General features: G+C 33.1%; 1 protein-coding gene across 1 annotated transcript; it reads left to right on the forward strand.

The window, feature by feature from the left end:
• The first annotated feature begins 2,455 nt into the window (after positions 1–2,455).
• On the forward strand, positions 2,456–58,308 carry LOC114325855 (uncharacterized). The gene is made up of 11 exons (XM_050647697.1): positions 2,456–2,598; positions 7,414–7,598; positions 13,373–13,691; positions 15,960–16,136; positions 25,571–25,730; positions 40,925–41,025; positions 41,605–41,798; positions 45,854–46,169; positions 54,018–54,206; positions 55,471–55,624; positions 57,063–58,308. The coding sequence occupies exons 1-11, from the start codon at positions 2,544–2,546 to the stop codon at positions 57,118–57,120; spliced, it is 1,908 nt and encodes a 635-aa protein (XP_050503654.1). The 5' UTR covers positions 2,456–2,543; the 3' UTR covers positions 57,121–58,308.
• The last annotated feature ends 9,839 nt before the right edge of the window (positions 58,309–68,147 follow it).

Raw genomic sequence — 68,147 nt, forward strand, 5'->3', positions numbered from 1 at the left:
TTGACTACCTGTCTTGTCATGTCACTTACATGTCATCTCCTATATTCTTGTTGGTCTGTGTCCATCTAACTGGCAAGTACCACACGTTACCATCGAGCAGTGAATCATGTTGCCCTTTGAGCACTCCTAAAATTTTATCGCTTAACATCGACTTAATCGCCACTAACATCATCTTTTAAAAATGTAAATCATATTTCTCGATGTCACCTATTCTACAAGGTTGCTAGTTTTATGTACTAAGCAAAACGTAAGTATATTCCACATTTTTTCTTTAACTAGTCATAATTTTAACCTTTTATATTCATTCTAACGTGGAAATACTTCGTTCTAGGCACTGAAGATGATCTGATCTAGATTGAAAACGTTTTGCGAATCCTTTTGGATGACTTTTTAATAGTTTTTCAATAAACTTTTTATACCATTATACAAACGAAGTTTTTACTTGTTCTATATGGTATTTTTTATTCTTCAATATGAAGCTGAGCTTACCAAACGAGGCCCACGCTAACTTCGTTCGTCTCTTTATTTCTGCTGTTTGGTTGTCTCTATTCAATTTTATTATTTGTCTCAAGTAAATGTATTCATTCAATTCCTCTATTTGGTTTTGTTTAACTACGATTCTTAACTCATCCTCTTGATTTGTTTTCACTTTTGTTTTGCTGTAATTCATATTTAATCCAACTTTACTGGCTTCGTGGTCTAGTTGTTGTATCATTATTTGTAGTTGTTCCTTGTCTGTAGCGATAATGACGATATCGTCAGCGTATCTTAGGTGATTTAAGTACTGGCCGTTAATGATGATTCCATATTCTCCCCATTGAAATCTCTTGAAAATGTCTTCTAGAGCTTGGTTGAAGAGCTTCTGCGAAATCGTATCTCCCTGTCTAACGCCCCTTTTAATAGGTGTGGGGTGTGTATTCTGTTTAAGTTGGATCGTAGTTGTGGCCTTACTGTATATATTAGAGATTAGTTCTGTATACCTATAATCTACTCTGCTATTGTGTAGTGATTGTTTCACTGCCCAGTGTTCTATGGAGTCGAATGCCTTTTCAAAATCTGTAAATGCCATATATATGGGTATTTGGTATTCATTTATTTTCTCAATAAGTAACTTCATTGTCAGTAGGTGATCACATGTACTGTAGGCTTTTCTGAGTCCTGCCTGTTCTTTGGTCTGATAATTGTCGAATTTAGGAGTTAGTCTGTTGGTTAATATTTTAGTTAACAATTTATACATAACATTAAGCAAGGTAATCGGTCTATAGTTTTTCAGATCTTTTTTGTCTTCTTTTTTAAACAATAATAGGGTGATTGCTTCATTCCAATTACTAGGTATATTTCGTGTACTTGGTATTTTGTTCAATAATATATATAAGACTTCCGTTGTAATTTTTCCGCCATTTTTAATCATCTCCACTGTATTGTCGTCTCTTCCTGGTGATTTATTACTTTTCATTTCTCTCAGGGCTTTCTTTATTTCTGATTTGCTAATCTCTGGTTGTAGGTCAGAGTTAGCATTTTTTATTTTAGTTTTCAATTTTTGAAGAGTTTCTTGTGTGGTGGTTGCTTGACTTGATGTAAGTCTAAGTAATACTGTTGTGTTATTGCTAATATTTCATGTATATCGTTGATCTCTAATCCGTATAATAACAGAAAATTCATAGCATCTGATGATAGATATTTTTGAACCAAGTGGTAAATCGTGAATTTTGAAAAGAGATTTCATCTTTAAGAACGCTGATTATGCTTTTACTATCGTTGCTTCGTTATTTCGGTGGAGTAGTCGTATTGGATGTTTATGTTAGTACCAAGGAGTGCAGCTGTGTACCTTCTCTTGATTTTGGGTTAAGTAAAAGCCGAATGTTTAGTATTTCGTGCTTACTGACTACCGTGTTCTCTAGTTACATCTGATTTGAGTCATTATTTTTTTTTCCAAACCATCTAAGCTATCTGCAAAAACTACTTCGTTGTCGGCATATTATCTAATGTGGTTTAGACGCATAGTTTAGACCGTAGTGTAGAGCTCAGAATCCGAATGATTATCTGTCACGTTCTCTCTGCCTTACTGTACAACTGTGTACAACAGTATCACAAATCAAAAGAAGTACTAACAAAGCAGTAGCAAAACGTCATAGCTCGTGGTTGAATCATCTGAGAAGATGGTTTGATCACTCATCCGTAGAACTAGTTCGCGCAACAGTTTCTAAAGCTATAATTGTCTTTTGAATTGAGAAAACAGAAATCAGAAATAAGACGAAGAGGAAAGACCTTTAAGACTAATAAAGCACAAAATTAAAATTGCATTCGCCTAAATGCAATAAAGATAATATACCGTTAATACTCTGTGAGGTTAGTACTTTTTTATTGTAGAATAGTTGTTAATGTCCATTAAAATTCGGTTTAATATATTTACTTCTGCACGTTTTTAACATTTTCTTTTATTTGTTCGTCATGCAAAATTTTATCTATTGACTTGATGTCGATTCTATAGTATATAAACCATTTTCAAAGGATTGAGACCATTATTAAAGTTAGTATTCAGTATGAAAGCTTTGATACTTCAAGTGGTGCTCTATGCTATTGCAATAAATAGCACACGTAAGTCATTATATTCTAGTAGTTTGTTCCATTGCTCGTTTCTGATTTTCACAGAAACCATTTTGTATATTGACTTAACTAATTCTCTGACAAATAACATTTTTGATACATAACGAGGTCAAATTATTTTTGACTTATTTTCAATTCAAGCTTCACTATTCTACTACACATGATAGATAAAAGTGTTAGTAGGAGTGGGTAGAATTCGATCTTACTCTTCAAAAGATATGTGACGTACTTCAGCGCCACCTAGTTAATTGGAAGGGTACCATAATATAGCCTCCACGCTAGGTACATAGCCTCCATACGGTACTTCCAATATAATTTAATATTTTATTCAAGTGGACAATAAAGGTAAAACACAAACAACTTTTCTTTCTTAATTATTTTTTTGTATAATGTGACATTTTGCATAGAAATATCTGTATTTAAGTTGGATTAAATATATGTTCACTTGTTGAACTTTTCCACCGTCTGCAAACAACAGCGGATCGGAGCAATTTAACCTAATAACTAAAGTCCGGATTATAAGCATTTTGCTTTTTTTTTGCTTTTTTTGCTTATAATAAAGATTTTTAGAAAAAAAATGCTTATTTTAAAAGCATTTTGCTTTTTTTTTGCTTATTTTGCTTATAATAAAGATTTTTAGAAAAAAAATGCTTATTTAATTTTGTTTATTTTACTTCTCATGATAAACTATAGTGAAATTCATGTTACTTCCTGTCTTAAGCAACATTCTATGAAATATAACGAGCTATAAAACTCTAATAATTCAATAAACCATAAGAATTTTAATCCCTTAGTCTTAGGAGATAAACGGGAAAACCCATCGTTATACCTGTCATGTAATAAACTAATATTTGTCTGAAGACAGACCAAATTTATTATATTGGTGTAAAATAGTACCGGTACATTTGTCTAAATTTAAATACGCACTAATCACATCTGCAGACGTTAAAGGAACTTTTTCTACGTATAAATATATGTATACAGATAGAAGACATAGCTTTTTACAAGAAAATTTTAAAAAACATATTATTGTTAATTGTGGTTATACTAATGGCCATGAATAAAATATATATTAATACGTTAATTAGTTTTCGATTTTTTTTATTATATTATAGCTTAACATTTTGGTAACTTTTTATTTATTGTTAATAATACGATAATTAAAAATAAATGTAATTTAATGTTAATATCCTTTATTAATATTTATATCATTTTATCCATGTCTACTTATACGTTTTCTTTTTCTTGAACCTTGCTTATTTATAAGAACTTTGCTTATTTTTGCGATATTTTTTGCTTATATAAGTGCTTATTTTAACCTTTCTGTCATTCTTATAATCCGGACTTTACTAATAACAAAAAGCTGTATAAAATGTGTATTTTAAACCCGTTGGATAAATTATACTCTACGGTCCTATCAGAAAAACTTACTTTTACATTAAAAAGGTACTCGATTACAAAATAACAAAAATATCAAAAAACACGACTGAATAATAGGTTTGTTCTAGCATCAGTTTCAAACGGTTTGAAACCATCAGCGAATAGTCGACCAGCGCAAGTAGAGGGGATAGCACTGGTGACTGTATTATGTTCTCTCACTGAACAACTATTTGCTGGCGGTGTCTGACTAGTTTGACTGTTTGCTAGAACAAACCTAATATTATTCTTTGACACAAACAAACACAAGATAAAACCATAATGACTGAACACAGACAGCGCAGGATTTTCAAAAGTCATGTTCCACGTCCACGATGCTACGATGCACGAAAGTAGCGCTTCGCACGTAAATTCGGTCTGGAAGTAAACTAAAAATGCGATTACATTTTTTTTTGCCAGAGTGTGCGGGGTAGGATTCAAATTAAACTATGTTTATCTATAACATTGTTATACAATCGAACCCGTTTATTAGAATAGCGGTTACAGGAATATCCCGGTTTAAAGTATAGAAATTTGAGGTACCGAAACATTTCTACTAGCTACCAATAATCGATTATTAGAATCTCCCGGTTGTAGGAATGTTTACTTTAATCAGTTAAAGGGGTGAAAAAGGGGAAAATTTAGTGTGATTTTGGATTTCAAATATCTTAGTCAAAAGAAATCTTTGTTTATTTAAGGGATTCTCAGCCTCGGTAATTATGTAATATTTTATTACGCAATAAATTTTTCAAAAACATTTATTAGTTTTCTCAGGATTCGAAAAAAAATGAATACATTTAACAGCATTGGCGCGAAATTTTGCGCCAACGCTCTTAAGGCAATATAATTAAAAGTTCTTATTCTATTTTTCATATCATTGGGCGTTGTTGGAGACTTTCACAAGGTTTTTATATAGCCCTCACATGAAAAATTAAATTTTTGACCATTCTGGTGGTATTGCCAAAAAGTTGGTCCTCCTCTACCCATCAACCTCATACGAAAGTTATTATTTAGACTGTTTTATTGAAGAGAAATCTTGTAACCTGTCAAAGCAATGTGAATATAGCTCAGTGGTAGAGCGTGTGACCGGAGATCGAGAGGTCCCCGGTTCGAATCCCCATGTGTTTTCTGTTTTGTTTTTATTTTTGGTATTGTTTTAATAAAAATTTTTGGAAAGTAGTAAGTAAAAATTAGTTTAATCTTTAAATAAAATACAATGAACCTGTTGAAAGTATATTTATTTCGTTGAAATCATATAATAGACGTATAACTTCTTACGTGCGTACAAAGTACACACACATTTTTTTATATTGTGACATATGTGTTTTTTTCTGTGTAAAAATTGCCAATCGACATAACTATCTCTGTATGACTTACGATATTTCAATTTAAAAAAAAAACAATGATTTGATTATTCAAATGTTGATATTTATAATTACTGATTGTGACTGTGATGCGCGAGTTTTAGATTTTACCGTCTGAAAGAGATAAAAATAACAATGATTAGTTAACGTCAATATTTCGTTATCAATGATACACAAATATCATATTTTATTAAGTGGTTTTAGAAAAAAAAAGAATGTGTGTATTTTGTACGCCCGTAAGAAGTTATACTTTTATAATATGATTCCAACGAAATTAATATATATGTACTTTAAACAGTTTATTTATATTTTATTTAAATATTAAACTAATTTTAATACTTACTACTTTCCAAACATTTTTAATAAAACAATACCAAAAATTGAAAAAATAAAAGAATAAAACACACACAAACACATTTAAAAATGCACCAAAGAAATTATTTCTGAACAATAATTGTTGGCAAAATTTTTAACTAAATACGCATTTTCTGAAAAAAATTATACAACAAATATATTCACAATCATAAAATGAATAAATAAATAAAAAAATAAAAACATGCATTGGGATTCGAACCCGCGTCCTTAGATTTGAAATCCACTTACACACACCCATCACCCGACTTGACCACTTACACGTACTTGTCATGTGGGAAGGTAGGCTAACTGAACGTTTTACTGTTTGACAGTTCTAAATTTAATCAAATTAGTTTGATTTGTGTGTGTGTGTGTGTGTGTGTGTGTGTGTGTGTGTGTGTGTGTGTGTGTGTGTGTGTGTGTGTGTGTGTGTGTGTGTGTGTCCACAAAGGGAAATAAAATATTAAAATACAACAAAACAAAGAGTAAGAAAACAATAGGTATATTACTTGAAGAGTGGTAGAAATTTTGTTGGTAATTAAATTATGTAAATCAAAGCATTACCTACTAATTAGACAGGCACATACATTTTCCAAATAGATAAGTACCTATGTAATTTTTTATTACAATACTGAAACATTTACAATTAAGTACGTACCTGTTGCTTTTAAAACTATTTAAAAAGTTAATACAATTATAAACTTGCTTTTGTCTGTGTCCTTACAACAAAGAAAAATAATATACAATATTTGTTCATCCATAACCTCCATATTGAACAATTATTGTCATGTCATTTAAACACCCAATCAGAGCAAAGGTATAATGCGTCTGCGCCGGGGAACAAGGTTTTTGATAAATTGGCGCATATTAAATTTCACTCCCATCGCGTCTAAAGAAGTATAACTTCGAAAATATACAGGGGGTCCAGACACTCTCCTGACAAATGAACACCGGAGATTCCTCAGTTAATTTCAAGATAATTTAACACAATTCACCTAGTCCGAAAATGCTTCGTAATGGAACCTGAGCTCTTTGATGATGGCATCTTGTAAATAGTTTTTTTTTATACTTCCAGAACGCTTCTATTTGGAAAATCGAATACTGGTAGGCCTATTTATCTTTCAGAGAAAAATATATTCCATCAATTGTGAATTTCGAGTAACGGTTATACGGGTCAGATTAGGGTAGGACAATGGATATTTTATCGCATAACTTTTTGTCGTTAAAATTTAAACATTTTTGACACTGGATTATTAAATTCAGTCAGGTATTCTCGTACTAAAAGTAGGTACTCTTGCTTTAAATCGGTATAGTACACTGTTTTCTAGAATAATCGATTTGAAAATTTTTTGTTTTTTGAATTTGAAAAAAAAAATTAAAAAAATCTATCAAGAAAAAATAAAAACCATTATTATATTAATATTAATATTATAGTACTAACAGTTAATCCTCGTTTAAGTCGATAAAATACACCTTTTTATTTTAAACATTTTTGAATTTTTTTTTAAATTCAAAACACCATGTTCAAGGAGCTCTAGCTTCCTTAGCTTAGGAAGCATTTTTGAACAAGATGAATTGGGTTAACTTATCTTCAATTTATCTGAGAACTCTCCGGTCTTCGTTTGTCATGAGGGTTTCTAGACACCCTGTATATACTTAACTAATATTTTAGAGCTAGATAAGGAGACCCCTCTTGATTCTCAATATGTTGATATTACTCAAACCTTAAGAGTGTTACGTATCACTGACGAAGACGTAAAAATATACTTTAGGAATAAACAATTTCCCGATAATGACATTCCATTAAGTCCATATAATTATGAAAAATTAGAGAATGATGGTTTTTCTGCAGAAAAGGTAAGTACATACAGTTGAGTCCGCGAGTCTTTACCCGTGCGTCATTAATACCTGGCGAGATAAAACACATACTTTTTATCTAGCATCATTCTCTTCCACGCATGAAACTCATGACAAACCAGCTGCCGCTTGTTATTAAGTAAAAACACATGTTATTTTTATGAACCATCTAGACTCAGTGCATTGAAAAGAGATAGGTACAAAAAAGACGATTCGGTATGTTTTCATATTTTAAGCACAATTTGTTTGGCGTTTCTGCTTTGTTTACTTTTGTGGCTGTCAGTCAGTTGAATTTTTTGCGGTTTTTGTCGAATTTTTGCGTTTTGAAGTTTCTTTATTACACAAACAGTTGTTTTCACAACTAATTTTATATTGCGCTTTGAAATTTTAAGGAAAATAATTATATTTTGGCAATTAATATTTAAAACATACAAAGCTAACGTCATTCACACTGTAAAGAAATGATTGTGTTTAGATTTCCGTTAAAGTGAATAAAATAACAAAAATAAAATTTGTTATTGAATTTTTTTATAAATTGTTTATTTATTTATTAATCAATAATAATAAAAGAATTTATTAAGCTAGTTCAAATGTAGCTGTAATTCTGCACAAAATTTTGAAGCAAAACTTACATTTGACATTCTATATATTTGATAACGTCAAATTTTATAATAAAACCCGTAATCGGAACAGTAGCCACTTTCTGTCAGTTGTTGTTGCGTGAAATAGATTTCCGACTTATTTCGTATGCTTTAAATGATGACGCACGGGTAAAGACTCGCGGACTCAACTGTATACTGTATAGAAGGTCAATATCGCTACCTTGAACAATTATCTTCTTTCTTAATTCTTCTATATAGTAAAATATCTGTTCGATCGAGAAAATACCAGGTAAAATTGGATAAAAATTTCTGAAGGTAGAAAGGAATGAAGGAAGGAAGAGGAGGCGTATATCCAAGGAAGGATGTTTAGGGCTGATTGGATAGAAAGATAGATCTGTTTGCTCTTCAGTATTCGTGACTGAACTTTATGAAAAAGTTGCGGATTTTGATGTTATTATATAAACTATCCACCTAGGGACCCGTTCCTTTTGTTTTAGAAATTTCCATGATTGGTAAGGTGTTGTCCATAAAACACCACGTCGGCCAGACTTGTTGGTGACTTGTTTTTCAGCCGGTCACTCTGGATCAGACTCTAATTATAGCCACAAACTTTGGCTGAGACGCTGCTTTGATCTTATAAATTCCTTAAATCGATAAAGTTCCCCTTCTTCTTGTGTTGTCGTAAAATAGTCAAAAAAGGCATCTTACCTTATAATGAGCTTTAATTTTACTAATGTTTTAAAGTTTGTTATTAGACGAGGCAACGAAGCATTAAACCTAAGAACTTTGTGCAGTAAGATAAATCGCCATGCAGCTTTTAGCATCTTATTCGGGAGAGTGTACGAAGATTCTGTGAATTAAATTATTGATCTCAGGGAAAAGACAATTGCATTTTGGGATCAATTTTTATACTCCTGGCTTTTAGGGGTCACTGAACACGAATTTAATGTCGACGATGGTATCCAAGAAACGCGTCGTCTGAAGTTTTATATTATAATCATTCAAAATCAGTCAATAACCATTATTCGGCGGTTTTGGGAGTCGCTAAGACAGAATTTCATGGCAGAAATAGTCTCCGAGGTACCTGGTGCCCAGGGTGGAACTCGTCTCCTAGAATTTTATGTTATAATCATTTAAAATCAGTCAAAAGCCATTCCCCGGGGATTTGGGGGTGGCTTAGCACAAATTTCATGACAGCAATGATGCGAGGGTCTCCGAGGTACCTGGTGCCCAGTGTGGAACTCGTTTCTTACAGTATTATGTTATAGTCATTCAAAATCAGTCAAAGCTATTCCCCGGGGATTTGGGGGTAGCTAAGCACAAATTTCATGACAGTTTTTAGTTTTCAATTTTGTTGGAAAATACTGTTGGATAACTGACTCTATAAAAGAGAAGGAAATAACTCTTAGACAAGCCGCAGCGGAAAATAGCATTTTAGGTAGTCAAGGTTACAAACAAGTATATTCAAATGGGAAATAAGCCACAATTTTACCTAAAAATGATTTTATTAACGTTTCGACGCCCAAGTCGGGTTATTTCCCATTTGAATATACTTGATTATAAAAATGCCACAAGAAAATAGCTTCAGAACAACATTAAGGTTACAAACGTTGTCAATGCAAGGGTGGTTGTAAAAATAATAAGTGTGCATGTCGTGCAAACAATAAAATTTGAAATTCTGAAATGTGTTTAGTGCAACAGATTTTCATTAGGGAGTTAAGAATCATCTGGTAGCTGAGATCTCTACAGATTTTTAATAATGATAATTCTTGAAAAAGCGGCTTCGCATATATAAGTTGAGTCAAACATAGTACACAATTTCATGGCCAAACATATTCAAAATTTTAAAACACTATATTCTGAATTTAATCGCGGTCCGCACAAAACTAGCCTACGGTCCGGATGCGGACCGCGGTCCCCTAATTGGTGATCCCTGCTCTAGGACGTTATTTTTCAAAATAAAGCCCTAGGGAAATTTATCATACTTAATTGACTTCCAAATCATGTCATTATTTGTCAAATAATATACCAGTCGGACATTAAAGATAATAACGCTTTCGGTCAACGTATATCCCTCGGGCGAAAGGCCCTCGGTATATACACCATATACCTCGTTAACACACCATTGAAAACGTTATTATCCTTATAATACCCTTGGTACCTTAATATCTATATCAACATTGGTTATTTGCTTCTGGGCGCTGTCTTTATTGACAGATTTTATTGACAAAAACTCTAAAAAAACTTATTTTAATCCTTAAGTACTAACATCTTAAATCAATGGCGTAAACACTAACTAACCGCCTGAGAGACGGGTTTAATATTTTACTGGTTATTTTTTTTTTGTTAAATATTTTAATGCAGAAAAATATTTCGATGACTTACTAAGAGTATTCGTTATCTAAAAACAAAAGTTTTTCTGCATTTATTAAAATAAAAAACATTATAACAAAAATGGAAGGATTGTTTGTGTGACTTTTTATTCCTGAAAAAAGTGTGATAAAAATGAAACAAATTAAAATTAAAGAATCTTGATAAAAAATTATAATCGAGTTAAACAAAGAGTAAAAAACATGAAAATAGAATAGTTTTTAAAAAATGTTGAAACAAAAAAAAACTGACAGGCACTAAAATTTTTACAGTGTAGCAATGGTAGTCAGTGGCAACATTTTCACCACAAATTGATTCCACTTCGCTTATGTCGTCTTTTACCTCATCAAGTCATTTCAAAAAGTTTCCTCATAGTCTGTATCCCCTTATTTAAACTTTTTGACGAATTGGGGCACATTATGTTTAATGACTAACTGGGCACAAACACTAACACCCCGTCTATTAGATGGAAATCACAATTTAAGTCTAAATATCTTTCGAATAACAACCTGCCGCAAATTGCCGAATTCAATACTACTAAATAGCCACCCAACTTGAAAAGTCATAAACGGGTGACCTTCAAAATTTTCTAGGAAGGGAAATATCCCACTTTCAACAAGCGATGCCGCCTGATAGACGGTGTGTTAGTACTTAAGAGTTAAATTATTTTTTACAGCATTGGCCAATATTTAATATTATTGTCGTTAAACGCCGGGCACTGTCGTTAATAACCAGGCAAAATGGATTTCACGACAATGCCAGGTCTTTAACGTCAATGTCCAATTTACATTATTATCCATAATATATACAGGGTGTAACATAAATGCAGGTCATAAATTAAACCACATATTCTGGGACCAAAAATAAATCGATGAAACCTAACTTACCTTAGTAAAAGTATGCACATAAAAAAAGTTATAGCCGTTTGAGTAAGAAAATGAAAATCGATTTTTTTCCATAAATCGAAAACTATTGGAGATTTTTTGTTGAAAATGGACACGGGGTGTAGTTATGACAGAAACATATTAAAAAAATAACAGTGAAATTTGTACACCCCATAAAAATTTTATGGGGTTTTATGTTTTAATCCCCGCATAACTTTTGTGTACGTTTCAATTTAATTATTATTGTGGTACCATTAGTTAAACACAGTGTTTTTAAAACTTTTTTGCCTCTAATTATTTTTTCGATAAGCCAGTTTTTATAGAGATGCGGCCTCTTTTTTAATATGTTTATATTAATTATGGGGGTTTTGCTCCTTTAAACCAACCCAAATGTTTGTGTAAGTTCTAATTAAACTTCTATTAAGGTACCATTAGTCAAACACAATGTTTTTAAAACTTTTTTGCTTCCTAGTGTTTTTTCGATAAGGCCCTTTTATCGAGACGGGGCTTTTTTTGATATTGTTCAAAATATAACTAAAAAGTAAATTAGAAATAAATTGTAATATTTATTATTACCAGGTCTCTATATCCGTACTTATGTACTATATAATATTTATAACCGTACTATTATACAAAATATGTGGTGGATTTGACAAATATTCAAAATATCTCGATAAAAATGAGGCAAAAAAGTTTTAAAAAATTTTTGTTGAACTAACAGAACTACAACAATGGTTTAATCGGAGCGTACACAACAGTTTGTGGGGGTTGAAGGTAACAAAACCCCCATAAATTTTGTATAGTGTGCACAAATTTCACTATAATTTTTATTAAAATGTTCCTGCTATAAGAATGTCACATGTCGATTTTCAATAAAAAATTTCTAATAGTTTTCAATATATTGAAAAAAATCGATTTTTATTTTGTAAGTTGAAAGGAATGTAACTTTTTTAATGCGCACATTTGTACTAAGGTAAGTTAGGATCAATCGAACTATTTTTGGTTCCAAAATATGTGATTCAATTAATGACCCGTATTTTTGTTACACCCTGTATATCACTTGGCATATAATCCATGCTACGAACTGCTTAAGCGCCAAAATTTAAAAATATGTGTTGGACAATTTTTTTTTAAATACAATAAAAGTATTTTGAGCATGTTTACTAATAAAAAATTCATATTTAGCCACCCCCAAAACCCCCGGTAATGGTTATTCACTGATTTAGAATGATTATAACATAAAACTCCAGGCGACGAGTTCCACCCTGGGCACCAGGTACCTCGAAGACCACTGCCGTCATGAAATTCGTGCTAAGCGATCCGCAAAACCCCTCGAATAATGGTTATAGGCTGATTTTGAATAATTGTAACACAAACCTCCAGGCGACGAGTTCCACTCTGGGCATCAAGTACCACGGAGACTATCGCTGTTATAAAATTCGTGTTCAGCGACAGCGACCCCAAAACCCAAGAGTGTAAAAATTGAACTTATTTCCGTCCATATTTCCCGAGTTCTATATTTTTCAATCTTCATCTCTTCGAGATGTAGCTTGAAAATACATTTTTCCTATGCACAAACTGCAATTTTTATTGCAGAAGAACAGTGCCTACGTTCCTTCTGATGAAGCTCCAATAAGAGCAGAAAATCGCGGTTAAAGGAACTGGACTGCACTCCGTATTCTAATTAAAAAGTAAGATTGATTTGCCTTCGCATTGCAACCGAATTAAAAATGGTACACATTTTTATTTTATTTTGCAATTTTTATCTTCAGGAGATCAATTTAGTTCACAAAATTTCCTAACACTTTCGAATCTAATGCAAAAAGTTGCATGACAATTCAGCTTACTGCACAAAATTCCTATGTTTTGGGCTTTTTGGTGCTTCGTTGATTCGCCTATATTATTTTTTTTTTTCTAGGACACAGTATTGTTAATTCACGGTTGGAAAAATAGTTACAAATCCACATTTAACAAGTTACTTTCAGAAGCTTACCTAAGCAAACATGATATTAACATCTTAGTTATTGATTGGAGCTCTGTAGCGGATACTTGGTACTATCCATCAGCTGTTGGAGAAGTCGAAAGTGTTGGAGAGGTTGTTGGCAACTTTATCAAAAGGCTCCAGACACGTTTACAATTAAATTTAGATAAAACCTCTATCGTTGGACATTCTTTGGGAGCTCACGTTGCAGGAGTTGCAGGACGTACTGTTGGAGGAAAAATTAATTATATCGTAGGTAAGTAAAAAGTAACAAAAATAATCATTTTCTTTGCCTTATCCCTAGGAGGGGTCGGCTTCCTTAATTGCATTTCTCTACACAATTCTATCTTGGATCATATTAATATTAATCTCCTTTACCAACATGTCCTACCTAATTGTCTTCTCCAGGTCTTCTTTGGTCTTTCTCTCCTACTCCTTCCAGGAATCTGCACTTCAGCAATTCTTCGTATTGGGTGATTAACGTCTCGACTTTGAGCATGACCAAACCATCTCAACCTATACTCTCTCATTTTGGCATCAATTGGTGCCACACATTTTTAGCTTTATCCTTTTTATCACTTCACTCATCCATCTAAGCATTCTCATTTCCGCCACATGCATTCATTGTTCCTCTTTCTTTTTCACTGCTCAACATTCAATGCCGTACTTCATAGCTGGTCTTATAGATGTTTTATAGAATTTTGCCTTCAGCTTCATTAGAATTTTTCTGTCATACAACATACTACTCGCTTCCTTCCACTTCATCCACCCAGCCCTAATTATACTGCATTCATCTTGATCTATTTCTTCATTACTCTGTAATAGCAATGCTAGGTACATAAAACTATTGCTTTTCACAGTCATTTCCCCATGCAAAGTTACCATTTTATTTGTAGTAATTCCATCTTTAAATGAACATTCCAAATACTTTGTTTTTGTCCTACTAAGTTTTAAACCTTTTTCCTCCAGAGCTTGTCTCCACTGTTCCAGATTTTGTTCGAAGTCTCTTTCATTATTTCCTACTAACACGACATCATCAGCCTACATTCAGCACCAGGGAATATAACCCTGTAGTTTCGCTGTTAACTGTTCCAAAACTAATGAGAATAAGCTTCTCCATTCATCTGGCATTTGTCGAACTTCCATAATTCTATCAAATAAACCTACTAGCCAACTTGTTCCTGTCTCTCCCAATGCTCTCCATGCTTCCCGAGGAATATCATTTGATCCGACTGCTTTTCCTTTTTTTATTTTTTGAAGCGCTTGAGTCACTTTCTTGTTTATTATTTTAATGACCATTGCTGTTACTGTCTCCGTTAACTCCACAGGCTGTCTGTCAAATGTTTCATTTAATAAACTGTCAAAGTACTTTCTTCATCTCTTTTTGACATTCGTTTAGTGAATTAATATTTTATTATTTTAATCTAGGATTCATCTTTTCTGATTAAAGAAATTAACTTTGCGGCTACGCCGTTAAGCTGCGTCTTCTACAATTTTGTGGTGTTTTATTTGTTTGTTTAGTTTTGCAATCCGTTAACTTCTATGTGAGGTTGACTGTAAAGCTTTCTGTAGAGTTGTTTACTTCTCTCCGTTTTTCTACTTGCTCCATCGTTTCTTCTGTCATCCATTTGTAATTTTTTCTTTGGGATTCACCGAATCTAACGCGTTGAAAATCCATTGTTTTGTGTCGTTCCAAAGGTACTTTGGTAAATTAAGTTGTTTTTTGTCATACTGTAAAACTTTATTTTGCATTCCGCTTTTAGTAATTTGTTATCTAACCCATTTTCAACACTAGGCTTGGTTTCTATACCCCATTCCACGAATATACGACCCTCTTGGATGATCGCGACAACGAATATTTTACTGTGCAAAATATGAAGAACGAAAGTAAATTTCAAATTATATTGTTGTTTATTGGAGTAATTATTAGAGCAAAATAGGTACTTTCGTACTTATTATGTTGCACACTAAAATATTCGTTGTCGCGGTAATCCAAAACAGTCGAATATTCGTGGAATAATACGCCATAACACCATACATCATTTTTGAAGTTTTCCATCTCCTATTTACCAGAGTTAATCAATTTTATTTTTTTGCCTTCCAGTGGGTGTTGTTCACGTAGATAATCTTCTAGACTGTTTTGTAGAATTGGAGCTTGTAATTAAAAAACCATGTTCCAATGCAATTGGATCAAACATGCTCCTGGAGCCTATATTTAGCTATAAGTTTCCTTTATCATGGTTATCTGTCTTCCCGACCTTTGCATTTCAGTCACCCATAAGCGTGATAATAATAATAATCTAATTCTTTGAAATCTTCGAGATAATATATTCTAGTATTTTATAATATATTTCCTCTACTTCTTGTCATCTATATCATCTATGCTCTGGAACTGTTTGAATTACCTTGATATCTGGTTATTTTTATCATTTGGAAAAGTTCATCATTCTGTTTTTTTTTTTGTTCTTGATTGCAATAATCTATGCACAAGTTCAAAAGCTTATCTTAAGTGTTTATTTTTAAGGTTTGGACCCTGCGTCTTTGGGGTTTAATTTTTTCAAACGAAACAGTAAGTTACGGCCCACCGATGCCAAATTTGTTCAAATTCTTCACACAAGCCTTTACGGAATAGCTGAAAATATGGGGCATGCAGATTACTATGCAAATGGATTCGTTGGTCAGCCAGGATGTTCGTGGTGGGGTAAGTGTATTATTTAGAAAAATTACCTACTTCAAAATTAATTTTTTTTTATTAAAAATAAAAATCTCTAACAGCAAAATATGACGAAAAGTCAATATTAAACAGCTAATACCTATAGGCATTAAGGAAGCAAGAGGAAAGAATTAAAAAAAGAATGGATAATCGAAAAAAATGGAAATTAAAAAACGAAAACTGATGGTATCTTAAAAACGTGAAAAAATTACGAATGCTTCTCGTTGGCTATTCAACTGTGGTCTTTCTTAGCCTGTTGCTATAATCAGCTTCAATTCCTTCCTATATTTGGCCTTGGTTTTTAAATTTCGTACACTTTCGAGGGCCTGCCTCTTTTCCTCATCCAATCCGGTCTATAGTTATAAATATGTTTTGACGGCTACATCTCGTGCATTCTCTCTAAATGGTCTAGGCACCGCACTCTGTTTATTTTGATGGACTTACGAATACTAGGTTCATTATAAAGGCGGTAAAGACCTGAATTATAGCGTATGAATGCCTCTCGTATAAATATGTCTGAGGATTTTATGGTCAAACAGCCTAAACTTTCTTCACTTTATGTTCGCTTTTGTCATAGTCCACGTTTCTGAGGAATAACTGAGAACGGGCTTAATAAGAATTCTGTATATCAATATTTTTGTTTTTGTTTTGAGTATGTTTGATATTAAAAGTTTATTTAATCCATATTTTGCTCTATTTTTTAGAAATATACATCTCTTAATTTCTGCAGGACAAAACTAAGATGATGGCATCAACATCCAACAATAGAGCCAGAAACATCGGTCACCAATTCACGGTTGATAACTTTACCTTTGAAGTGGTAGACAAATTCACATACTCAAACTGCCTGGTCACTAAGGAGAATGTCATGATAAAAGAAATCAAGCGAAGGATAATCATAGCAAACACATGCTATTTTGGTCTGAGCAGACATATGAGAAGCAGAAACTTAAGCCAAAAAACAAAAATGACCATATACAAAACCGTTATACAACTAGTGTTGACATATGGATCAGAGGCATGGACCATCTCCAAGGCAGATGAAAACCTTCTGCTTATATTTAAACGAAGGATCCTTAGAGGAATATTCCGTGGCATCTGTGAAAATGGTGTTTGGAGGAGGAGGTACAACTACGAGGTATACCACAGATATAAACAAAAATTTGGTGGTAAAGAAGTAGTATCTCCTATAAGAAGAGGAAGACTAAGATGGGCAGGACATATAGCAAGATCGCAGCAGAACAGCCCGCCTAGAATAATCCTTATGTCACAACCTGTGGGAAGTAGAAATAGGGGTAGGCCGAAACTCAGATGGAAGGATGGTGTAGATGAGGATGGGAGAAAAATAGGCGCAGCAAACTGGCAACGGTTGGCAATGGATAGGACTGACTGGCGTTATAGACTTTTATAGGAAGGTCAAGGCTCTTTCATAAGGCTGTAGCACCATTGATGATGACGAATTTTTGCAGTTACTATATTAATTTGGTTCATTCGTGAGCCTAGATTAAATAAACTCTCTTACTCCTTCGAGTTCCAGCCATTAGATCTTCGAGCTTTAATATTTAATTATTGTTTGTTGTCTTCATATACTTAGTTTTAATTCTACTAGTATTAACATATAGCTTCATTCTTTTTGATGCTGTTTCGAATGCCGAAAATAGGATAGGATAGAATATAAAATTACTACAGAGATCAATTTTGTGCAAACAAGCACACATGGAGAGATATGTAAATGTGAAGGAAATAGAAGAGACTTTAAATAGAACATAAATAAAACTAATATAGAAAATCCTCGGCACTTAAAAAACAAAAACATGCCAATAATCCTAATAAAAAATCCTTTAATACCGGACGGAAACAAACGAAAACGAACTCAACTGCGAAAATGGACAATGAACATAGTATGTTGTAATGTACAGAGTGTAAACAATACATACCAGGAAACTTTTACAAAAGTAAAACCCAAGTTTTGAATAGTTGGAAAAGGGACGTACTAGTACTTAAAAAAAGAAGAGGGGTCAAAAGTAAATAAAGGCCAAAGAGCAAAAATGGTGGTAGCTGTACCAATAAAAAATATAATATATATGGCAAGGATTTAACAGCCATAAATGAAAGACATCCATCATAATAGTATGCCCCCACCGCTGACATAAAGGAGAAGAAAAAGCTTAGTTCGAAGAAATTCTAGAAGAAAGAATCATTAGAAAACTTAAACAGCTGGAAAGAAATTAACATTCGAAAAACATTGAAACTGTTTAATTTTTTTCTGGAATATTAAACAAAATGGCAATAATATTTCATTAGCTTCACTAGTAAGATTTTTTATCAAAGACTCGGTTTGAACAGCCTATAAATCAGATATTTACCTGACGATCACCAAAAGGTTGTGATGAAGGCTTGGAGAAAGCTAGGTTTAATATTGCTTACCTTCTGGAGTACAGTTTGGTAGTGGAGGTATAACGGTATGAGGCGGCATTTCCTTGGAAGCACTTACAGATCGATCTTGTATTGTTAGAGATAATCCTGATAGGTAAATTAAAGAATTTCTGGAAGAATATTTGTTACTTTATATGTATTTTGTCGGTGAAAAATTTTTTGTCGGTCTCCTAATGCAAGATATTGCTCGGCCGCACATAGCCGGGATAACAATGAAGTACTTTGCAGATGTTGGTATTCAGTTACTAGCCTGACCTCTTAGAAGTCCAGATCTTACTCCAACAGAGCATTTGAGGGGCAACTTGGGAAGAGTAGTTTAATAAAATCATGGTAAAAAAGAGGCGCTAATAACCGACTGGAAACAAATACAGCAAAACGAGATTGCTGCTTGGATCCAATCTATGCCAAAAAGAAAGATGTCAAATCTGTGTCAAAAAGCTGTTATTAGAACTCGAGGAGCAAATACTCGATTGTAGTATACATAGTTTATAATTATTTTTTAATTTTGATTTGAAAAATATCTAACGCCAAATTGGAAAATTGGAATATTTATTTTCCTAACTAGTGCTGAAAGTGATATTCGACTTTCCGCATGAGTTAGGAACAATATTTTTTCTAGGGCCGTACGTTTGGAAAAAAGCCACAACAAATAGAGTTATATTAATTTTTATTTAGGAGTGAAAATACACAAATTAATTCTTTGACAAGGTTGTCAAAACCAAACTTTCAATATAATGGGCTACCACGACGACGATATTGGTTTCCATGACGACGATTCAAAGCCATTGTAATTTCCTACTGATCTACTTTTAAATATTATGTCAAAATAATTTTATTTCATCGAATTATCTCGCTAATTTCATTAAAACATGAACACAATAAGATTAATTTGAAATAAATTAGTAAATAATATCTAAATATTAGTTTATTGCATGTATTATAATATATTATAATGGCATATTACAAGGTATTTTACTTTCCCGCACGCCGTGCGGGAATAGTATATTGTGCAACAAGTGCAGAAAGGTACTAATTTCTCACGAGTTTGAAAAGTTGCGGTACGAGCGCAAGCGAGTGCCGCAATTCAAACGAGTGAGAAATTACCTTTCTGCACGTGTTTCACACTATACTTTTTCTACAAGCACAGTTTTTCCTAAAAATAAAAATCACAATCTCCAAACGACGATTAATTATAATAGGTACCTATGTGATAAATTTTAAACTGTATTTAATTAATACCTACTAATCAATTTAAATTCCTTATACCTAAATAAATTGCACAGAAATCAGTTACAAAATTAATGCACTGCCTTAATTTGTTTAAATTTAAAAAATTATTACACATTATTGACATTATATTTATGCAGTCACTGATTTACACAAAACCTACTTCATTCGACGTCTCTTGCACTGGTTGCTAAATCCTTATTGGTTATTTGATAATTATAAAATGTTTAATAAGAATAAAATTGTAAAATAAAACAGTTGTAACATCCATAATTTAGTTTCTATGCTATAGTTAAATATAATAATTGTCTTATATGTTATATATTTGTCTAAAGTTTAACCACGGATGTAAACAGAATATAACGTTACTCAGAATGCGGTAGTCCACGGATGTAAACAGAATATAACGTTACTCAGAATGAGGTAGTCAACTGTGCAGAAAAGAACTTTGCGGCACAGAAACGTCACTTTGCGGCACAGAAACGTCACTTTTCTGCACACTAATGTCAAATATCTTATACTGTGAGAAAATATCAAGTTTGCTAACATAAAACCGTGCAGAAAAGTGCACTTTGAATAGTGGTTGTAGAAAAAATTTATTTTCACGCACGCCGTGCGGGAAAGTGCAACTTTCGGAAACAAAATGAAAGTGGCTCTTTTAGCACGGCCGTAGAAAAAATATATTTTTTTTAAGGCCGTGCTAAATCAGCTATTTTCCGCACGCATTTCGTTTCCGAAAGTTGCACTTTTCCGCACGGCGTGCGGGAAAATAGAATACCTTGTAATATGGCATTATAATATATTATAATACATGCAATAAACTAATATTTAGGTATTATTTACTAATTTGTTTCAAATGTATCTTATTGTGTTCATGTCTTATGAAATTAACGCAATAATTCGATGAAATAAAATTAATTATTTATATGGGAAATAAAATTATTTTGACATAATATTTGAAAGTCAAATCCAGGGCTGCTTTATCCATTAGGCAATATAGGCAGTTGCCTAGGGCGGCACATTATGAGAGGGCGGCAAAAATACTGTACAAAAATATTTGTATATAAAAATTATGAATCTAGGTTCTGTCATTAAAGAGTATCTCTTTCAAATTACTTTACCGCAAGGAAGCCAAAAAATTGTGCCCAAATAAAACATATAAAGAAATAAGAAAGAGAAATTCAATTTGACGAGGGGGCCGATGATGAACTAAACTTTTCAGCTTTTGATGAGATGAAAATACACACATTCTATGTTATAATCGACACTCTGATAAGAGACCTGAATAGACGTCTGGAATCTTATCAACTTTTTCAACGTTTTCGTGTTATTAACAGATTTGACAAAATTAAGCAATGAAGAAATTATTAAAGAAGCTGAAAATCTGATACAAAATAAAGACGACCAAGATAAATCATTCATACATGAATGCATTCACTTAAAGGGTCATTTGGATACCACAATAAAATCACAAATTGACATATCTTAATAGGTATTTAAAGAAGAGTTAGTGCAGTCGCTGAAGGTGGATAAGAGCTATTACCTCCGATTCCGTTGAACCTCTATCGATTTGCATGAAAATTGGTGAGTGGTTAGAGGATATCTCAAGGAACAAAGGTGACATGGTGTCAACTTGCGCTTTTATCCTGGGGGTGGATGCCACCCCTTCCCGTGACTGAAAACTATTTTATTAGAAATATCCCCTGAAAATTAGAAATTTTATTAGAAATTCGATAGGGGGACAAATTCTAAGCAAAATTTATTACATAAAGTTATTAAAATAAATCAATACTTTTTGAGTTATTCAAGATCAAAGATTTTAATTTTTCTTGAGAAAAATGCATGTTTTTTACCGATTTTTCATAAATAACTCAAAAACTGTAAGATTTTACAAAAAAGCTATTATAACCAAAATTAAAGCTAATAGATAACGAAATAAACTCCGTACTGGAAAAACCATTTAATGTTACCTAAAAGTGAGTTGTAGGTATCCGAATGTATATTTTTTCGGTATCATTTCCAAATCTAAGTATTCAGCTTAAATAACGGTAAAATGATGCATTTTATAACATAACCTTATTAAACATTTGTCAAAGTACTTAGAAATATCTATCAAATGAGTCCCCGAACAAGTTGATACCATTATAATTTATGCATAAAAAATACCATAAAAAAAATATAATTTATGCGTCGATCGGATAGCTCAGTGCGACTAGCTGCTGACCCACACTTCACTTGGCCTTGAGGTATGTGAGTTCAAGCCCAGCCCAGGCCATCGGAAAAACAAAAAGGCTAACGCGCCAGTATAAAATTCTAAATATGAATCTGGCGCTTAGACTGGAATATGCGGGCATCTGATCGACCTATGAGGGAGCAGTACGGCAAGAGATAAGGGCTTGCGGCTCGGTAATACTCCCCCATAGATCCCTACCGAAGGGCGTTGACGCCTAAGAACGGTGTAATACATACATATAATTTATGCACAAAATATTTTTCAAACTTTATCTTTTAAAAATTTTTCCCAAAAAGTCATTGATTTTTTTTAAATAACTCCGTTAATTTTTACGATGTCAGGTTTGCCTAAAAACCATTTGAAAGTTAATTTTAATGGCTATTAAACCACGTTTAATTTAATCTTTTAAATCCCTTACTTTTTTAAATAAAAGGTAAAATATCCCCGGTTATATGGTTCCCGCAGCAAAATTTAAGCTTTAAACGTTTCTATCTCGGTTATTTTTTACCCTACAGAAATAGAAAAAGTAAAAAATTTGATTCAGAAAAAACTAAAACTTGGTTATACATATATCACTTTTTACGTACAGTTGAGTCCCTGAATCTTTACCTGTACGTCATCATTTAAAGCATACCAAATAAGTCGATTATAAGTCTGGAATTGAAATTTACTAAACGCAACAGCAAGTCACTTATAGACTAAGAGCCGCTATAGGTGCAATTTCTTAATCATTTTAGGCACGATAGGAACCTATAACTTAAATAGGAGAATCTAAAAGAAAACGTTTGAACACTGTGCCGTCACTTTTCAGTGGCACATGCGTCGACAGTGGCGCATCAAACTTTCCACTTGTGGACGGGATAAATAAATTAAAAGTTACCCTCCCTTACTAACAGAATTTATTTTTTTATTTTTTTAAGTTCTATGTGATTAACACATAGGATTCAGCGTAATTTTAACCCACCACCCCCTTCCCTCTGCCCCCACCATCAAAAACTTCATTTTTCGTTTTTATTTTTTTTTGGTGGGATGCAATCAATTTTAAAATTTCAAAAAATTCACACGCATAGCTGAGGCTTTTATAAAACATTCCTATTTTTTATAGACCCATAGATAGAGTGTACATAACCTCAAAAAATTAGAAGAATTTTTTTTCCAAAAAACGTGTAACTTTTTTTGAGGAATAGCTGCAGGTTTTTTTTTTCTTAATCTTATGTGTTTTATCAAACACTATATTTTTAATTTTTTTCAGGTTTTTCCGGAAGGCTCCCCACCTTTAAAAATGCGAAAAACTGTTTTTTGGGGGTTTTGGGGGATTTTCCCTATTTTATAGACTTCATAATATATCAAATTAATTTTGTTTTTATAGGTTATATGTAACTTGAAATAACTGAGTCCTTTAGAATATTTAAAAATCAGAAAAACACGTTCAAACCCCCCAAAACCCTCTTAAAAAACAGTTTTTTGGATTTTTCAAGGTGATCAGCGTTACAGAAAAATCTGAAAAAAATTAGAAATATAGTACTTGATAAAATACATAAGACTGAGAAAAAATTAGATCTGCAGCTATCCTCGAAAAAAAGTTATATACTTTTTTTCAAAAAACAAATTTTAAAATTTTTTTGAGGTTATGTACACTCAACCTACAGGTCTATAAAAAATAGATGTGTTTTATAAAAGCCTTAACTATGCGTGTGAATTTTTTTAAATTTTAAAATTGATTGCATCCCACCAAAAAAAAAATAAAATCGAAAAATAAAAGTTTTGATGGTGGGGCCAGGGAGAAGGGGATGGTGGGTTAAAATTACGATGAATCTTATGTCTTAATCACATAGAACTTAAAAAAATGAAAAAAATTAAATTCTGGTAATGAGGGAGGGTATTTTTTAATTTATGTATCTCGTCCATAAGTGGAAAGTTTGATGCGCCACTGTAGACGCATATGCCACTGAAAAGTGACGGCACAGTGCTCAAACGTTTTCTTTTAGGTTCTACTATTTAAGTTATAGGGTCCCGTCGTGCCTAAAATTATTAAGAAATTTCACCTATAGCGGCTCTGTCTATAACTGTCACTTGCTGTTTCGTTTAGTAAATTTCAATTTTCGACTTATATTCGACTTATTTCGTATACTTTAAATGATAACGTACGGGTAAAGATTCAGGGAATCAACTGTATATTGAGTATTTTGTGACTTACGTATTATCAAAAGAAAATGAAAATTCCGAAAATTTTAAAAATTATTTTTTTTAAATTATTTTTTTAAATAAAAATTTTAAAATTATCTTTTTTTCAAATATATAGATTCTAAACCGGTCAAAATTGTTGAAATCATTACTTATGCTAAAATAACTTTTTTTGTAAAAGCTTACAGTTTTCGAGTTATACGTGAAAAAAAGCTTTAAAACATGCATTTTTTTACGAAGAAATAAAATCTTTGATCTTTAATAAGTCAAAAAGTATTGATTTATATTAATAACTTTATATAACAAATTTGGCTTAGAATTTGTCTCTCTATCGATTTATGGTATTATTTCTTTAACCTCCACTTAAAGTTTTCACCACCACGGCAAAAGCGTAAGTTGGCATCATGTCACCTTTGTTCCCTGAGGTATCCTCTTACTACTCATCAATTTTCATGAAAATCTATGGAGGTTCAACGAAATCGGAGGTGAAAACCTTCAGTGACTGCACTAAGTGGATTAAAAGATATTTTTCCTAATTTTGACATTGCTTTGCACATTTATTTGTGCTTTCCAGTTGCCAACGTGTCCGCTGAAAGGTCATTTTCTAAAATGTCAAGAATTAAAAATATTTTTCCATTAAGTATGACGCAAGAACGTGTTAACAATTTGTCGATTGTGTCAAGAACCAAATTTTTTTTGAAAAGTCTTTTTTTGAAAAGAAGTTTTTTCAATGAAGAATGACAATTTTTTCTATTATAGGTATATAAACATCGTAGTTTAAATCCATTTTTAGTGTATTCTTATTTAAATAAAAATTTCTGCAATTTTTTTAGCAAAAATGGTACACGTTTGAAGGGCGGCTACTAGAGAATTGCCTAGGGCGTCAATTGACCTAAACGCGCTCTGGTCAAATCAGTAGACAAAGTAGTAACCCATTATGTTGAAAGTTTGGTTTTGACAACCTTGTCAAAGAATTAATTTGTGTATTTTCACTCCTAAATAAAAATTGATATTATGACTATTTTTTGTGGCTTTTTTCCAAACGCTATTTTTTCTGCCTTAGAAAAAATATTGTTCCTCCGATAACTCCGCTATCGCGTCGTTCGACAGTCTCGTGCGTGAAAGTATCGCTTTCCGCACTAGTTAGGAAAATAACTATTGTTGTTGAATTAGTCAATAATTTGAAATTTGTTTTTATTTTGTGTTTTTTTGTTCAATATACAATAAACATAATTTATTGGAATTGAACTTTTTCAAAGATTTTTTATTTTATTTAAAATAAATTTAGTGCCCGACTACTTTTGCAGTGTATCTATAAAACCAAAAAATTTTATTTTTTAAGAATTCAAATTATGTAGTCATAACATAGCGTACAAGTACTTTGGGGAGTCCATAAAATCTGGAGGTTTCAAGGCACAAAGTTGCAGAAGTAACTCGGAACTGATATGGAGTGGCTGTAAAGGACCTGAGTCGTATATGGGACAGTTTGATATTGATAAAACGTAAGAAATAATTTTAAATAAGTAAATCAATAAATAAACAAGTTTAATACAAAACAAAATATTTTTCGCGACCTAGATTTCAAGTAAATTCTTAAATTCAAAAAGTATTTTCGAATTTTTCAGATTTTAAAACACGTATAAGTTGAAAACTCTTAACCTTGGAGAAAATTGGCAAGACACCTTTTTTAAAAAATATTTTTCTGAGCAAAACGTTGAACTTTTGAAGTTGTGTGAAAAAATTTCTGCCCAAAAATTCTTCTGATTTATTTAAAGGTTTAAAGGATTGCTTTATAACACGAATCTGCAAAGAAACCGAATCAGAATAAATTACACAATATGGATTAACTACTCAATCCGAACTCATCATTTAATGCAAGACATTTTTTTCGAATATATGTTTTTTCACTCTCAATTATTTTTTTGTTACTCTAATTGATATAAAGCTGATAAATTTTAGTTATTAAGTAATAAAATATTTTTTAATTTAGATTTGTTTATTTTATGTTTTTAGGGCAAGTGGGATGTACTATTTCGAAACGAACAGCGAACCACCATATGCAAAAGCTTAATAAAAAATAGCTTAAGCTATCATCAAAATCTACTATGATAACAACTATAATGTATCAATTTGATTTAAAATAAAAGCATATAAAATGTTTTTTTTTATTAATTTATAGTACATTAGAATAAATGTAGACAATGATTAGACTTTTTTTTGGTTACTTCTATTTTGAGCGAATGCTTGCTTGAGAACTATAAAACCATGAAATGAAAAGATTAGGAAACCAGAAAATCAGAAGAAATCAAAAAATCAGAAGAAACCAGAAAACAAGGACAACATGAAATCTGAAAACGAGAAAATCAAAAATCAAAATACTAAAATGTTAGTAAATTATAATCCCAGAAACATACAAATTAATATAGAAACGTAGAATATAAGAATACAAGAATGTCGGAATAATACTAAACAAAAAAACCAAAAAAACTGAAAAACTATGAAAAATTCTAAGCTCTAACGCGAAAAAAACCGATATCGTTGAAAACAGGTAACTGAAAAACAAAAAAACAAAAAAAAAACTATTATGATAACTATAGTTAACTAAATGGATTGAAAAATAAATCTATTTTTTTAAACTAGTTTATTATTTAAAATTACTCTTACTACTATTCTACTTACCATAAGTTCAGGTTTTTGAAACTCTAAAAATATTTTATCACAACGACTAAAATTATTTTAATCAAACTTTTGTTGCCTTTGGATTGGAGGATTCAACATCTTCTAAATAAGAATTCTACAAGGATAAGTACAATAAGTAGCGCAAATCTTATTTATTTATTTTTTATTTGAAACTAGCAAATTTACAAGTGCCACATAAGTCTAATGGCCACTGTCTCTTGAGTTTCTGAACTGGTAATGGACATGGACACCTGGTATGCCTGGAAATAAACTCGTTGTTATGCCTAATAATTCTTTTTCTATGTTTGGACACATGCAGTCCTATTACGTCTTTTATGAATAGTAGTATTAAGTCCTCATGTAATGTTTGGTTTGAAATGGTGTATTTGCAATGATTCTTAAAAAATTTTATTGGTATGTCTACAGAATTTTGGTGTTTCATGGTTTCGTACATTCCCATAGTTCACTCCCGTGGGTCCATAATTATAGGCTTTATGGTCGATTTCTCATATCTGCGTTAATCTATGGTTCAGTTGACCGAGGTTCACCAGTGAACTTCGGTTATGTTTGGAATACATTTCTCATTGTTAGTGAACGTTCTACAGCTTTCGAGAAATGCCAATAGATGGCAGAAGGTAAAAACCATCGCCATTTTGTACGAACTTTTTTATGCTGTTTTTGGATAAAGTTAAATTTAAGTATTTATAGTCAAATAGTCATTTTAATAGTATGGGGTGTAGGGGTGTGTTATAGAAGTAGTACCTTTTATCGGAACGACCACATCGAGCGTCATAAACGGGAGATTGTTTTTGCTAACTGGTCCTCATAAGACACCTAACTCTCACTTATGGCTCCACGTGCCACACCCTGGGCAACTGCATTGGTGTGCAGGCTAAACTAAGTGAGGGTAGCCAGATATGGCGAGAAACCACCGAGCGATTGCCGGTATAAGCAATCCCCTACCTACTGGCCAACGGTTTCGGGCGGACGAGCTGGTTAGTGGAAGGGCACTCCTTTGTCCTGAGATAGAGAAATAGGTCTCAAAGGCGGAGGAACCAGGAAGATGGTCAACGACATGGGGCTACAGAAGGCCACGGGAAACCACTGTAGTAAAGGCTCACAAGAGCATCCCTAGTACAATCATTATGGCTAGCAATAACCAAATGAGTAACCTTACTGATCATGGGCCGCGGAAACCAAGATATGGCAGGGGAAGTAAATCACAAGTTAGCCACAGGGCTTCCCAGGTCGTAATCCAGCGAAATCCCTGTGATGTAAATAATAGAACACTTTTAAAAATTACCACAAGAGGAAATATGAGAATTGCAACATGGAACGTACAAAGCTTACTACAACGAGGTAAAGTAGATAATACTGCGATAGAAGTGGAAGATTAAATATCGAAATTTTAGGAATAAGCGATGTACAATGGCCAGGGTCTGGAAATAACGGACTAGAGACGGAGCTATATATTATAGTGGATATTCTGACAAAACAAACCGATATGGTGTGGCCATAATGGTAAACAAGGAAATAGATAAATCCGTACTTGGTTTCACCCCGCTTTCGAATCGCATTACAATGCTACAAATTAACACCAATATGGGGAAAATGAATGTTATTCAAGTATATGCACCAACAGCTGACAAGGAGGAACAAGAAATAGAAGACTTCTACGAGCAATTGGAAACAATAATGAAAACAACAAAAAAATACGTGAAGTTCTGATACTAATGGGTAACTTCAATGCCAAAGTGGGCAGAGGAAGTGTGGAGTGTTGTGTTGGAATGTATGGATTGGGAGAGCGAAATGAGCGTCGTGAAAGACTAATTCAGATGTGCCAAACAGAAGAACTTGTAGTTATGAATACAATGTTTAAATTACCCAATCGCCGGCTCTACTCGTGGAAAGCTCCTGGAGACAACAAATATAGAATTATAAGAAATCAGATAGATTACATCTTGATAAGGAACAGGTACAAGAACTCTATTACAGGAGCGAAGACTTACCCTGGAGCAGATGTAAACTCGAACCACAACCCAGTAGTAGCAAATATGAATGTAAGATTGAGAAAACCATTAATGAAAAGATCTAGATCACAAATATACATTGATAAACTAAGAGGACCAAATACATAGCAAGGAACTCGAAATAAAATAAATCAGAGTATCCAAGAAATAAAACAACAAAATAAAAACACTAAAGATATTGAAACAAAATGGAAGAATATAAAGAACACAATAGAGACTCTGAGACGGAAAACATTAACATTTACAAAAGCTGCCAAACAATAATGGATGACAAAAGAAATTCTCGAAAATATGGACGAAAGAAGAATACATAAAAACAAAGATAAAATTAAATATCAAGAAATTAATAAACCTTAACCTTAATCTAGAGATCCTCACAAGAATGCTACGTTGTTACGTTTCTTCTACTTTACTATTCGGCATAGAAGCGTGGACAATAAAACAGTCTGAAATCAAAAAATTAAACTCCTTTGAGATGTGGTGCTACAGGAGAATCCACAGAATATCGTGGACTGAAAAAGTAACTAATATAGAGGTGTTACAAAGAATGAAGAAAGAATGTGAAGTTATAAAAACTGTTAAAATTAGAAAGATTCATTATCTGGGTCATATAATGAGGGCGAGAAGTACGTATTACTTAGGTTAATTATGCAAGGGAAGATTAAAGGGAAGAGAAACCCAGGACGACACAAAATATCCTGGCTAATAAATTTGAGAGAGTGGTTCGGTTGCAGCTCATTAGAATTATTCAGAGGTGCGGCCAATAAAATTAAAATAGCGATGATGATTTCCAACCTCCGATAGGGGAAGGAACCTAAAGAAGAAGAAGTTATTTTAATAATTATAAATAAATGTAATAAAAACAAAAATAATGTTATCGTTTATCTTTAGGCTTAATATAATAAAATAGGTTATATTTATATTATGACAGTGTTTCGTCACAGTATATAGAGATTCCACAGTCAAACCACTCCTCTGTCGGCGCTTTGATCTCAAGAAGTAATACCGGCAGTACGCAGTTGGTAATTCACCAGTGGTGGATGCGGGTTTTCCCTGTTAAAATCCGTACGTTTCTATGCCACTAGCAATGAGAGAGTGGGGCAAAAGCGACTACGAACATTGCGCGGTCGCCATGCGCGACTACAGATTTTAATTCCAATTTTTCGGAGAGTGGTTCTACTGTCCCTCTTTATACTGTGGTTTCGTGTTAATACAACGCATGCGTAATCCATGAAATCATCTGAACTGGGTTCTGAAATCTTTGAAAGGCCGAATTCCACCGTTCAGGTTGAACGTAGTTTAAACTGCAATCGGTTGAACGTGAATTGAGAAAGACGATTTTGACTTTAAACTGACGTTTACTAAAAGTTCAGGTTAAACTGGAGTTGAACTCGATATGAGAAATTGGCTCTTAGTATTATTTAAAATATTTATAGTATAATAATTTCTTTGATTTTCCGTTTTTGGAGCCAGTTTTGTAATCGATCTAAATGTGTTTGTGGCTTGTAGTCCAGGGTCATACGGCTTTTTCCATGACACTCGAGCAGCCAGGGTACTGAAACGTTTTTTCGACAGGTAATACTTATAAGATCAAATTGTAACTATTTCCTGCGTAGGATCTGGCGACCATTTTTATTTATAAACAATTAAGTGTCAAAAAATGGCATTTTTCACCTTTTTTCAAATCAATAGAAAACAGGGAAACTTATGGTTTTTTTAATAAAAATATCTTAGACATTATGGAACAAGCTTTAAAATGACGTATTACAAAGTTTGGTATACTTATTTATTGTTAATATAATTGCGAAAAAAGGTCGGAATTGCAAGAAAAAAATTTTTCGCAATAACTGTTGTAAAAATTACTGTATAGCTTTGAAATTTATGTCAAATAAGGTGCTTAATATGTAATTTAAAAATTTCAAAGCGATTCATTCAATTGTTTAAATTTTATTCAAATTGTTTATCCCAGAGAGCATTTTTTGCAATAACATAAGTCAGAAGAAAATGACGTTAGAACCATTCCACAGTTGTCTAATTAAAAAGCATGAGCTATATTTTCAACTTGGTTTAAAAAAAGTGAATAAAAAATGCATTTATTAGTAATAAATATTTATGCAAAAGTTTCGTAAATCTTTCCTTATAAACTTTTTATTTTATTATATAAGAAATTATACATATTTATTACAATTTTTTTTCAATTATGATATAGATAACATTACTTGGTAGTTGTGCACTTAAAACAGGGTAAAAAAGTTAATTTTTTTGGAAAAAGTGATTCAAAAAGTTTATAAAGAAAAATTGACGATACTTTTGCATAATTATTTATTACTAATAAATACATTTTTTATTCACTTTTTTAAACCATGTTAAAAATGTAGCTCATGCTCTTTCATTTGACACCTGTGGAATGGTTCTAAGGTCATTTTTTTCTGACTTATGTTATTGCAAAAAATGCTCTCTGGGATAAACAATTTCAATAAAATTTAAACAATTGAATGAATCGCTTTGAAATTTTTATCGCATATTAAGCACCAAAGAACCCTCATTTGACAAAAATTTCAAAGCTGTACATTAATTTTTCCAACAGTTATTGAGAAAATATATTTTTTTGCAATTCCGACCTTTTTCGCATTTATATTAACAATAATGAGTATATCAAACTTTGTAATAAGTCACTTTAAAGTTTTTTCCATAATCTCGAAGATATTTGTACTAAAAAATCATAAGTTTCACTGTTATCCGTTGATTTGAAAAAAAGGGAAAATGCCATTTTTTGACAGTTAGTTGTTTATAAATAAAAATGGCCGCCAGATCCTACGTAGGAAATAGTTATAATTTATTCCTATAGGTATTACCTGTCGAAAAAACGCTTCAGTACCCTGGCTGCTGAAGTGTCACGAACAGGGTATATTTTTGTCTTATTACTTTGCCTGGCCTATTATTGTTAGAAGTCACTACTGGATCATGATCAAGCGCAATTATCGCCATACCATCGGCAAACGTGGCAATAGTTGCTTCGTTCGTAGTTGGTATGCAGTATGTAATAAGTACAAAAATGATGCCAAGAAACTGCCTTGAGGTACTCCTGTCTTTATGAGTTGGTAGCTTCTGTTATCTTTATTCATTTTTACATCGAAGTGCCTGTTGGAAAGGTATGATTTTAGAAGTAAGTAAATCTGACTCGGCATGTTTCTTTTTAGTTTCTATAACAGACCTTGATGCCAAACCTTATCAAAAGTTTGCTGAATATCTAGAAATGCTGCAGTTCAAATGTTCTTGTTTTCTAAACCTAATCTGATTAAATTTACTATCCTATGGCATTGCTGAGTTGTGGTGTGTTTTTCCCTCAAATTGATAATTTAAATATTATTATTAAATTATTATTTAAATAAATTATATTAAATTATTAATATTAAATTATTAATCGAAGTTATACTATTTATTCTACTTTGCAGTAATCTCTCAAATATTTTAGAAAGTATAAACAGCAGGCTTATAGGTCTGCAAGAGTCAGCTTCTGTTGGAGGCTTTCCAGGTTTGGGGATCATGACAATTGCAGCAAATTTTCATTGTGGTGGATAGTAGGAAAGATGAAGAATTCGATTATATAAAGTAGTGAGAAACACGATAGCTCTTCTTGGCAAATGTTGGAGAATTTGTCCCACTATTATATTATAACTTGGAGCTTTATGGGAGTTGATTTTCTTTATCTCTTCCATAATTTCTGATGGAGTAATTATTGATCTTGCAAATCTTATAGCAATTGAATCCTGATTTGATTATAAACTTATTTTCTGATAAATTAAGATAAAATCAAAATAAAAATAGATAACTATATACATAATATAAGGTGATCGTTGAGTAGTTTGAATAAAATTTACAATTTAGAAATTTCATATGTTTTGACGTCTTTACAGAGATATAAATTTTATTTTGTTTTTGCCAGTTTATTTAATAGTTCATTAATACGCAAATATGTTCTAATTGTTTTCAGAGCCCTCGAAAGTATAGTTTCATAACAATTTGGTTAGATAAGATAATTATAAAATATTTAAAGATTTTTTAACATGTAAATTTGTAACGGCACGTGTAAATAGAAAACAAATGGTTTTTGATTTTTATCAAATCTAGCACACTGACATGTTTTTCCTTTACAAACTCTATAAAAATCACAGAATTTAACTAAAAGTCACAAACTCAAAATATGCACATGTAATGTAAAAACCTTATAGGTACACAGCAGGGTAGCTGCAAAATCTATTACAGAAAATTACAGAATTGATATATCTACAGAGGGCTAAATTATGGAATAAATTAATTTTCTCTAAAATGGACGACTTTGGAGAAAAATCCCGAAACAGGTCGATTTTGATTTTTAAATTACAATTTTTTGGCATATATTTCATACTAGTGACGTCATTCATCTGGGCGTGATGACGTAATCGATGATTTTTTTAAATGAGAATAGGTGCCGTGTGGCACCTCATTTGAAAGGGTGTTCAATTCTCTATTCAATAATATAAACTTTAATATCATTATTTATACAGGGTGGCCAAAAAATAAATTTTTGAATTAAATTAATTGACGAAAAAAGAAGAATGTATGCAATTTATTTAACTCAAAATACATTCTATCACTTTCAGAAAATAGGAAATAATGTTTATTTGGCAAATAAACATTGCTTTTCGCTTAAATTAAATGTTCAAACTGCCAAGTGGTAGGTGGGAGGCTGTTTGTGATTTAATTTAAGCGAAAATAAATGTTTATTTGTGAAATAAGCATTTTTTTCTATTTACTGACAGCAATACAATGTATTTTTAGTTAAATAAATTACATACATTCTTCTTTTTGCGTCAATTAATTTAATTCAAAAATTATTTTTTTGGTCACCCTCTATAAATAATGATATTATTATTTATATTACTGAATAGAGAATTGAACACCGTTTCAAATGAGGTGCCACACGACCCCTATTCCCATTTAAAAAAATCATTGATTACGTCATCACGCCCAGATGGATGACGTCACTAGTATGAAATATATGCAAAAAAATTATAATTTAAAAATAAAAATCGACCTGTTTCGCAATTTTTCTCCAAAGTGGTCCATTTTAGATAAAATTAATTTATTCCATAATTTAGCCCCTCTCTGTATATTAGTTGCTTTACTAACGAACACTACAAATCGAAAGATGAAGACCTATCTCTCTGGGACGAACAATGAGCCACATCAAAACAGAACACAAAAAAGAACTCGCTAGCTACATTTCTAAGAAAACTTGTCCCATTATCATATCGAGTAGGTATTATTAACACGTTGATGGACAGTGCGTCAAATGTGTAAGCAAGTGTTGTGACACTATATGTATATACAGGGTGTCCCGGAAAATAGTGCGTTCCTTAAAGGTATAGGTAGAAGGCAGCATGTAGAAAAAAAAACTCTTATAACATGTTTTTCTAAATGCAACCGTTTGACCAAAAAATTAAAATGTATTTTGGTAGGCAAATTTAAATCTGACAACTATGTGCGGTACGCAAATTTAAGCATAGACAGTCCCATGTAAATAAATAGATAGAAGATAGATAGTAAACAGATAGTTTTAAAGAATCCTGTTTAGTGTCAATGCCGAAAATGTTTTCGAATAGTGAGTGTATTACCTATTATGTTATTAAACCTATGAATGGTGTTTGTGAAAGGTTACTTGAAACATCTATTCGGTATAATAATTATTTTCAAGTAAGTACAACTTAGTTATTTCAGTTCACAAGTAAACAAAGTACTGAGATATTATCTGGTGTATTTAAGTTCCACTGTAAACTATTAAAACTATGTAATTCAGTTAAAGCCCTCAGAAATACTCAGCATTCAACCCATTTAAACCTTACTAAATACATAATACTAGTTCAGTTAAAAGATGTGTTTTTATGTTAAAAGATGTGTAGTTCGTTTAAAATTATGCAATAGGTATTTCAATACATTTCAAAAGAAATTAATTTTAGTAAACAAATAGTAAATACATAAGTATTACCTACTGTTAGGTTGGATTATTTTAAATACTGGTAATCACAATCACAAACGAGTTTTTATTATCTGTTATTATTCCGTAGTGCGTACGATGTTGCCAGTTTATTAAAATTTCCAAACATTAAAATACAGGTATATGGAAAACAATGTTAACTTTTTTTTGGAAACGGTTAACTTTAGAAAAAAACGGTATAGGACTTTTTTGTTCCAAATTGTGTATTCTCTCCATACCTTAACCCATTAGCGCCGAGATTAATAAATTACTGATTTTGTATTATTTTTTGCAATATTAATAATTAACTGTGTTTAAATAATAAAAAACTTCATAAAATATTTTTTCTGAGATATTTCATTTCTGAGATATTAAGTGTTGCCTTAAAGCAACGCTAGGCGCTTACACTACCTAGTTTTTGTTGAAAATAATAAACCAAAAAATTAAAGCATTTGGGATACAGTAAAGTAGGCAATAAAACAAAAATAGATATTTATTCATAAAAAAATGTAATTCGATGTGATTAATTATAAAAATTTACACTATCGAGAGTGAAACGGTATAAAACAAGAAGTAGGTACCTACATAGTCCAATATCACATTTTAAACACATTGTTCTAACGATAGATTTACATGTTTTAGACGCACATCTTCTCTTTTTCCCATCTGGAATGTACTGCATCAAATGATTGATGGTATGGTGTCCAAAATAATGTCATCCGATACTCGGCTGTCGACAGATGCTGTCAAGGAAGCCGACGGTCTTCCACTTCCTTTACTAAGTACACTATACTTCGCTAAATATGTGCTTACAATCTCTCTTATATAATCTAATTGCGATACCTTTTCTCTGCCAGTTTTATTATACAATATCCAACTATTTTGTAATGCAACATCGAGCATCCACGTAAAAATTGGCCATTACCATTTTTTGCCACGAATACTGATCCGGTAGCAACTTACATTCTGATCCATATGGTCAGTTCTTCCCATAAATGTATTATACTTGGCCATAAATTTCGGTCTAGAAACAAGTATGTTTCCGTTGAGTTTCTGAGAAAATCTTCTTACTTGACCTACTTCTTGATTGCAGCAGGATGATAAAATCATTGTTACTGCTGCATTATCCATCCATCGGACATATAATAATTGTCCATCATTTCGTTCAATAGCTGTGTCAAAATAACCTCGATCTTTTTTCAGAAACTCATTTTTAGGAGTTAACGGACATCCTCTGGGAACTCGGTTTTCGCGAATGATTCATATTAATTCTCGTCAGTGTCTACATTATTTGTATTTGGAGGTTCTACAAAAATATCGCCACCTAGTTCATCATTATAAATTATATCAAGGGCTTGAGCAAATGAAAATCCTCGTCTAGAACAAAAATGATAAAATTTAAAATATAGGTAGTACAAGCGCCTAGCGTTGTTTTAAGGCAACGGCTGGGTTACAACAGGCACTGACAAGTAGTTATTGATCAATTCATATAAATTATTTAAAATATGTTATGTTAGAAGTATAATCAACACAAATTTAACATATATAAATAATAAGTTTCATTTATATCGAAATTATGGTACTTACTCAAATCGAATGTCCATTATTTTCACGTTCTAATATTATACTCAACTTCAAATGCACCAAACTAACAAACAGTTCTTAACACCGCAAATAGATACGCATAACCGAGTGTGAGCGATTATGGTTAATGGAATTTGCAAGGTCACACCTCTTTTATGACTGTCTTATGACTTCAAGCTCCTCCCAAATACAGGCATGTCTGCCGTTGCTTTAAAGCAACGCACGGCGCTAATGGGTTAAAGGAACGCACTATTTTCCGGGACACCCTGTATTTTGCAAAGTAGAATAGGGAAATTGAGGGATATAATTGTAGTCCATGTGGTGAGACCGCTCCCGTCTGAAAAAATTTCTGATTCGGTTTCTTTGTAGATTTCTACTCAAAAATGTCCCCTTTAAACAAATCTGAAGGGTGCCGGGCGAAATTTTTGGGCAAAAATTTTATAAAAAATTTTAAACAAATACAAAAGTTCACGTTTTTTACATTGGAGCATATATTTTTAGGTTGTTTGGGTCATTCTAAATAAGAAAGGTATTTCGTAGTTTTTCTCAAAATTGATAGTTTTCGAGTTATAGGTGATTTAAAAATCTGAAAAATGCGAAAATACGCATTGTTGAGGCTTAAAAACTCATATTTAAATTAGTATTTTTGAGTTTGCCAGATACTTGTGTTAAAGACTAAACATTCAGCTTCAAGATTCTGAAGAGAGATCGCGTCAACCTTAATTTTTACCGTTGTTTTTTAATCGTTAAATATGCGTAATTTTCCCCCGAAAAATACTTTTCTAGATTCTATTGTATATTCTATTGGATAACTGCAATCATAATTAAGTCATCGATAAAACACCACGAGTTACATAAGTTTAAAAGAGACTATATACAAGCAACAAATATTAGCATAGAAGACTGGAACGGTCCCTTAACAGTAACTGCAATAATATAGTCCACCACGACATACTATAGCCAAAAATCAATACCAAGAATTCTTCAACACACTTGGAAACAGGTTTCTAGCAGGCGGCGATTATAACGCAAAACACACTCACTGGGGATCCAGGCTAATAACCCCGAAAGGTAGGCAATTATACATGGCAATGGAAACCAACAACCTTAAATACATATCTACTGGCGAACCCACATATTGGCCCACAGACACAAACAAAATTCCAGAGTTGGTTGATTTCTGTGTGACGAAAGGAATACCCCTTGAATCCCAGACAGCACAATCTTGTTTCGATCTTTCATCCGACCACTCTCCTGTCTTGGTCATGATATCCACGAATATCCTCGAAACAGAACCTTCACCATATCTAAGTAGTAAATATACCAATTGGATTAAATTCCGGGCTATCCTTGATGAGAGACTGGATCTAAACATCCCACTAAAATCGGATGGCGAAATTGACGAAGCAGTAAATCAATTAAATAAGATAATTCAGGAAGCTGGCTGGCAGTCAACACCTACACAACCAAGAACAATCATACACAAAGATATACCCAACGAAATAAAAGAAAAAATCGCAGAAAAAAGAAGACTAAAGAAAGTATGGCAAAGAACCCGCGCACCCCAGGATAAAAATAGATTAAACCAAGCTACAGCGTGACTAAAAACTTTGTAAAACAACAATAAAAACAATGACATAAAACGATATCTACAAAATCTATCTGCCACGGAAACCTCCGACTACTCGCTATGGAAGGCAACACGAAAGATTAACAGACCACAACTCTCTAATCCGCCTATCCGGGCCAGTAACGGACGATGGGCTAAAAGTAACGAAAAAGCTACAGTCTTTGCCAAATACCTGGAGGAAGTGTTCCAGCCACATGCCCAAAACAACAACTCTGATGCAGAAGATAATATTCAATTGTATTTAGAATATCCATACCAACTAGAAGCACTGTTGGAGAAATTCACAGCCAAACAAGTTTTCAACAAAATCCAAACAGATATGAATCCGAAAAAGCCCCCAGGGTTCGACTTAATCACTGCACGAATTTTAAAAGAACTTTCCAAGCAAGGAGTTTAATATTTGACACAGATTTTTAACGAAATCTTAAGAACTGGTTACTATCCCTTTTGTGGAAAGTGGCACAAATCATCTTAATACCCAAACCAGGTAAGCCTGTAGAAGAAGTTAAGTCCTATAGACCTATCAGTCTACTTTCAGTGATGTCAAAGGTTTTTGAAAAACTCTTACTAGACAGATTGCAGCCAATCCTCGTGGAAAAGCAGCTAATACCCAACCACCAGTTTGGATTTAGACAACAACATGCTACCACCGAGCAAATTCATTGAGTCTGCAATTCCATAAACAAAGCCTTAGAAGAGAAGCAATACTGCTCTGCAGCCTTTTTGGATGTCTCGCAGGCTTTTGATAAAGTCTGGCACACTGACCTGCTATATAAAATAAGAAAAGTCTTTCCTCTCAACTACTTTCTAATCCACAAGTCCTATCTCTCCGACCGCCATTTCCTTGTAAAAGTTAAAGATCAGTGACTAACTTATATCCAATCAAAGCTGGAGTACCTCAGGGTAGTGTCCTTGGACCAGTTCTCTACCTACTCTACACAACAGATCTTCCTACAAGCCAAAACATCATCACAGCCACAAATGCAGATGACACAGCAATCATTGCACCTTACTCAAACCCGTACATCGCCTCGCAACTGCTCCAGACAAATCTCGACAGAATAAATATCTGGTTACAAACATGTCGAATTAAAGTAAATAACGCAAGTCAGTACATCTAACGTTCACTAATCGAAAAGATACGTGCCCAACCGTCTCATTAAATAATCAAGTACTACAACAAAAGGATGATGTAAAATACCTAGGTATGCACTTGGACCGCAGATTAACGTGGAAGAAACACATATTCACAAAAAGAAAACAGTTTGGTCTGAAACTCAATAAAATGTACTGGCTGATAGGAAAAAGGTCACAACTAAGTTTGTACAATTAAATCTTAGTATACAAGGCAGTGATTAAGCCAATATGGAGCTATGGTATCCAACTGTGGGGATCTGCGTCGAGATCCAATATCGACATCCTGGAGAGATTCCAATCGAAAACCTTGTGCATTATCACAAATGCACCGTGGTACATGCCCAATGAACACATCAATCGTAATCTCCAAATGAAGACTGTCAAAGAAGAAATTGCCAGTTACGCCCAAAAATACGACATCCGACTAAAAAACCACCCCAACAGGCTAGCGAAGAACCTAATGAGACCCCAGGCAAACAGAAGGTTAAAGCGCCACATTCCAAGCGATCTACGAACAAGATTTTAAATTTATAAATTTTCAAAAATATTTTATTTATTAGAGTTTTATTTATAGGGTTTTATTTATTAGTCACAAATAATTTTGTTAAGTACTAAAATTATGATTTCATAGGTTATTGTCACTGGACAGTCTCCTGCAAGTCTCTTTTAATTGTTAAACAATTTACTTATTGTAATCATTATTACAGATGGTAAATAAATGGGATGTTAAAAAAATACTTGAAATTGTCAGAATAAGATAAGGTGAGTTAAGTGCGTACAAAAGAGTGTATATTTCAAAAATCTGACGACTTGAGCACGGTAAGGAAATGGGCTAGTTAAAAATTTTACAAAAAAAAGCGAATAATTCGCGAAATGAACGTAGATTAAAAAACTAAAAAATATGTGTTCAATATTTTTCAAAAATCTATCGAATGATACCAAAAATGACCCCCCACGAAGAGGGGTGGGGGTAAATTTAAATTTTAAATACAAATCCCGCGATATTTCGCAAAATAAACATTAGACCGAAAAACTGCAAAATACGCATAATTAATACTTTTGAAAAATCTATCGAATGGTACCAAACACGACCCCCCACGGAGGTGGGGTGGGGGGTTACTTTAAAATCTTAATTACGAGCCCCAAATTTTTATTCCAGTTTTGGATTCTTTACGTAAAAATAAGCAACTTTTTTTCAAAACATTTTTTCGAATTATGAATAGATGGAGCTATAATCTGAAAAAACGATTATTGGAAATGGAAAATTAAATTAAAACATGGAAATTCACCACTAAACCTTTACTTAACTTTTTTTGGTTTTAGGACCTAATAATCACAACCCAATAGGTCTCCAAAGCGCTCGAGTGCACATTTAGCATACTTTGCTCCCCTACTATAACATGAGTAGAAAAATAATAAGAAATGAAGATGAAGGAGAAGAATGACGGGATGAAAAACAATATCTTAGTAGCAAATAGAACTTTTAAGTTGTTGATTCAGGCAAATTTTAAATAAAATTTTATAGATTGCAATAAACGAATTTTTTACTTATTGAATAATCTTATCTCTATAATATTTGTTTAATATATTCAGATTTTTTAATTCACGTATATAAACATCTATAAGATCTATGCTTTTTAATCAAGTTAATAAATTCCTATCAAGAATGAACAACGTACTTGTCTTGTGTGCGATTTTCTCGTGTGTCGCCACTATTCCAAGTAAGAAATAAATATAATTTTAACTTTAAAAACTCTATAACTATTATTTTAGGCTTCTTTATTCACATCTTTTTTTTCTCGCCCATTTTGCCCATTGCTTCATTCAAATATGCTCATACAAGATTAGCTTTTTTTATTTAATTTTATTGAACTAGATGTTCCTGTTGAAGTAAATCTACAAATGTTCTTCAATTTTTCTCAGTATTCCACTAATTCTGCATATTCTCCACTAATTCTGCAACACGTCATTTTTTAAGTAACCTAATGGTACCATTTGGTATTGGTATTATCATTGCACCTTTCTTAAAATTTGAAACAAAGGCTCTTGGAGGTTAAACTATTACAGAATTAATAAATTAAGCAATTACAATGTCATACTGTAACAACCAGGTATGTAACCAGTAAAATTGTAGCACATCTAACTCGTACCTATACCACGTCTACACTGAAAACTTCGTTTTGTAAAGCAAGTTATATTGAAATTAAATAATCATTGGTTTAAATTATGTCCATGTCTCACTGCATTATTTATGTTAATTTTATAATTTAAAAATTGTAAAATCCTTAATCATTTTCCAGCATCCGTGTTTAGAGACCCTTCTTCAGAACTGTACAAAATTCAAGATTTAAGCCAACCGATACAACTGAAAAAAAGTGTTTGTAATGACGATATAAAACTATACTTCAGAAATCAGAACGGTAGAGACAATGAAAATGCATTGGATGTAAACGATACAAGCTCGCTACAAAGTCTTGGTTTCTCAACAGAGAAGGTACGATTGGTTTTACCGATTTATCTTTTAATTTTAAAGCTCAATAGGCATTGAATTTAAAAATAAAATTAAATACATTATACAGTCGAGCCCGTCTATTGGAATAGCCTTCGGCCAAGCAAGAGTATTCCTATAACCGGGATATTCTATTAACCGATCATTGGTGGCTAATAGAAACGTTTCGGGACCTCAAATTTCTATTCCTTAAAGCGGGATATTCCTTTAACAGGTATTCTAATAAGCGGGTTCAACCATTATAAAATAGTATAAAAATATACCTATATATTACAAACAGGTTTCGAGAGGGGTGGCTTTTTGTCGAATCATGTTTCTTGCCTAATAAATTGACTTACTATTCTCCTACATTCAACCCTATTTGTTGCTCTTTCTAACCAACTATCAATTCATTCTTTTATGAGATCTTCGAGTACGCTATCAAACCATCTTTGTCGTGTTGTTCTTTCATTGTTTTCGTGATTGGGCCCCGCTTTAGGATCATCTTTGACATCCTCTTCTTTTCCATTCTCCTCCCATGCTCCATCCATCTCATTTTCTGTGTCTTCATAAAGCGGCTAATACTTGGTTCTTTGGTTCTTTATACAGTTACTCTAGCTACGTATTATTTCGTTACACGCAACTTTCCACCGTGTTTTTGTCTCCATATTTATTAGTCCAAGTAATGAAGCTTAAAATAAGACAAAACCTCGCAATTTTTACAGAATGGATCGATTTGCTTGAAAATTTGAGAAAAAGTAGTGGATAGTCCAAGGATCAAAATCTATATGATGCCGAAAGGCGCTTTTACCATGGGGGTGGTTGCCGCCCCATCTCGGAGGTGGAAATTGTTTATTATATTTTGACGGCAAAAGTTGATAAAAACATTCATTCTAAGCAAAAAATGTTCTATACTTTTTTTGATAAAATCAATAGCTTTCGATTTATTCTCTATCGAAAGTGTTAGTTTTATATCGAAAAAATAAATGTTTTTAATCAGTTTTCTGCTAATAACTCAAAAAGCTTTCGTTTTATCAAAACAACTTTATTTAACATGAATGTACCTTTTGAAAAAATAAACAAAACGGTTTTTTATTTTTGTTAAGGCCAATAATAATCGAGTAGTTATACTTTATTATATGTTAGCTCTTCTTCGTCAAATGCTAAATATTGTAGTTTCAAAGTAAAATGACGAATAAACTATGCATTTTTTGAGGATAACTTGTTGAAACTAATTTAAAGTATAAAAATATCTATCTCCAGAAATACAAAAAAATTCTCTAGCTCAAAAATTAAGTGACTTATAATGAAAAGAATGTAAGTCGTAATTTTTTTTCAGCGAAAAAGTGATAGGAAACAACCTCCTAACCACCACCCTAATTAAAATTAGTCATTGGCCTTATTTGTTCTTCTTTATTTGTGTATTATTAATAGGTTCTAGAAGTTTGATCGGCTTAGAATGATTAGTTTTTAAAAAAATGGAGTTAAAAGCGAATAACGAATTTTTATAGTTTGCTAAAAAATGCCTTTTTCTTTAGAATAGAAGATTAGTATCAGAGATAGGAAAATATGTTTAAATATGAAATTGTAGGTTATTTAATTCCCAAGAACTTGGTTTGAAAAAATTTTTTCTACGGCAAAAATTGAGTGAATCTTAAATAAGTACCTATATCGAAAAACACTGATTTTTTTGATATAAAACTAACACTTTCGATAGCGAATAAATCGAAAACTATTAATTTTATCAAAGAAATGTATAGAACATTTTTGCTTAGGATGAACGTTTTTATTAATTTTGCCGTCAAAATATAATAAAAAATTGCCACCCACGAGATGGGGTGGCAACCACCCCTATGATAAAAGCGCATTTTAGCATCATATAGATTTTGATTCTTGAACTATCGACTACTTATTCTCAAATTTTCAAGCAAATCGTTCCTGGACTATATAGCACTGAGCATTTTCCTTTCCCATGTTTTCAATTTCTCCGTATTTGCTATTTTCATTATCCGTACCTTCCTACCATACGTCACTATGGGCCCTTATGACCATTTTACATAGTTTTAGAACTTAACTTAACTTTTTACTTTAGAACTAGAAGGTACCTAAAACTAGTACTTTTCAAAATCCTTTCACCATCTAAGGTTAAATCCTATTATAAAAATAAATATCATAGTTCCCGCCAGTTTCTCAATTTCAGGAATTTGATATCTCTCATAACCCAGTCCTTCCATCTCTTTCTGGATGTCCCTGGATGACCCAGTCCTCCCTTGGTCTTTAAGTTTCTGGTTTCCATCTGGTGATCTTCTTAACAGTTGGTCGTTTTTCTTCTCTACATGTGTCCCGGCCATCTAAGTCTGATAGCTGCGGTACAAACATAATATTTTAAATTTCCAGTGAATTGACTTGATTTGTTATTTTGCGTATGTTTAATATCTTTATACTTGGCTTATGTATCTGTCTATCTATCTATTTAGATTTCTTTGGTCCATTTTTGGATATAAGCCTCCCCACTCTTTTTTCATTCTTCTCTGTCTGTCGCTACAGTCATCCACCTAAGAGCCCACGTGCTTCTTGATATCATCTGTCCATCTTATTTGTGGCCTTCCTCTGCTTCATTTATATTCCCATGGTCTCCAATTTATAAGAGTTTTGTTCCATCGGTCCTCTTTTTGTCTTAGATTAGGTTTGTTCCAACAAGCGGCCAAACCAGTCAGAAACTATCAGCGAATAGTAGACCAGGGCGAGTAGAGGGTATAGCACTGATGACGTTATTAATTAATTAAAAGAAATCTCACTGACCAACTATTTGGCTGACGATTTATGACTAGTTTGGCTGTTAGTTTGAAACAGACCTATTGTGTCCGGCAAATCTCAATTTCAATTTTGCAACTTTTGTTCTCTCTTATCCACACGTTTCTCTTTTTATCCATTAGTCTTATGTGCAACATTTGTCTTTGCATTGCTCTTTGCGTTTTTATAATTTTCTCCATGTTTGCTTTTGTAAACGTCAACGTTTGGGAACCATAAGTAGGAAGGGAGTACGCATTGATTGTACACCTTGGTCTTAAGATGTTGTGGATATTTTTAACTCGTCTTTTGATCTCTGCTGTTTGGTTTTCCTTGTTAAGTGTTATAATTTGACCCAGATATATATTCTAAGGTGCTCTGTAAAAAAAGTACTCGTATAAGTCAATTTATTCATCTTTTCATGAGAGGCAAAACACGATAATTAATTGGCATACCTACTACCAATTTTATCTGCCGTCAAATAATTTTATTTATTTTATATTGACTTGTTCTATTGACACCAAGGTAAAGGTATAGTTCTTTATAGTATTTTTCGACACAAATAATATTTTCACCAGCTTTCACTTATTCTCTTTTTACCGAGCACCCTAGAATATAATCGTGAAGTTGTTCTACTTCATCTTGTCCAATCCTCATTTTGATGTCCTCATCTGTAATTTGTTATGATTTTGGTATTGCTATAATTAATATTAAGGCCTATCTTTCCAGTTTCTATGTTCAGTTCTATGTCCAGTTCATTTAAATATTATCGTATAATATAGTTATTTATGAAACAGTTCGTGAAGTATGCTTTTTGCGAACGCACGCGATTTTTATCCACCGCGTAAGTTCGCAAAAAGTACTTTATGCACAGTTTCATACAATATTTTATCTACGATAAACAAATAAAAAAACTGTAACTTTTCGTCACTGGAATTCATTAATATTCTACAATTTTTAGAACTTTGACATTTAAAAATCCTAACTACTTTCAAACCACAAAACTGTCAAAAATTTTGTTGTAAGTCATTGCTCATATTGTCATCACCATGACAACGCGAAAGTTAAGGATATTTGATTATATGAAAGTGTGCCAAAAAACCCATTGAAAGTGTGCGAAAAAGTAAATCCCATTTAAAATACATTGTTACTTCACGCACACTTTAAACCCTCCACGCACTGCTATCTATAATGACAGTTTTCACAAACTAAAAACTTGTACATAATATGACATAGAGTAGATAAAATTAATTTTGCTTCTATGTTTACAGTTTACGATATTCCTCATCCATGGCTGGCGAAACGAGTACGATTCCGATATAAACACCGTACTAACTGAAGCTTATCTCAGCAACTATGACGTCAATGTATTCGTGGTTGACTGGAGCAACTTAGCTGACGACCTTTACGTAAATGCAGCTTCAGCTGTTGGCGGAGTTGGGGAGATTGTTGGTGACTATATTCAATCTCTGATGAAAAATAATAATCTGGACTTGGATAGAACAGCTGTAATAGGACATTCCTTGGGAGCTCACGTTGCGGGGATAGTAGGTCTTGCTCTTCGTGGAAAACTTGACTATATTGTCGGTAAGTAAAAACAATTTTAAAAAGATTTCAAATATGTATGCTTGCTATTCCATGAATAACAACCCATTCTCGCCAGTGGCGCACACCCCCCTATATGCGACCCTATATAAAATATAACTATATACAGGGTGTCAAACTCTAGAAGACAATTTAACCAAATTCATCTAGTCCGAAAATGCTTCCTAAAGGAGCTAGAGCTATTTGAAGATGGCGTCTGGTAATTAGTTTTTCTTAAATATCTCCAGAACGCTTCTATTTAGAAAAACTAAAATTGGTACACATATTTATCTTCCAGAGGTTAATCGATTCCGTCAATTGCCAATTTCTAGAACCGGTCATAGGCGTCCGTTTTGGGTAGGGGAATGGTTATATTATCGCATAACTTTTGTTGTTTTTAATTTTTAAGTATTTTTGAGTCTGGATTATTAAAATATAAAGTATTATAGTACTAAAAGGTACTCTTCTTTTAAGTCGATAGAAGACACCGTTTTCTAGAAAAATCAATTTGAAAATTTTTCGTTTTTTTTTAATATCAAAAAAAAATTAAAAAAACTATTTAGAAAAACGAAAACTGGCACGTTAATTTATATTCCACAGATGAATCGATTTCATTACTTGAAAATTTCTAGTAGCGGTCATATGCGTCCGTTTTGGGCAGGTCAACGGTTATTTTATCGCATAACTTTTTTGTCTTTAATTTTTAAGAATTTTTGACACTAGATTATTAAATTGAGAGGTATTCAAGTACTAAAAGTTACTCTTGCTTTAAGTTGGTAAAACACACCGTTTTTTTTTTAATTTTTTCGAATTTTTTTTCAAGATCAGGAAACGAAAAATTTTTAAATCAATTTTTCTAGAAAACGGTGTGCCTATCCTACCGACTTAATCCTACCGACTTAAAGCAAGAGTACCTTTTAGTATTAGAATACCTCACAATTTAATAATCCAGTATCAAAAATGCTTCAAAGTTAAAGACAACAAAGTTATGCGATCAAAATACCGTTGCCCCACCCAAAACGAACAGTGAATGGAATCGATGTATGTCTAAAAGTTAAATTATGTGTACCAATTTTCGTTTTTCTAACTAGAAACGTTCTGGAGATCAGTGGCGGCCCGTCAGGGTGGGCAGGGTCGGCAGTGCCGACCCACACATTTATAGATACTTATAGGTTTTTTTAATATTTGTATCTGTGAAATAAAAAAAAAATCTATCAGATAATACAGACTAAATTTTATTCATGGTTTTTAAAAGGATTTGATCAATCCGAGCATTAAGTGATCCCTGCGCATAACAGACTTCTCAAAAAATTAATGATCCGAGCCATTCATCTGACTTTTCGGCTTGCCGTCCCCAACTTCGTAGCTTGATGATTTACACGTAAAACTCAACGAAATAACAAGTCGATGAGCAAGCGAACATTACATTCTTTCCGTGGGCAATAGCAGATACGGCATGGCAGGTTAAGCGGCAGGTACGGCATATTTCGGTCTGCCGGTTGGTGTTTCCTTTGGAAGCATGCATCGGCAGAAATTGTCAAAAATAATCACGCCGTTTTACGTCGTTTAATTGATATTGTAATTTTTTTAAGTTGTCAGGAATTATCATTTAGTGGACACGATGGATCGAAGCATTTGTTAAAAATCAAAGTAATTATAGAGAATTAATAAAATTATTTTAGAAATATGTAGTACCTATGTATTTACTTTCTGATTCGAAGTGTATTCGTAATAGAGAATGAACTAATACATATAATCAAATAGTTACATTTTGAAAAACGTTGTTGAATCTGAGATTTAGAAAACCATTTGCTTTTCACTGGAAGTAGATGAAACTTCTGATTATCATGTCATTCACAATTATCAATTATTGTTGTTCGACACGCGTTACGTAGTAATATTTATGAGAGGTTTTTAGGTTTTAGAGACGTGAGTAAAAGCAATAAGGCAGAATATATTTTTGGTGTTTTAAAGAACAGATTCAAATATTTTTATATCAAAAATAAATTGGAAGGCAAACTGGGGCAATCTTATGACGGCATTGCTGTGATAAGTGGTGAATTGAATGGTCTCCAGACAAAAGTTAAAACTATTGCATCACAAGCTTTATTTACTCACTATTATGCGCATATAATGAATTTAGTTTTACATAAGTGTAAAGAAATAAAGAATATCGTCTTTTCTTGCCAGTTTAGCTCACCTAAACGGATTATTGCTTTAGAACAAATTTGTTTCGAAAAAAAGCGAACAGTTTGTCAGACGCGATGAAATTTTAAATCTCGGTTAGTTTTATCTAAGCAGATTATCTCTGGTAGTTTTAGTATCTGTAGCAGATTTTCGTGAACAGCTTTTGGAAGTTTTTGATTTTATTATCGAAGGCGATGATTTTGAAAGTGGCGATACCTCGATCCGTGAAGCAATCGGTTTGAGAACTTTATTAAATAATAATTACTCTTTTAATATTCTTTTAAATATTTTTAAGACAGAGTTTGCCCAAGATATTCCTTGTTGTTCAAAATCAGTCAACTGACATTATTTATTTCAAAAATAGAATACGAAAGCTGGTGCAAAATCTCAGAGATTTTCGTAATGATAGTAGTTTCCAATATAAACGCATTGACGTTTTCGATTCGCTTGATATTTCCGAACCATCCCAAAAAAGACAACGACATGATACATATCTCGAAAAACGAGTAAGTATATCTTGAAATTTTGGATACCTACTATTATATGCAAATAGATACTCGTTTTTCGAATTTTAAAGATTTGCAAATTTTTGACCTCTTTGACGATTCAAAATTTAAAAGTTACCTTCGCCAAAGAATTTCCAAGATATTTATTATTACAAGTTAGGTACTTAAAAATTATGCCGATCCATATATTTTCATAAAGTGGGATAAGTTACAAAATATGTATGTATAATTCTATGTAGTAAGTACTGCAATTCATTACAAAAAACTGTTCATCAATTTTCTTATTACCACCAATTTCTGCCTCAAATAAACATGATTTACCTTGTCTCAAAAGAATCAACACATATTGTCGAAACACCATGAAACAAGAGAGAATGTCAAGTACATCAAATAAAAAAAAATCAAAAAACAACAAAATCTCCTATGATAATTTAAGCCATTTAGTTTGATGGTATACCTATATGAGGAGACAAAAAAAAGCTTGCCGACCCTGTCTCCAAGGCCACGAGCCGCCACTGCTGGAGATATTTAAGAAAAACTAATTACAAGACGCCATCTTTAAAGAGCTCTAGCTCTCTTAGGAAGCATTTTCGGACTAGGTGAATTTGGTTAAATTGTCGGAAAACTATCTGAGGAATATCCTGTCTTCGTTTGTCGGTAGAGTTTCTGGACACCCTGTATACGCGAAATTTTCGAATCTGTCATCCTGAATTCTGTCAACCTCTGCTACCAATTGGTATAACATCACCTCCATAGTTTTTCTATTCGTTTATGCCCTCTCGTTTTAAATGTATCTTCGTTGATTTTTCTTGACTATACAGGGTGTCCCGAAAAGATTGGTCATAAATTATACTACAGATTCTGTGGTCAAAAATAAGTTGATTGAACCGCACTTACCTATATACAATAATGCACACAAAAAAAGTTACAGCCCTTTGAAATTACAAACTTAAAATAGATTTTTTTTTCATATATCGAAATCTCTTAGAGATTTTTTATTGAAAATAGACATGTGGCATTCTTATAGTAGCAACATCTTAAAAAAAAATTAAAGTGAAATTAGTGCATCCCATAAAAAATTTATGGGGGTTTTGTTCCCTTAAACCCCCCAAACTTTTGTGTATGTTCAAATTAAATTATTATTGTTGCACTATTAGGTAAACACAATGTTTTAAAACTTTTTTGCCTCTTAGTACTTTTTCGATAAGCCAGTAATTATCGAGATATTTTGAATATTTTTCGAATCCACCACATATTTGTATAATATGGTTAAGTACGATTATAGAGAGCTGTTAATAATCCGAAAATTTATTTATAATAACATAATTAGGTATATTTTGAAAAAGAAGCCACATCTCGATAAAAACACTAAGAGGCAAAAAAGTTTTAGAACACTGTGTTTAACTAATGGTACCACAATAATAGTTTAATTGGAACGTACACAAACATTTGGGGGGTTTAAAGGAACAAAACCCCCATAAACCATAAATTTTTTATGTAAACATATTAAAAAAGAAGCCGCATCCCGATAACAACTGGCTTATCTTAAAAATTCCAAGAGACAAAAAAGTTTTAGAAACGTTGTGTTTAACTAATGGTACCACAATAATGAATTCATTGGAACGTACACAAAAGTTTGGGGGGGGGGGTTAGTTTTATGGGGTGGACAAATTTTACTATAATTTTGTTTCAAAATGTTCCTGCCATAAGAGTACTCGATGTCCATTTTCAATAAAAAATCTCTAATAGTTTTCGATATATTGAAAAAAAATCACATTTGTACTAAGGTAAGTTAGGTTCAATCGAACTATTTTTGATCCCAGAATGTGTGGTATAATTTATGACCAATCTTTGGGACAACCTGTATATTCCAGGTCAAAACTAAACAGAATTGATAATAACAAGTCTCATTTTCTAACTCCTATATTCATGAAAAATTCCTCTGTGTATCCTATTTGGGTTTTTAGACCTACTACAGTAGTGTTCATTGTCATTTTTATTAATCATCTTACTTTGTAGTATTTCTATTTCTCTCATTCCTCTCTAAGGCGCCGCGAATTTCTCCGTAGGCGTCCACAGTACATTGTCTTGTCAGGCAAGATGTTATAATATATAATCAGGATTAAATGATCCTGTTTTTAGCAATGCGAAGCATTTGTGGATTGTAACCCTTACAAAGGTTTTTGGCTAGCTCAGCCTGGCGTAGGTCCTCTGTTGTGCAACAATAAATCACTTTTCCAAGGATCTAAGGAAGGTTAATCAATAAAATTCAAAAGTAACTTCACATATTTATTTATTAACCCCGGTAAATCAATCAGATACACATTATTGCTATTTGAATACATAGAACAAAGGAAATTGATGATTATTAACGAAGAAATTTGTTGCCAAGGAAATTAATTTTGCCGTAGCACTTTGCTAACGCTTGACCGCAAGAGGGCTACTTATCTTTTGCGTCGGTCGAGGGATTTCCGTTGTTGTCCTCAGGTCTTGGAGGGACTTCGGCTCCACGTAACCTCTGTTGACTGAAGGTATTCGGATGCAGACCCTTATTGTAGTTGAGTCGGCACCGGTGCAGAACGGCGGATAGATTGTACTTGATGCATACAGCATGGGAATAGGCTCTCCCCAGCGACTAAGAAAAAAAAAACACAGTGCGTATTACTATGGGTATAATAGCACATAAGATCCACGTTTGGCAAGGAGACCCAGTTCGCATATAAGTAGACCGTCCTACTCAAGTCAAACGGTGGCAACTAATACCACTGAACATAATCTCCTTGCCTAACGAAGATACACAAAGGTAAAAATTGTAATTAAAAACTGAATAAGAATTAATGATAGCAATAAGCGTAAAAAAAATAAAGACAATAATAAAGAAAAAAAAAATCTCAAGCATTGCTAAGGATCGCTCACTAAAATATTTGCTGAAAAGCATAAGGTAAATTAGAATTAAGAAAATAATTACCCCAAATAAGTTGGGAAAAACTTCTTGTTGTAGATATTATTTCATTGGTTTAACTTGTTTCAAGTTTTATTCAAAAGAGAACAAATTATATTTTATGAAGATACTCATTTTTAAGTGGTTAAAATATTGGAGAAAAACTAGTACTCGAATATATTTGATGCTCGCTAATTACAATAAATAGTTCGGATTTTAGAAAATTATTATTTAAAATACGTTATAGGAATAAGACAGGAGCTAGAACAATAATTGAAGCGCTGAACTTAACTGATTACTTAACTTAATTGATTTTTGAATAGCGAATGGGAACTTAATTTGAAAGGAAAGACTGCAGAATGAAGTGTAAACTAAAACGAAAAGGCTTGGAACGAAAATTAACTCAAATGTCAAAGAAACAAAATGAAGAGAAAATCTATATATGAGAAGTAAAACACAAAGGAAGACAATAGGAGAAACGATAGAAAGGAAATGGAAGATTATAACGTTACAGGATTCCTGTGCACAGACCTCTCTTACCCTCTGTATTTCCTTTAAATAGTATTAATTGCTGAAATTTGTATCATTCTCCTAGTAATATGTGCCCCAAGTATGCAGTCTTCTTACTTTCACATTTCTTTCATAGCTACCAGTAATGTTGATCTATTTATTAAATCTGTAAAAATTTATTGTTAGGAATCTGTAAAAAGTAAATCAATTTCTGTTTTATATTGACTTGCAATTAGTAAATTTGCAATGTATTGTCCTAAGCTATTCGTCGTTGCTTCGGCCAGCCTTCGTTGTACTAAGGTTGACATGATTTTTATATTTATTAAATCGTATATTTTTTCTCTTAATCTATCTATCCTATATTTAATAAGCTCCATATTAATGCCGCCGGTTCGGTGCATGGACCGACTATTTTTAATTTCCTCAACTTCGTCTTTGGTTGGTTTTTAGCTGGTTTATTACCGTCATGATCTGTTCTTCCACTTTTTAATTTCGATAAGGACCTATATGTGCTTGCTTTGCTTTGCGGTTAATTCTTTAAAACAATCAGTCCAGATTTTTTTAATCTATTCGTCATTTTCTCATACTTTCTTTCTTCCATCATTTATGCATTTTTTCCTTTTTAAAGGTTTTGTTCTGCTAGCTTTTTTTAGAGATTGCTTTGGTGTTCCTGTTATTGATTTCTTTTTCTATTCACTTACCTAACCAGGTTTGTTTGCTTCCTTATTTTTTTCTTACATTCTTTCCCTAATTTGCTTCTCAACTTTTGCAAACCAGCCTCAACAAAATGCAAACTTGGCTAAAACGGTGGGGTTTTCAAACAAATGAAACAAAGTCGGTTCATATTACCTTCACAACCCGTAAAGGTCACTGGCCGCTTGTATATATCAACAACCACCAACTAAAATAGCAAGCAACAGTCAAATACCTTGGAATGCACCTGGATCAAAGATTAAACTGTAGAACACACATTTTTATGAAGCGTAAACAACTTGGTCTCAAATTACACAATTTTTACTGGCTGATTGGTCACAAATCATCACTTTCGATGAAAAATAAAGTACTTGTCTACAAAGCAATTTTGAAGCCAATATGGAGTTACTAGATCCAACTTTGGGGTACTGCATCAAACTCCAATATCGAAATCTTGGAGAGGTTCCAGTCGAAGGTTCTTCGAATAATCACAAATGCCCCATGGTATGTTGCAAATAATATTATTAGACGCGATATAGAAATTGCAACAGTAAAAGAAGAAATTACTAACTTCGCACAGAAATGCGAAGACAGACTGACACAACATCCAAATGTACTAGCAAGAAACCTGATGAGACAAATAGTCAGACGAAGACTTAGACCAAATACACCTAGTGATTTAAAATCAACAAGAGACAGAATTACAGAGACAATCAATTTTATATCTATGTAAAATATTTGTAAAGAAAATGATTAATGAATCATTTTCTCCAAGTCACCTACACTAGTGGTCACAACACTTACTCATTGTAACTTGTTGTACAGATTGTAAATAAATTGGGAGGTTAAATAAAAAAAATCCCTAATTTGTTGTATTCTCTCTTACATTCCTGCCTATGTGTTCTTATCCACTCTTGTCTTATCCTTTTCTTTTTTTCCTTCAAATTATTTAACAGCTTTCAATTTTATTACGTTTAATTTGTAGATCATTATAATTTATACAAACATTTTTAGGTTTGGATCCTGCATTACCTTTGTTTTTAATTGTTCACGATGACTTCAGATTGGACGCCACGGATGCTAAGTTTGTTCAAGTGATTCACACTTGTGCCGGTTTTCTTGGTATCGACTTCAATATTGGACATTCCGATTACTTCCCTAACGGTGGAAGAGACCAACCAGGTTGTTGGATGGATGTAGTAGGTAAGACCTAAGCAATGTGAAAGCATTGAATTGTCCATATTAATTCCCAGGACACCATCCTTTTTTAAAAAGATTACAAAAGTCTTAAAAATGGTTTTACCTGCTTTTAGAAATGCAACCGGAAGTACGGTTTTAAAATCACCGCAATAGCACAAGCGATATCGATAGCTCAGTGTGAAAACCTAGTATCTCACTTCACAGAAAATTTTACAGGAGAGACTTTAAACTTAATTTCTACATACTATAACTTAAAACAAAAAAACTATGTTTACATCTTTTTGATTCTGAGTATGTTTAGATCATTACACATACATTTTTCATATATATTTTGGGTTAGAGTATGCAGAAATTCAGTTTAAAGTCACTCATGTAAAATTTTCTGTACAATGAGATACGAGGTTTTCACACTAAGCCATCGATATATTATTCGACGCGCCTTAACAAGACGAGAGCAAACATATACTTCCGGTTTAATGACTGTCGGCCCGTCTGTCCGTCCGTTCGCAAATATAACTCCCCCGTCATCATACCACATAGAATGACAAATGAGTCGTCGAATGAAAGCTTAAAATCTAAAAATTGTACTAAAGGTGATAAATTTGACCTAGGCCTTCCGGTTCTAAATATGTAAATGGAGGTACTATTTTAAAATCACCGGAATAGTACTAGCTATATATTATTCGACGCGCCTTAGCAAGACGAGAACAAAAAATATATACTTCTTGTTTCATGACTCTCGGTCCGTATGTTCGTCCGTCCGAGCATATAATCTCCTTCGTTATTAATACAGGTAAAATAACAAGTGAGGTATCTAATGAAAGCTTATAACCCAGGGATGATATTATAGATGAAAAATTTGACGTTAAAGTTGCAACCAGTAGTGGTTGCAACTATAACAGGGGGTTATAATGCTTTGCATACTTTTGGTTTTTATATAATTTCCAGATAATAATAACAGGAAGTGCCATATTATAGTCGCAGAGATAGTACCTGTGACATATCAATCGAAGCGTATTGAAAAGTCAAGGTTGAATATTTATTACCGGTTTTGAAGTCGTTTCTGTTTAAAAAATTATGACATAAATTTTAGTAAAAATGACTCAAAATTAGTGAAATCGTAAATGAATCGACGCAAAATTACACGAAGTGTCCAAATATGGACTTCCGGTTCTGTTTTCGATTATTATGAGTGAAAACCTAGGACTTACGAAGTCCAAATACTTGTTTATAAGTATGTACTAAATGATAATTATTTTTATTTCAGGTACATGTGCACATGGAAGATCTTTTAGATACTTTGCAGAATCTATAAAATCTGGGGGATTCATTGCAAGGAAATGCAATAATTACAATGATTTTCAATACAATAATTGCTCCAAAGAATCCTCTAATATGGGCGAATATCATATTGATAAAAGGTAAGTAGTAAATGAAAAGATGCACAATGTATCCTTGTTAACCCTCGTAAGGCGGTGCTTAGATTCTTACGTAAACAACGGTGCGGGATGCATTTGCACCCCATCCGTATATCCATTTTTTTTATATGTGAACGTTGGGGAAATTGATTTGAAAAATAATTATGACTTGTTTTTCATATTATGAAATATAATTTTACAAACAAAGTACTCATTTCTTCTTAAAAACAATATTATCGCTGCAGGACAAACACATGAAATTTTTCACAGTGTGAGCAACACAAAGTATTTACACACAATACAGTTATGCCGGGACTGTCGGCCTTTTTTTTCTGACAAAAACACCGATATTGCCCCATAACTCTGTTAGTTCCAGGTGGAACAGCAGAAACGTCTAATTCAGGATGAAATTTTCATCATTTGCACCTTACAGTCATTTTTCCAAAAAAACAGGTAAACGCAAAGAGTTTTAAATGCTGTAATGGGTGGAATGCGTTTAGAATTTAATTTAATGCGAATAAAAAAATGGACAAAAATCAAAAAAATTTATTATCAAAGATAGGTGAGAAAAACGAGGTCTGGGGTGCAGCTGCACCCCGCACCGTCTTACGAGGGATAATCTTAAGCGGTATTCCTGTTACTAAGTTTAGCAATTATCATGACTACGCATAACCTTGGATTATACGCTAATTTTGTAGGCACTGTATGTCCGACATCTTTCTTTTTCGTCTATTCAATTTATCTTCCTTTTTTTGTTAATCTTGATCTTGATCTAAGATCAACGCTCGTAACCTAATTCACCTACGAGAACTTCAGAATTCTTCTATATTGTTCTTCTATAAAGTGCCCTCTCAGGGATGGAGGTTGGCTACTACAATTGCAAATTATTGTTTGTGTTCAGCTGTTCTTATTAGCTGTTCAAAATTTAGACCCGTCTATTGTCGGATGTTTCTTAGCCACGATAGTCTATTCCTTTCTAGTCCACTCTTTCCCTCGATCTTTCTGTTCACTAGTAATGGAGCATATTGGTACTAATTTTTTCTTAGGATGTGATCTAGGTATGTTTTTCTAACTTTTACTTTGTTGAAAATTTCTCGTTCTTTAACTATTCTATGCAGCTCTTCTTCGTTTGAGGTATATGATGTCCATAGCTCCACGAAATTTTGAGGATTCTCCGGTAGACCCACACTTCTATAGCCTCCAATTTATTTACGGTTACTGTTTAAGGGTCCATGTTTCCACTTCGGAAATCATTTTCAAAATACTATCAGGTAAATAATAGGTAGGTATAGATAGAACTGAAATTTTAAAAGCTGTGATTTCTCCTACTTTTTCGCCTTATTTCTCTATTGTATCTTGCATTATGAACATTTTATTTATTTAGTATAAAAATCTTTATTTGTTTCGTATGAAGATATTTATTGTATGTGTATATTTTTAGGGCTTCCGGTGCATATTATTTGGACACCAATGATGATCCACCATATGCCAAAAACTGACCGAAAATGTATACGATCATTAAAATAATATAAAGGCATTTTAGAGAAGGCGAAAACGGCAGGTTCGTTAAAAAAATATTCCCATGAGACTATTTTGCATAATCTTATCCGTGAGACATCCCAGAATAAGGTTCAAGAAGTTGCCTACGTAAAAAGTGGTCCAAAATTTTTTTTCAATTTTTTTTAATCAAATTGCAAAAATCAATATTTTCGGCCCGAACACATTTTTTTAGGTTTTGTGGACCATTTTGGACAAAAAAGGTCTCTTATAATTTTTCTCTAAAGTCGCTCGTTTTCGAGTTATAAGCAATTTAAAATTGAAAAGACGAAAAATGGCGATTTTAAAGGATTAATAACTCGGTTAAAAATTATTATTTTGAAATTCAGAAAGTGACCAAATCAAATATTATAGCCTCCACTACACGATCCTGAATATATGTGTGTCATTAATTTATTACTAAGCTGTTATTTTTAATTATTTAATTATTAATAATAAGCCGTAAAATCGTATTGACGCGGCTGTAAATGTGAGTGCGAGTAAGAGGCACCATTAACTGCCGGAATGGCATCTCTCTCGCACTCATCATTGCCGGCCGCCTAATACGTGCATGGGGCTTATTATTTTTACTTAAAAATAACAGCTTAGTGATAAAATAATGACAAAAATTTCTTCAGGATCAGGCGGGCTTTAAACTTTTATTGATCACTTTCTGACTTTCATAATAATAAATTTTAACCGAGTTATTAGGCCTTAAAAATAGCTCGTTTTTTCAATTTTAAATTGCTTACCTATAACTCTAAAACGAGCAATTTTATAGAAAAAATTATAAGCGACCTTTTTTGTCCAGAATGTTCCAAAAACTCTAAAAAAACGTGTTAGGGCCAAAAATATTGATTTTTGCAATTTGATTAAAAAAATTAAAAAAAAAATTTGGACCACTTTTCACGTGGGCAACTTTTTGAACCTTATTCTGAGATGTCTCACGAATATGATTATGCAAAATAATCTCATGGGAATATTTTCTCAAACGAACAAGGTTTCGCCTTGTCTATTTGGTCGTTTTCTGTTTTAAGAGAATATATTTTTAGTTTTTTAGTGCGTAAAATAAAAACGTCACTGATAATTATCTTATAGTAAATCGATGTTTTTAAGAATGTGTGATATAGATAATAAAGATAACATTATTATTTTTTGTTTTAATGTACGATTTAAATAATTCAAAGCTTGGCTAAAGGTTCATAAATATAAATACTTGGGACATAAAATCCAAAGTACACCGCACAAACCTTATGGAAGTTAGGTCCCAGTGGATTTAGTTCATTCTTTGGGAAAATACACTTTGAAGCATCCTGATAAGAAGTTCTCACGGGCACATCTCGATCGTATGAAGGATTTTCAAGATATAGAGGCACAAACTCGGAAAATTATAAGATTTACCGAGTATTCCAATTCCCTCAGTTACAGGTTATCTGACAACATGTAGAAATTTGTGTCAAAGTAAAGTACTAGCAGTCTATCTGGCTATCCAATCGCGACCTTTACTTTGGCCTTGACCTTCAAGGGACGTCATCTAGAGTTTCGAGGATTCTCGGCGTTAAATTGATAGAAACAGGTTGCTCATGGGTTTTTGGGATCGCTAAATACGAATATGCCATCAGAATTGATGGCATATTCTCTCGGGGGAACCTGTAACCCCTAGAGAGCGCGTCCCCAAGGTGGCGGATAGGGGCATGTCCTCACCAGCCTAGTGCTGGCGGATAGGTAGGAAATAAAATACTACCCGCGGACCAACAGGTAGGGCGGAGGATGCTCTAAAGCTGTAGAGAAAGCAAACCCTCTAGGAGAAGGAATACTCCAAAATCAAACCCTGGTCCTCCAGGTCGGGGGTTGAGGCATCGGGTTAACTCCCCGTTACTCGGAAAAATTCAAACTGTTAAAAAACCTAGCGAAACGCCTCGGAATCGATTGATTATAAAACGACGACACATGTTACGGAAAAGGATGACGAATATTGGAACTTGGAACGTACAAGGGTTTAAACAAAAAATAAATGAAGTAATACACGAAATAAATAGACTGAACCTAGACATCGCAGTGATTACCGAAACAAAACGAAAGGGTCAAGGATCAGAAAATATCGGAGAATATGATTACTTCTACAGCGGGGTACCAAAGGAGAAAAGAGCCCAACAAGGTGTAGGTATACTTATACGCAAGAAACTAAGGAGATTCATAACTGCTTGGGAAGCCATCAGCGAAAGGCTCATAAAAATGAATCTAACTATCAAAGGAAAAAAGATTACGATTATTGGAGTATATGCAGTAAACGATGATGCACTGGTGAATATTAAGGACGACTTTTTTGAAAAGCTACATTCAGAAATTGCAAATATCGGCAGATCACGAGAAATTATAATCTTGGGGGACCTAAACAGTAGAACAGGCAAGAAACAGCACAATAAAGTCATAGGCCAATATGGTGAAGAAGCTATAAATGACAATGGTACTAGGCTAATAGCCTTATGCGAACAAAATGATATGAAAATCACAAACGGATTCTTCCAACACCGAGATATCCATAAATATACATGGACACAAAATACCCGAGGGCTGAAATCAATCATAGACTATACAATCATAAGACAAAAGACTAAATTGATTGTACAGTATGTGCGGGTATATAGAGGAGCCACTTGCGGCAGTGACCACCATCTATTAAAAACAAAGCTCACAATAGGAATAGATAGAGCAAGAGATTTAAAAGAAGCTGCAGCGGAAATAGAAAAATTAACAGAAAAGAAATACAACCTAAACAGCTTAGAACAAGAAAGCGTGAGGGATTTATACAGGAGTAGATTAGATAAAAAGTTAGAAACCATGCAATTTACCAGCAATGAAGAGCATTATCATTATATAAAAACATGTCTTCAGGAAGCAGCAAGAGAGGCCCTCGGACTCCAAATAAAAAACCACAGAAAAACTCCGTATTGGTGGGACGAAGAAATAGAACAAGAGATTAAAAATAAAAGAGAGAAGTATAAAAAATTTCTGAACACAAGGACCGACGCCGATAAGGTAGAATACAAGAGGGTCCAAGCTAAAGTGCGAAAAATGATATGCCAAAAGAAGAATGAGGCTTGGGAGCAAAAGTGTAACATGATTAACACACATTTAGGAGGACGGAGAAGTACAGAAAGTTGGAAAGTATTAAAATCGCTACGACAGGAAAAGAAAAGAGATATAATATCAGCAATCACACCGGATCAATGGGACGAATATTTTATCCGGCGGAATTTTTAAATAACAGTGATACCAGCAATGTAAATATCTTAGCCTCACCATTACGGGTAACAACAAAAGAAGTAGAAGAAGTATGTAAGTTTTTAAAAAATAACAAAGCACCAGGACCAGGGAACATACCAGCTGAACTAATAAAATATGGCACAACAAAATTATATGAAAACCTGGCTAAACTCTTTCAAAGATGCATCAACGGAGCGGAAATCCCAGAAGAATGGAAGACATCATGGATATCCACCATACATAAAAAAGGCAGACGGGATCAATGTGACAACTACAGAGGCATCGCTGTAACGAACTCGATCAGCCGAATATACGGAAAACTGATTAAAAATAAAATCGAAAACGAATATAAAGATATAGAAGCTGAAGAACAGGCAGGATTCAGGGCAGGGAGATCAACGGTTGACCATCTGTTTTGTATTGCACAGATTATTGAGAAGAAACTGGCCGTCAACCAGGAGGTGCATCTGTTATATGTGGACTTAAGAAAAGCGTATGATAGCATCCCACAAAACAAACTATGGGAAGCATTAGAGGAAACCCATATAAGCGCAAATTTAATAACAGCGACGAAACGATTGTATACCAAAACTGCATCAAGGGTGAAAGTTGGAAGCAGGCTATCGAGAGGATTCCAAGTTAGCAAAGGCCTAAAACAAGGGTGCTGCCTTTCACCGACATTATTTAAGATCTACCTCGAACAAACTCTAAAACTTTGGAAACGCAAATGCAAAAACATGGGATTACCGATCAGCAACAATACAATATACACTTTGTCATTTGCAGACGACCAACTTGTACTAGCGCAAGACTACGATGATATAGAATATATGACAAGGAAATTAATAGAGGAGTACAAAAAAGGTGGTTTGGAAATAAACATAAAGAAGACCGAATATATGTGTATCGGTGGGACACAGCAGGACCTTACACTGGGGAATGGCGAAATTATTAAACATTACGACGCATATAAATACCTTCGTATGACCATCACACAAGAAGGAAGCGCAGACCGGACGATAGAAGAAAGAAACAACCAGGGAAGAAAAGCAATTACCCTTCTCAATAGCATCCTGTGGGACCAGTCAATATCAAACAACAACAAACATAGAATATACAATACAATTGTTAAGAGTATAATCACTTACAGCAGTGAAGTATGGCAAATAAAAGAAAGATACAAGAGAAAACTTGAAGCAACAGAAATGGATTTCTGGAGGCGCTCAGCAGGAAAATCAAGATTAGAAAGGGTAACCAACAACAGAATTAGGGAAATAATTAATGTGAAACACACAATAGTAGATGACATTAGTGCCAAACAGCTTAGATGGTATGGACACGTACAAAGAATGTCCGAAGAACGACTCCCGAAACAAATCCTAACGTGGACCCCTCATGGTAGACGAAAAAGAGGAAGACCCCGCCTGAGTTGGAGAGAAGGCATAAATCGAGAAATGAGAGAAAGAGAATTGGATGAAGACCTTTGGATGGACCGAAGTGAATGGCGATTAGGCATCGGAAGACGTAGGAGAACGTTTTAAAACCGATATATATATGTATATATATATATATATATATATATATATATATATATATATATATATATATATATATATATATATATATATATATATATACATCAGAATTGATCCCCGGAGCACGTAATGACCAGGGCCACTGCAAGGGACGTCATCTTCCAGAGTTTCAAAAGTTCTCGGCATTTAATTGATGCAAATGAATTAGTGGAGGGTTTTTGAGGTCGCTAAACACGACTATGCCACCAGACCCGACTCCGGAGCACCTGGTTTCCAAAATCAATGAAAGTGGTTCCTGAAGTTTCGAGAGTCTTCGGTACTACATTAATACAAATAGATTAGTTATAGGTTTTTGGGGTTGCTGAACACGAATACGTGATCAGCACAGACACAGGAGCACCTGGTGCCTAAGACAGGTTATCTTCTGGAGTTTCGAGAGTTTTCGGTACTAAATTTATGCAAATGGATTACTCTTAGGTTTTTAGGGTTGCTGAACATGCATACACTATCAGATCGGACACACGAATCACATTGTGCCTACGGCACGTCATCTTTTGGAGTTTCGAGGGTTTTCGGTATTAAATTAATATAAACGGATTACTCATGGCTTTTTCGGGTCGCTAAACGCTAATATGGTATCAGAACCAACCCACGGAATATTAATTTAGTACCAAAAGCTCTCGAATCTCCAAAGGATGACGTGCCTTAGGCACCAGGTACTCCGATGTCTGTTCTGATGAGGTGTTCAGCAACTCCAAAAACCTATGAGAAATCCATTTGCATTAATGTAGTACCGTATACCCTCGAGACTGCAGGAGCCCCTTTCATTGACCTTGAAAACCAGGTACTCCGCGAGTCGGTTCTGGTGGCATACTCGTGTTTAGCGACCTCAAAGAACCCTCCAGTAATTCATTTCCATCAATTAAATGCCGAAAACAGTCGAAACTCTAGATGACATCCCTTGCAGTGGCCCTGGCCACCACGTGCTCCGGAGGTCAACTCTGATGACATATTGGTATTAGCGATCCCAAAAACCCATGAGTAATCTGTCTATATCAATTTAATGCCAAAAACTCTCGAAACCCTAGATGACGTCCGTTGAAGGTCAAGGTAAGTAAAGGTCGCCATTGGATAGCCAGGAAAAAATCCCAGACTACTAGTTCTTTTCTTTGATCCAAACTTCTACATGTTGCCAGATAACCAGTAATTCAGGGAATTGGAATACCCAGTAAATCTTATAATTTTCCGAGTTTGTGCCTCTATATCTGGAAAATCCTCCATACCATCGATATGTGCCCATGAGAACTTTTTATCAAGATACTTCAAAGAGTATTTTCCCAAAGTATGAACTAAATGTTCTGGGACCTAATTTCCATAAGGTTTGTGCGGGGTACTTTCCAAGGACAACCAAACAACTGAACTGCAAAAGAAAATCACCTTAGCATGGGCCGCGTATGGAGCTCGATCTCCAAGTAGTCTAGGGCGGATCTGTTTTGAGATGGACGTTGAGAGGTGACTCAAATTTTTTTGCAGAAATTGCTTAGAAATAACTCAAATAAAAATATTTGAGTTATCCTCCCTCTCAAAAAGGTCCGGAACATTGGATAAATAATCAAAATGTCAAAAAATGAAGGAAAAATTCGATTTTTTTCTTGGTTTTTTGATTATAACTTTAAAAGTATTCATTTCCAAGAAAAGTTGTACTCACATAAAAGTTTCGTAATTCAATTTACTACAATATAAAATTGGTTAAAAATTTAAAAAATAGTCACCCTAGTTGCAAAATAGCAATAATTGCGAAAAAACCATACAAAAACAAGTATTCGCATTTTACGTTTTTCAACCATTTATGCTACACTTAGGACCTTCATATTTCACCCAGAAAAACTTTATGATACAGTAAAACAATGTTGTCAATTTCATTAAGATCGGTTCAATAGACTTTGCAAAATAATTTTGCAATACAGCTTTCGCAAAAAAAATTCATTTATTCAAAATGTTACAGGACTGAAAATAAAGCAGATAGCAAGTTGAATTTTTTTTGCTTATAGAAGTGTACTGTACCTTTCATTTGCAATTATCAAAATTAAAATCGATTAATTACCACGGCGTCAAAAAAATTTTGAAATAAACAATAATTTTTGGTGTTACGCGCAGGACAGCGGTGTTCGATTCACACAGGTTGGTTTCCACCAAAATTTCTTCCAATCTTTATCTAATATATTATTTTCTTACTCTATATTTTGTTGTATTTTAATTTTTTAATTCCACAAAAATCAAACTAATTTTATTATTGTTTGTGAAATATTGTTTAAACAATTGCATATGTTTAAAAGTAATAAACTTTTATTATTTAAATTAAAATATATGAACAAAGAAAGTTTTTGCTAATAAAAGTGTTATTTCAAAGGATAGAGTATGTGTTTTTATTTTGCAATAAACAAATTTATTTATTTATATCGAAATGTCATAAAAATTAAAATTTATCAAATATTATCAAAGGTCATTGGAATGCCCAATCAGAGCAACCTATCCGCTGTCCTGCGCGTAGCACCAATAATTAATGTTTATTTAAAAAAATTCCTGACGCCGTGGTGTTAAGCGATTTTAATTTTGCGAAATTGCAAAGGACAGGTACAGTACACTTCTATATGCAAGAAAATTTTCAACTTGCTATCTGCTTTATTTTCAGTCGTGTAACATTTTGAAAAAATGAATTTTTTTTACGAAAGCTGGATTGCAAAATTTATTTTGCAAAATCTATCGAACCGATCTTAATGACATTTACAATATTTTTTTACTGTATCATAAAATTTTTCAGGGTGAAATATGAAGGTCCTAAGTGTAGCATAAATGGTTGAAAGACGTAAAATGCGAATACTTGTTTTTGTATGTTTTTTTCACAATTTTTGCTATTTTCCAACAAGGGTGACTATTTCTTTAATTTTTAACCAATTCTATATTGTAGGAAATTTAATTACGCAACTTTTATCTCAGTACAACTTTTCTTGGAAATGAATACTTTTAAAGTTATAATCAAAAAACCAAGAAAAAAATCGAATTTTTCCTTAATTTTTTGACATTTTGATTATTTAAACAATGTTCCGGACCTTTTCAGAGGGAGGATAACTCAAATATTATTATTTGATTTATTTTCAAGCAATTTCTGCAAAAAAATTTGAGTCACCTCTCAACGTCCAAATGTACTAATATTTTTACAGATGCGCCCTGGTCTAAAGAGCAACATGCCAAATTTTTTGAAAAAGAAGACATTCGCTCAATGTGTTTTCCAGTAGTGACTTACGTGACCCAAATATTTTCTTTACCTCAGGACAAAACAACCAAAACTCAGAATGGTCCAAAGAAGAATTGAACGGTAGTTACTTTGACCGACTCTCAAAGACGGGGTTAAAAACCAAGAAATAAGGACACGTACCACAGATGTCGTAGGGCGCATATCATGGCTAAAGTGGAACGAAGCGAGCCATGTAGTCAGGATAGGGATGGGAAAAACCAAATAGATTTTTTCTTTTTACAGTAATAACCGGTGAAAAACCGGATAAGTTACTACTTCTGAAAAAAATATTGAATTCAGAGAAAAAATCGGGAAATTTTTGCTCCGAGAGAGCGACGAAGAAATTTTAAGCTAACTAAAATCAAAACCGATTTGACAACACTGATGACTGATTTCTATTGTTGATATTTCAATCCCAATTGGGTACGATCCGAACACCGTTTATATATCGATTTATTATATTGGTATCTATAATATGCATTTGATAGTATCGATATGATTAATATTTATATCGATTTGAATGGAGTATCGCAAACTAAAGTGCAATATAAATGTCATATTGTAACCCAGAGCCGGCCCGAGGGCCGTGCGAGCCCTGCGCCCGCACAGGGCGCCAAGGGTTTGGGGCGAATTTCCCCTCCCCAAAAAAAATAAAAAGCGATCAATTATTTAAAATGTCAATTTTTTAAGCCAATTATTCATTCATTTATGATGAATCAGTAATATTTCAGAAAGCTTTAGTCAGTTTTAATTTTATTATACACAAAAAGACATAATTGTATGTGTGGCAGAATACTGCGCACCCCGCGCCATTTCTTCTACTGAGCGATGGGGGACTGGCGCGGTGTGTCGCCTTGCTCTCTGCATTGTGTGCAACGTGCTTTTTGAATGTAGTCAAGACCAAAAAAGGCTAGACGCATATGCAAGAAATATAGGGACAAGTTTGGCCAAAAAGTTGAAAGACTTCCGATTCATCTGCTGCTTAGTAACGTGGCATATGATTTTGTAGGCATAAGCAAGAAACTTCAATAGGTTGACATGGACATAGCAAACTCTCTTGCTTTGGTTTCTTCAACGAATCAATTTTTTCAAGAAACAAGAAGTGATGAAGGATTCAACAGAATATTAGTCGATTGCAGGGAAGTGGCTGAAATGATTGAAGTTGGCCCAGCATTCTCTAAAGAAAGTGAACTGTGGCCGAGAAAAAAGAAGAAAACAAAACTAAATTCTTCTACGCGGTCTTGGATCAATGTATCTCTTCTCTGGGAGACATATTTAAGCAGCTTCAATACTATCACCAACTGTTTGGGTTTCTACATTCAAAGACCACAAGTGATGACAAAACCTTATTAAAATGCTGCTAGGACCTACACATTGCTCTTACTGATGGCCAGCATAGTGACATTGATGGTCACAATGTCGAAAAAGAAGACAAAGGCAAAATCAAAGGCCCAGTTCACATGTTGAGCTACTTAGCAGACAACGGATTTATAGAGAACTTTTCTAACCTGTGTGTAGCACTGCGAATCCTTCTTACCCTCCCAGTGACTGTCGCGAGTGGAGAAAGGAGTTTCGCCAAGTTGAAAATAATAAAAAATTATCTCAGGTCTTCATTGTCGTAAGACAGATTGGTGGGACTAGCTTTGATGTCAATTGAGTTTGCAATGCTCGAGGATATTGGTGTTAATGTAATTGTAAATGAGTTTTCCCAAAGAAAATCTAGGAAAGTTAACTTTGTTAAGGAATAACACTTTATGTCCAAAGCTCAACATTGTCATTTTTAAGTTTAATTCATTTTCAAGTTCAATTCTTATTAACTTAAAACTATTTTTAAACGCTTTTATTTAGTTCAATAGTTTGCGTCAAATTTTTAGACGTTAATTTGACTGCCTTTTCTTTAATGCAAATGAATGAAAATTTGCAGACATATGCATTCGCAGTAACAATACACGAATAGTCAGTAAAAAAAAATTTTCATGTTTATTAATTGTTTAAATAAAAAAAAAACGATTTTAATGGAAAGCGCTTAAATTCTCTTGTTTTTTACAATGTAAAAACTTGAAACTTTTACGGATTGTATAGCTAATGATATGAACAATACATCATTTTACTTTTTACGTTAATTGTTTAAGTTGGGCTTCATTAATAAACAATAAAGTTTCAAATTTTTTGCCGATTCCGACTACTTTTCATGTTAGTACATCATATGTTTTATACATATTTTAATAAACATGACGATATATTTTAATGTTTGAAAAGTGTAAAACTAAAAAGTAAAAAATAAAAAAATACGAAAAAAATTTTTTAAGAAACGCTTTTCTTTAGTTATGAGTGACTAAAATTAAAAATAATATAAAAAAATCAACTAAAAAGCAAAAAATAAAAAAAAAAATGAAAAAATCTAACACATTCGTTAAAGAAAAGCGTGGGGCGAAAACCGTTAATTCTATGAACACGCGCCACGCTTTTCTTTGACGAATGTGTTAGATTTTTTCAATTTTTTTTTTATTTTTGGCTTTTTGGTTGATTTTTTTATAATATTTTTAATTTTAGTCACTCATAACTAAAGAAAATCGTTTCTTAAAAAATTTTTTTCGTATTTTTTATTTCATTATTAAGTTTGATAAATAATCATAGTCATGAAAACTGTATAACCATTCTCCAAACTGTATTCAGGACTTGTAAATAAAATCTAATTGTATTATTTGTCAACTAAGTTCAAATAAAACATGTTGTTGTATATTATATACCTTACTTTTACAACCATGATTTTCCTATAAATTGTGCCAATTGTGGGGGGGGGGGCGCCAAAATAGTAATTCACACGGGTGAAATATTACCCACGGGCCGGCTCTGTTGTAACCTAATGGGTATTGGTTGACTAATGATTTAA

The sequence above is a fragment of the Diabrotica virgifera genome, chromosome 3 (assembly GCF_917563875.1).
Source record: "Diabrotica virgifera virgifera chromosome 3, PGI_DIABVI_V3a".
In the NCBI taxonomy this organism is placed as follows: Eukaryota; Metazoa; Arthropoda; class Insecta; order Coleoptera; family Chrysomelidae; genus Diabrotica; species Diabrotica virgifera.

What these genes read in the sequence shown, in the direction of transcription:
- LOC114325855 (XM_050647697.1), top strand. Translation starts at nt 2,544, where the DNA reads ATGAAAGCTTTGATACTTCAAGTGGTGCTCTATGCTATTGCAATAAAT. An exon ending in TATTGCAATAAATAGCACAC is followed by an intron (nt 2,599 to 7,413) that starts GTAAGTCATTAT and finishes CTAATATTTTAG; the next exon opens with AGCTAGATAAGGAGACCCCT. An exon ending in GAATATCATATTGATAAAAG is followed by an intron (nt 55,625 to 57,062) that starts GTAAGTAGTAAA and finishes GTATATTTTTAG; the next exon opens with GGCTTCCGGTGCATATTATT.